This window comes from Pipistrellus kuhlii, unplaced genomic scaffold (genome assembly GCF_014108245.1).
Source record: "Pipistrellus kuhlii isolate mPipKuh1 unplaced genomic scaffold, mPipKuh1.p scaffold_m20_p_2, whole genome shotgun sequence".
In the NCBI taxonomy this organism is placed as follows: Eukaryota; Metazoa; Chordata; class Mammalia; order Chiroptera; family Vespertilionidae; genus Pipistrellus; species Pipistrellus kuhlii.
The window spans coordinates 69,950,064-70,022,152 of NW_023425515.1; the positions used below are offsets into that span (position 1 = coordinate 69,950,064).

Sequence of the window (72,089 nt, forward strand, 5' to 3'; positions counted from 1 at the left end):
GAATCTTAATAGCAGACAGAGGGAGACAGAAAGTTACATATAAAGGAACCCCCATCAGACTAGCAACTGATTTCTCCACAGAAACTCATCAGGCCAGAAGGGAATGGGATAAAATATACAAAGTCATGCAAAGGAAGGGTCTGAGTCCAAGAATACTGTACCCAGCAAGGCTATCAATCAAAATTGAAGGTGAAATCAAGAGTTTCACAGACAAAAAAAAGACTAAAGGAATTTATCTCCACCAAACCAGCAATGCAAGAAATGCTAAAGGGTCTACTGTAAAAATAAAGAAATAGGAAGCAAAGAAGGAACACAGGGGTATAAAATAAAAATGGTGTCAAATAAATACCTATCAATAATAACTGTAAATGTAAATGGATTAAATGCTCCAATCAAAAAACATAGGATAACAGATTGGATAAGAAAACAAGACCCATATATCTGTTGTCTACAAAAAACCCACTTCAGAAAAAAAGATGCAAACAGACTGAGGGTGAAGGGATGGAAAACGGTTTTCCAGGTGAATGGAAATGAAAAAAAAGCTGGGGTAGCAATACTTATATCTGAAAAATTAGACCTCAAAGTGAAGGACATAACAAGAGATAATGAAGGCCACTTCATAATACTAAAGGGAGCAATCCAACAAGAAGAAATAACCCTGGTAAACATATATGCACCCAATACAGGAGCACCTAAATACATTAAAAACAAACAAACAAACAAACAAAAAAACTGCTGGAGGACATTAAGGGAGAGATTAATAGCAATACAATCATAGTAGGAGATTTTAATACTCCACTGTCACCCTTTGACAAATCATCTAAACAAAAAATCAGCAAAGAAATATCAATCCTAAATGACTCACTAGACCAGATGAAATTAATCAACATCTTCAGAACATTCCACCCCAAAGCCACAGAATATACATTCTTCTCAAGTGCACATGGGTCATTCTCAAAGATAGACCACATGTTGGGACATAGGCAAAGTCTCTTCAAATTCAAGAAAATAGAAATCATATCAAGCATCTTCTCAGATCATACTGGCATAAAACTGGAAATTAACTACAATAAAAATAATCCAAAGAAATCAATCACATGGAGATTAAACAGTATACTATTAAACAAGGACTGGGTTACCAGAGAAATCAAGGAAGAAATTAAAAACATCCTGGCAACAAATGACAATGAAAACACAACAATCCAAAATCTATGGAACACAGCAAAAGCAATTTTGAGAGGGAAGTTCATATCTCTACAAGCCTATTGCAAAAAACAAGAAAAAATAGTAACAAATTATCTAACTCTACAACTGAAAGAGTTAGAAAAAGAGCAACAAGAAAAGCCCAGTGTAAGCAGAAGGAAGGAAACAACAAAAATCAGAGCAGAGATAAACGACATAGAGACCAAAGAAACAATACATAGGATCAACAAAACCAAGAGCTGGTTCTTTGAAAGGATAAACAAGATTGATGAACCTCTAGCCAGGCTAACAAAGAAACAAAGAGAGAGGACCCAAATAAATATCAATAAAATCAGAAACGAAAGAGGTGAAATAACAACAAACCCCACTAAAATACAAAGGATTGTAACAAAATACTACGAACAACTCTATTCCAACAACTGGACAACCTGGAGGAAATGGACAGATTCATTGAAAAATACAACCTTCCAAAACTCAATCAGGAAGAATCTAAAAACCTCAATAGACCAGTGACTTGGGAAGAAATTGAAAGAGTCATCAAAAAATTTCCAGCAAACAAAAGCCCAGGGCCAGATGGCTTCACAGGAGAGTTTTCCAAACATTCAAGGAAGAACTAAAACCTATCCTCTTCAGACTATTCCAAAAAATTCAAGAGGAAGGAACACTTCCAAACTCCTTCTATGAAGCCAGCATCACCCTAATACCAAAACCAGATAAAGACAACTCAATGAAAGAGAATTACAGGCCAATATCCCTCATGAACTTAAATGCCAAAATCCTCAACAAAATTCTAGCAAATGGGCTCCAGCAGAACATCAAAAAGATCATACACCACGACCAAGTAGAATTTATTCCAGGAATGCAAGGATGGTACAATATCCGCAAATCAATAGACGTGATACATCACATAAACAAATTGAAAGATAATAATCATATAGTCATATAAATTGATGCAGAAAAAACATTTGATAAAATCCAACACCCTTTCCTGATAAAAACTCTCAACAAGGTGGGAGTACAAGGATCATACCTCAACATAATAAAAGCTAAATATGATAAACCCACAGCCAACATCATACTCAATGGGCAAAAACTAAAACCATTCCCTCTAAGAACAGGAACAAGACAGGGAAGCCCACTCTCACCACTCCTGTTTGACATAGTACTGGAAGTACTAGCCATTGCAATTAGACAAGAGGAGGAAATAAAAGGCATCTAAATTGGAAAAGAAGAAGTAAAATTATCCTTATTTGCAGATGACATATTATACATAAAAAAACCAAAATACTCCATAAAAAAACTAATAGACTTAATAAATGAATTTGGCAATGTAGCAGGATACAAAATTAATGCCAAGAAATCTATGGAATTTCTATACACCAATAGTGAACTTGCAGAAACAGAGACTAAAAAGGCAATCCCATTTACCATCGCACCAAAAAAAATTAAGATACCTAAGAATAAACTTAACTAAGGAGGTAAAAGAGCTATACGCGGAAAACTACACGACACTGAAAAAAGAGATAGAGGAAGATGTAAACAGGTGGAAGAACATACCATGTTCATGGATTGGTAGAATCAACATCATTAAAATGTCCATACTTCCCAAAGCAATTTATAGGTTCAATGCACTCCCCATTAAAATACTAATGGCATATTTCACTGACCTAGAAAGAACTCTCCAAAAGTTCATTTGGAACAACAAAAGACCCCGAATAGCCACAGCAATCCTGAGAAAGAAGAGTAAAGATTTCAAGCTATATTACAAAGCCTCTGATTTCAAAACAGCCTGGTACTGGCACAAGAACAGACATATAGATCAATGGAATAGAATCGAGAACCCAGATATCAACCCAAATCACTATGCTCAATTAATATTTGACAAAGGAGGCATGAACATACAATGGAGTCAAGACAGTCTCTTCAATAAATGGTGCTGAGAAAATTGGACAGATATATGCAAAAGAATGAAACTAGATCACCAACTTACACCATACACAAAAATAAACTCAAAATGGATACAGGACTTAAACATCAGATGGAAAACCATAAAAATACTAGAAGCATCCACAGGCAGCAAAATCTCAGACATATGCCAAAAGAACTTCTTCACTGATACTGCCCCTAGGGCAGTGGAAGCTAAAGAGAAAATAAACAAATGGGACTACATCAAAATAAAAAGCTTTTTTACAGCAAAAGAAACCATCAACAAAACAACAAGAAAGCCCACTGTATGGGAGAACATATTTGCAAATGTTATCACTGCTGAAGGTTTAATCTCCAACATCTACAGACAGCTTATACAACTTAATAAAAGGAAGATAAATGACCCAATTAAAAAATGGGCAATGGATATAAATAGAATTTTCTCAAAAGAAGACTGAAGGAAGGCACATGAAAACATGCTCAAAGTCACTAATTATCCGAGAGATGCAAGTCAAAATAACAATGTGCTACCATCTCCTACCTGTCAGAATGGCCAACATCAACAAATCAACAAACGACAAGTGTTGGCGAGGTTGCAGAGAAAAAGGAACCTTCGTGCACTGCTGGTGGGAATGCTGACTGGTGCAGCCACTGTGGAGCTTCCTCAAGAAACTGAAAATGGAACTCCCATTTGACCCAGTAATCCCACTCCTAAAAATATATCCCAAGAAGCTAGAAACACCAATCAGAAAGGATATATGCACCCCTATGTTCATACCAGCACAATTTACAATAGGTAGGATTTGGAAACAGCTAGATACCCATCAGCAGATGATTGGATCCAAAAACAATGGTACATCTATACAATGGAATACTATGCTGCCATAAAAAAGAAGGAATTCTCATCATTTGCAACAACCTGGATGGAATTGGAGAACATCAAGCTGAGTGAAATAAGCCAGTCAATGAAAGAGAAATACCACATGACCTCACTCATTTATGGATGATAAAGAACATTATAAACTGATGAAACAAAAGATAGATATAGAGACAGTAAAGCAACAAGCAGACTGTCAAATTACAGTGGGGAGGGGAGGGAGATCTGTGGTAGATAAGAGATCAACTGAAGGACTTGTCTATATGCATATAAGTACAACCAATGGACACAAAACTCTGGAGAGAGAGGGCATGTATGCGAGGGAGGGCAATGGTATATGTACAAAGATAATAATTTAATAAAAAAATTTTAAAAAGTAAAAATAAATGAATAAATAAATAAATATTAGGTCTAGTAATAATTAATGTTGTTTTCTAATACTTTTTAAAATCAAATTTATTTAAACAATACAACAAAATTTAATCAACAATATAGTTGCCGTTGTTTTCTACTACTTGTGCCCAATGCTCAGGAAGCATTTTAATCCCTCTGTTGTAAAATTCTTGTGATTTTGATGCAAAAAATTCGGTCAGTGCATTTTTGAGGCATTCTTCATTATTAAATTTTTTTCCAAGAAGAAAGTTTTGCAAAGAACGAAACAAATGGTAATCGGAAGGGGCAATATCAGGAGAATATGCTGGTTGAGGGAGAACTTCCCATTCCAACTGGCGCAGTTTTTCAGCAGTGATTCTTGCAGTATGCGGTTGTGCGTTATCGTGGTGAAGAATTACGACCTTCCGATTAATCAGCATGGGTTCTTTTTCTCTTAAAGCTTGGGCTAACCTTTCCAATTGGGCAGTATACACTGCACTTGTAACGGTTTGGGTAGATGGTAAAAGTTCATAATGAAGAATTCCTTTAAAATTTCACCAAACACACAACATCACTTTTTTCGCATGCAAGTCAGGTTTTGGCGTGGGCTGCGGAGCCTCATTTTTGTCCAACCATTGAGGTCGCCTTTTCAAATTAACATACAGCACCCATTGTTCATCTCTGGTAACAGTTTGCTCTGAAAACGGCAAATGGTTTTGACAAGAGAGGAGCAAACTGCAAATTGTGACTCTTTGATTACAGTTGTTGTCGGTCAACTCATGAGGAACCCATTTTCCAAACTTTTGGACTTTGCCAAGTGCACGCAATTGATTGGAAATTGTTTTTTGTGAACAATTTAAAGTTGTCGCAAGCTCTTGTTGGGTAATTTGAGGATTTTGCACCAAAAGAGCTTGAAGAGCTTCTTGATCAAAATTGGACACACGGCCTCGACCACTCTTGTCATCTAACGAAAAATTTCCCTTGCGAAATTTCTCAAACCAACGCTTGCATTTTCTGGCGCTAACTGCATCTTGACCAAGAGCACTACAGATGTTTTTTGCAGCCTCACTTGCTTTTCTTCCTAATTGGAACTCGTAAAGCATGCAGTGCCGAATATGCTCTTCATCCGCCATCTTCTTAGCCCTAGTTTGGCAACAAAAACCAAACCAAACACAAACTTTTTCAAGCAAAACTTGTTAATTGCACTTCACACGTTCTGTAGATACCATGTGTTTGAAGGTTATGTCAATACAAGTCAACGCCAAGCAAGATTTTAAACGAATGTTTAAAAACGACATTAATTATTACTAGACCCGATAAATAAATAAAAATGAGAAGAAAAGACAAAAATATATTTTTTAAAAATTTGAACAATAAAATGCCAATAATCCATCTGGCATGGCTCAATAGTTCACTGTCACAGTTTGATTTCTGGTCAGGGCACATTCCTAAATTATGGGCTTGATCCCCAGTATGGGGCATGCAGGAGGCAGCCAAACAATGATGCCCTCTTATCATTGACTTCTCTCTCTCTCTCTTTCTCTCTCTCTCTCTCTCTCTCTCTCTCTCTCTCTCTCTCTCTCCTCCCTTCCTCTCTGAAATCAATAAAAATATATTAAAAAATAAAATAAACAAAATGGCAATAAGCAAGATGGTAGGGGAGTTGGGGAGATGGGTGAAAAAGGTGAATGGATTTATTGTAGAAATACAAATTGATAGTTACAGAATTGTCATGGGAATATGAAATATGGAAGAGATTAACCAAAGAACACATATGAAAATATGCATAGCCCATGTACACAGAAACAATGTGATGAAAATTAGATTGTAGGGATGCAGGGAGGAAGAGGGGCTCGGTGGAGATAGGCAAAGAGGAGGGAATGGGGGACATCTGTCATAGTGTCAACAATTTAATAAATAAAGTAAGCTAAAAGACTTGATTTTAAAAGAGGTAAATATGGAAGAAAAGTAATTACATCTTAATTTTTTAGAGTCTTCTGATACTTGCTTTCCAGTGACCTATGTTATTCAAACTTGAGTGCATACCCTGTAAATTATTACCATATACTTTCCGCAGAAATTCCAGTAGACTCACAAGCAACATGAAGTGGGAAGTTTGGTGATAATTAGAAATAGATGTAATTAAGCATTGGGACTATAGATTAGAGGTAAGGTCAATGATAAGACGTAAGAACTTGATTTTGCAATTAACTCTTAGCACAATTAACTTATAGATCAGGACAACTGAGTCCAAATATTTTTCGGGTGAGCTTCAAAAATGTGTTCTCATGTGCTACTAAAGTGGGAATAGTGCTCACATTTGTGTCTGAGTATATTGCTTTCTTAGTTTGTACTGAGATTTTTGAATTTTTAAAAATATATATTTTATTGATTTTTTACAGAGGAAGGGAGAGAGACGAGAGCTAGAAACATTGATGAGAGAGAAACATTGATTAGCTGCCTCCTGCACACCCCCACTGGGGATGTGTCTGCAACCAAGGTGCATGCCCTTAACCAAAATTTAACCCGGGAACCTTGAGTCCACAGACCAACGCTCTATTCACTGAGCCACACCAGTGAGGGTTGTTCTGAGAATTTTCCTGAATAGAATTAAAAGTGCAGCGTTTTGTATCTGGAAAGAAGTGTAGAAAAATAATCTTTCATAGTGGATGTTTTCGCTTTAGTGATGTTGGGCTAGATAAATTATTAGGTGATTCAGTATTTTATCTATAAGGAGTATGCAAGCACCTACATCTTCATAGTGAGTAAGAAACCAAAGAAAACATGCATTCTTTGGAATTAAACAAAAACGTTTTGTGCTTCTATTTAGGTGCAGTTAAGAGTGAGCATGTTTATTTTTCTAGGCCTCATCTGTAAATTGGTATGAAAATAAATTTCTTATAGTATTATTGTGGAATAAAATAACATAAATATATGCAAAGTACCTGGCAAATAATAGACACTTAATAAACACACAGTACTTAGCAAGGATTAAACATTCAATATATGTTGATTTCCTTCTTCTTCTTCAGGATTTAAAAAAGAACAGTTTAGTCTTCTAGGAAGAATGAGAAACAAAGTCTTTGGACTGAAAAGACCCAAGAATTAAAATTTCAAAAGAAAAAGGGTCAAGATCTTTAAGAGAGTATTCTGGGTGGTTAGTGAAATGTTTAGAAAACTGGGTAGCCTGGAAAATATGTTGATTCCAACATCAGTAAGTGTTTTTCTATATGTCACGTGCGGTGCCAAGCAAATTTTGCCACAATAAGTATAAAGAAAAATTTTACAATTTTATAAAAAGTGTGATAGAAAGGACAATAAACAGTTGCAAGACTGACAGAAAAACTAAAAAAACAAACTATATTTTGTGTAGAGATACATGGATTTACATGTCTGAATCAAAACTTTTCTCCCATCAACATAGAACTGACAATTGGGCAATTTGGGGTGAGAAGAAGGAGAGGGACTCTAAGAACTTCTAGAAAAGCATCCTCAGTTATGGGAATAGGTTTGGATGAGGCAAAGGACACAGAGCAGCAGCAGCTTTGGATCTTGGATGATAGAGAAAAGCAACAGTAGGTTACTGGTACCCAAGGAGAGTGACTACATCTCCAGCACACATAAAATGAAGAAATGGAAGTTTTAATACTTGAAAGCCCAGTGTTTTATATGGAACAAGGCTTCAGACCCATGAGATATTCATTGACATTTCTGTGGTTCACTTGCTTTTTCAAAGGAGTGATACTAGATAATGAATTCCCAGTGATGCTTAGAGATAAACTGATGACTAAAATGACTTAATACTTACCAGTCTAAATAGACAAAAGATCCTTTCTTTTTTTTCTGAAAGTATCATGAAGTTGGGGAGAGATCACCTTGATTAGAATATTGGCAATCAATCACATTACTTAATACTTATGTTTCTTACTGTGTCTATAAAATGGAAGTAATAAGACAGTTATATTTTAAATAAATATTATGTGTGAGGCACATATTAATGCTCTTTAAACTTAGTGGTTATTATCTTTATTATGATTATAATTATTGTTTATTATAATTATAATTCAATTGAAAAGAGCTTTTCATTTTAAATGATAACTCTGATCTTTGACCTTACATACTGTTTATTATCAGTAATTTCTAGTGGGATGCTTTGCAGATTTCCTTTTCTCATAATGAAGGAAAATATATATTAAAGTATCATGCCATTTAAATGAAAATATTTTATCCTTGCAATTCTTATGTTATACTTATTCAAAGTACCTGAATGGTGATACAAAACTATCATTAAGGGTGATGAACTACAGATTATTCATAATTGAATACATATTGCATTAACTGATTATCTTCCTGAAATATGAGTAATTTTTGCTTTGTTAATAAGAATCATTTGGGTCATTTGTGTGCAAATGATGCATTACTTATATAAAATATAACATTATAGCTATTTAACTCTCTAGAAATTATCTTTGTCCTATGTGAACACATAGACATAGACTCATGCAATTCATATCAATAAAATCCATACATATAATTTTACCTAGATAGTATTTTATTAATAAATTGTAGTTTGTTGTGTGTGCTGCATTAAGGTAAGTAAAATATTTCAAACGCAGTTACTTTTTCAGGATACAATAGTGAAAGATCACAGGAAACCTAACATAACTATTCAGATAATGGTACACACAATAATTTTAATTGTGGGTTACTCCATCATAAATGTTCTTTAATAATAAAAATACTTTCAATTAAATTTAAATCTTTCAAATTTATAATTATTTTATATTGCAATAGTTTTAGATTTTCCTTCCACAATTTGTTTTATTATATTGACCATCAGCCAATGTAAATGTATGGGAAGACTCAAGTATTAACTTCTTAGTCTTCTTTTCTTATTAAAATATTTCATGTATATGGCACAAATTGATTGTCCTTAAATATGACACAGTCTATATTCTACCAGACACTCATTGTGATTAATGATAACTCTCCATGAAGGTTCATTAGTAGACAGTGTAATTTCTATAAAGTGAAAATAAAAAGTAGGTTCTAGTGAAGACCAAGATGGCAGTGTAGGTGAACAACTGGTCTGCCACTCGCACAACAATTTAAAAAAAATTAAAATTAATACAAAGGACATCTATCATCCAAAACCACGGGAAGGCTGGCTGAAAGAGAGGGGAGCGCAAGTGCTGAAAAGCTGAGGAGCCTAGGTACAGAGGCACACGAATCAGGCTGGTGGCAAATTGGGCTGGTGGCAGGCGACTAGGCGCACAGTGTGGCTTTTCTTTTCAACCCGAAAGGAAACAAGCTCCTTATCACTTTGAAATCTAGTTTCAGGGGTCACGTGGGGACCCAGATGCCTACAGGGAGAAGCTGGGCCATTGGGGCCAAAGTGAGGGCGACTCTTGCAGAGGTGAAGGCAGCAATCATTGTTTACTGCGCTAGATCGCAGGGAAGGGGGGACTTGGAAAAGCACAGGGCTGGGTCAGCCATTGCTGTTAGCCACGCCCCAACCTATTGATGTCCTGAGGCCCTGCCCCACCCTGAGACCCTGCCCTGAGTCCCCGCCCGCAGATTCTACAGACCTGCCCAGGCACCACAAAGCTACTTTTACATATGAATGGCCTGTATTGAGGCAGCTTAACCAGATATAAACTGCACCTCCAGCAAACCGCCCCACCCCCTGCCCCCAAGACCAAAGCAAACAGGAGAAAACTGTAGTTCTCGCTGTAGCTCCTGAACTGAACCCTGTTGGAGATCCAGAAGCCAGTGTTCCTAGTGGTCAATTTCAACCACTCACACCCATAAGTGACACATTCGGGAGACGGACTCAGTGAGCACCAGAGCCCCACTGAAACAAACCATGTCTCCAGCACAGCAGTTCTTCCTTTATAGACAGAGCGGGTCCTCACAGACAATTGGCCTGGAGATCAATTCCTCCCAGTGTACCAACAGCAAACAAGGCTTAATTACACCAAGACTTTGCACTCAGCCCACAAAAGGATATACCAAAAGTGACCACCCCAGGTGATTGGGGAAGCTGATAGGTCACCTACCACACAAAGCCACTCCATCAACACAGGGAAAAGACACAGAAACATGTCACGAATGGGAGAGATGGAGGAAAGTAAACTACTGGATGACACAGAGTTCAGAATCACATTTATAAGATTACTTCTAAAAACCTTTGAGAAACTTGATGAGACCTCCAAGAAGCTTGGTGAGACCTTCAAGGACCTTAAAGAGAATACAAAAAAAAAAAAAAAAAAAAAAAAAAAAAAAAAAAAAAAAAGGAAAAGGACCAGTCAGAAATTAAGCATACAATCTCTGAAATAAAGAATATACAGAAACTCAACTATAGATCAACATACCCCAAGAATCAAACCAAATATCTGGAATATAAGGAAGAAAAAAATCACCCAACCAGAGAAGTAGAAAGAAAGAAGAATCCAAAAGTGTGAGGATAGTGTAAGGAGCCTCCAGGACTGCTTAAAGCCTACCAACATCTGGATTTTTGGGGTGCCAGAGGAGAGCGAGCAGGATATTGAAGGCCTATTGAAAGAAATAATGACAGAAAACTTTCCTTACCTGGTAAAAGAAATAGACTTATAAGTTCAGGAAGCATACAGAACCCCAAACAAGAGGAATCCAAGGAGGAACACACCAACAAACATCATAATTAAAATGCCAAGGGCAAAAGACAAAGAGAGAATCTTAAAAGCAGCAAGAGAAAAACAGCTAGTTACCTACAAGGGAGTACCCACACGACTGTCAGCTGATTTCTCAACAGAAACTATGCAGGCCAGAAGGGAGTGGCAAGAAATATTCAAAATGGTGAACAACAAGAACCTACAAACAAGATTACTCTACCCAGCAAAGCTATCATTCAGAAGAAAGGGGTCTGAAGGGTGCGGGAAGAGATTGGACAAAAATCTTACATCTATGGATGAAGACAGGGGCGGGGGTAAGGGCATGGGGTGGAGCTGGGAATCAGGTGGAGGAGAACTATGGGGGAAGAAGGGGGAAAGAGGAACATCTGTAATAAACTGAACAATAAAGATTTATTATTAAAAAAATCATGCTCTTAAAAAAAGTAGGTTCTAGAATGCCATTTCTAGATTGTATAATGATCTGTCTTCTCTACAGAAAGAATCATATAGGCTATACATGGTAGAAATTGGCTAAAATAAATTCAGTGATGAGAATGATGAATATTGTCAATGGCTTTTCCTCTGATGTGACTTTAGGTTCTGATAAGGAATCAAAATCACAGTACTTAAAATACGTTTCCACCTTTTCTATGAGAGATGGAAATGTTTGCCATTTTCATCCCATTCTCATATCTATTTCTTTGTTTTGTGAGTGTTTTTTTTTAATTAAATTTATTGGGGTGACATTGGTTAAGGAAATTATATAAAAGTATACAATTATATTCAAAGGTAAAATTCTATGATACATCATCTGTATATTGCATTTGGTGGCCACTAATCAAAGTCATATCTTTTCCCATCATCATATATTTGACCCCTTTGCCTTTACTAACCCCTCAGCACTTGCTTTCCCTCTGGTAACCACTGTGTTCTTGTCTGTGTCTATGAGTTTTTGTTTGTTCATTTTTCTTTCTTAGAGAACATCTGTATGCTCTTTTCAATCAACTGTAAAAAGCCTTCCCAAAGAAGTTCCTGGCACCAATTTCTGAACATTGCTGATAGAACTATAGGTGTTAACTTGTCCAAAATAAGATTACTGATAGTCTTTTTCCCATGAGAAGACTACATAGAGTGACTGCATTCAGATCCTGTTGGGCACATGAACCTAAAGAGCATGTACTAGTAGTGCCATGTGTTTGTTTTTGCCATGTGCCCAACCCTCCAAAATTACACCATATGGCATTATAAGTAGTGAGCTTTGATTACAGGGATATTTACTTTTCCTGGTTTTGGTTCTTAGGGGAAATATTTAAAAATCATATTAGCACTTTGAATCTCAGTAATTCTCTCAAATGCTCCTTAATAATTATGGGACTATTGACATTTGTTACTTATAACCAAATCAATCTTTATAAGTAAACTTTATATGTTTCTTATAACCAAACTAGAGACCTGGTATACAAAATTCATGCATGGGGGTGGGGAGGTATCCATCAGCTCAGCCTGCACCTTCTCCAATCTGGGACCCTTCAAGGGATGTCCAATTGCCCGTTTGGGCCTGATCTCACCGGGCAGCTGGACATCCCTCTCACAATCCAAGACTGCTGGCTCACAACTGTTCACCTTCCTGCCTTCCTGATTGCCCTTAACTGCTTCTGCCTGCCAGCCTGATCACCCCCTAACCACTCCCATGCCAGCCTGATTGTTGTCTAACTGCTCCCCTGCCATCCAGTTTTTCCCCAACTTCCCTCCTCTGCTGGCTTGGTCACCCCTAAGTGCCCTCCCCTGCTTGCCTGGTCTCTCTCAACTGCCCTCTCTTACAGGCCTGGTGCCTCCCAATTGCCCTCCACTGCTGGCCATTTTGTGGTGACCATCTTGTGTCCACATGGGGGCAGGATCTTTGACCACATGGGGGCAGCCATCTTGTGTGTTGGAGTGATGGTCAATCTGCATATTACTCTTTTATTAGGTAGGAAAGAGGTCTGGTACCTGAGTGGGGGCCAGCTGGTTTGCCCTGAAGGGTGTCCTGGGTCAGGGTGGGGGGTTCCCTTGAGGTGTGGGGTGTCCTGGGCGAGGGTCCTGTAGTGGTTTGCAGGCCAGCCACACACCCTGGTGACTCAAGCAGAGGTGCTAGTATCTGGAATTTATTTATCTTCTATAATTGAAACTTTGTAGCTTTGAGTGGAGGCTTAGGTATGTAAGGGCAGGTGGAAAGCTTCTCCATTGCCTAGGAAACACAAGCCTCCCTCCAGTTCTCTGTGGCTATAGCCATCTTGGTTGGGTTTATTTGTATACTCGCTCTGATTGGCTGGTGGGTGTGGCTGTTGGGTGTAGCAGAAGTATGGTCAATTTGCATATTACTCTTTTATTAGGTAGATGACCCTAGATTAAAACACTATACATGTAATAAATAACCAAATTAGTGTGTATTGAATAATTTTAGAGTTAGAGACAAAATGGGAAGCGAATAGAATTATCAATCAAATAGAAAAGTAAAGAAACTAGAATTGGTAATGCTTAAAATTTTCAGAAAAAAGTAAGTGAAACTGCCTAATTAAAAATTATAGCTTTTTCCAAATATTCAGTCAACTATAAGCCCATTAATCAACTTTCTACTAGGTATCAATAATTATGCCTTGGTCAAGAGTATGTTGGTTGGATAATTTATTCAAGTTTCTGGAAGATCAAACAATGACTAAATTATAAAGTCTTGGAGGATGGAGTTCTGATGTTTTAAAATAATCATTTTGGTATATCCAAGTATATTAATCAATAAATCTATTGAATAAACTTCTTAATTTCAAAAATCAACTTGGATTAAATATACTTTATTTCTTTTGGAAATTATTATATGCACATATATTTATCTAGGAAAATGTAAAAATGTATAAAAATTTAAGATAACATCTTAAATAATTCAAAGATTTAAACATGATGTAGAAGGTAATGAGATTAACGGAGAATGGGAAGATAAGATGAGGTCCAGGTTTAATGATAGGGTTTGAAGAAACTCTAAATTTGGTTTTGGTTATGTTGAACTTGATAAATCTTTGAGGTGTCTAAAAAAAATCTGTTAGACATAATAGTTGGAAAGTGGCAACATCAAGAGTAATAAGATAAAGGAATTAAATGTGTCCTAAAAACTTCTCAGAAGTAGTTTCTCAAGGTGCCCTCACAGTGAACCCTATGGACACACACTGTGGTTCTAATTGTTACACTTGGGTGTGTCTGGATGATTGTTGATTAACCTACAATGCCCAGTAGAACAACATTGCCTTAATCCTACAGGGAATCCATTGGTAACTTTCATTGAGGGAATTCCAATGTTCTTTTTACTTTTTTATTTGTGAATAGATTTTGAAAGAATACATATAAATATGTATATCCCTGAAGTTGAGGTTTCCAAGAAAAATCTTTGCACAAGGAAACACTGCATCATTCAGCAATTTCCAATTTTCTTCATAGAAAGTGATGTGAGAGCTGTGGGGACCTCATTAGTTTAGCAATTTATAAAGGGGATTGCTGTCGTATAGAGTACAATATACTTTTTTTAAATTTTTATTTAAAAAGTCAACCATTTTTAGTATCCCAAAGACATAGAAGAACTGAGTGAAGACATCAAGATATGTCTAATTTTAATTATTTGTAGCTTTTCAGTTTGCCTGTTTGATAATAAAATGTCCAGGTAAGAAATGAAAATCCTGACAAGCCTATGAAATTTTCTGTTTGTCTTCAGGATTGAAAATTCTTTATTTCTGTCATAAATGTTTTATTGTTGAGAAGATATGATTTCTTTTTCATAGTAAATTTGGAATAATAGAAGAATTAGACAAATGGAAAAACTGATAATGATTCAAAAGTTTCAGAAATTATTTCATAGTATAGAAAATTTTCATTGTCAGGCTATAAGAACTAAACTGTGCTACACAGACTTCTTTGATTTATTCATGAATTATGAAAAGATGAACTAAAGTCACCAATGATAATTTTCTTAGGCTCTTTAAAATGTATGGTGAGATATGTGTGTGTGTATGTATATATTAAGGAAAAAGATCCCAAATGCCTAATGAGCCTTGATCTAATTACGAAAATGAGATACATATTATGGTTTTAAAGATGGCAACAAAGCTAGGTAAGCTCACACAGGACAAAACCTCCATTTTGAAAACTAAATGATTAACCTCAGCATTCACACGGCCAATTTCTAGCAGAGAAGTGTCAGTCTGTCTGCTAGTGTTGTGTTTCCAGAGCTCCTTGTGGGTCTACACAGTACTTTAAAAGATCCATTTTCAAAGCTATTTTTTCTTTTTCTATTCTCAGTGAACATGGGAAATAATTGAACAATTCTCCCTAATGTTTAACCATTAAGAAATGTATTACCTCTGGACCCTTTTTATTTTATTTTATTTTATTTTATTTTATTTTATTTTTTAAATTAATTAATTTATTTCATTGATTATGGTCTCACATAAATGTCCTGATCCCCCCATTCCCATCCCAAACCCCTCCCTAGATATGCCCCCACCCCCCTGTTTTCTATGGCCACTGGCTAGACCCATATGCATGCACACAAGTCCTTTGGTTGATCTCTTCCCCTTACTCCCACCCTCCCTTACTTTCCCTCTGAGGTTTGAGAGTCTGATCGCTGCTTCTCTTTCTCTGGGTCTGTTTTTGTTCATCAATTTAACTTCTGGACGTCTTTTAAAGTTAAACAGATCCAATTTTGGTAAATAGATACATTTTAATATATTTTAATCAATAACAAGTATGTGTATAAAATTGTGTTGTTATTTTTTTGTTTTTAGAGGTATATTTTCTCCTAACTAATATAAGAGTGTCAGCATTCACCTCCAAATATCTCAGGATTTCTTATTTTTGTATTTATTTTTAGAAAAAATATTGTATGTCATAGAATGAAATCAAATTATTTAAACACTACATCAAATATTCCATTTGAAATACTGACAACAATTATGAATTAATTACCAATATAAACCAAAAGAATGGTACATGAATATGAAGAAAAGTATAAAAAATTACTGTACTTATATACCTAACTTCATTCATTTACAAAATGCTTTTGTCTATTCAAAAAGGAAGATAGACAAAAATAAATCTCTGAAAGTATCCAAATGCATATGCTATATCATTCAAAAAAATTCTGAACTTAAAATATATATTTTTAAAAAATGTTATAATTAATTTCTATAGTTTCAATAAAATTTTATTGCCACCTGCTAAATGCAATAATAGCATTATTATTCTTGTTTGTTTTTTCTTTCTCACTATTAACAGTCTTAAGACTATTCTTAAATATTTCTTTAGCATATAAATGAATATAATTGTATGAATAGAATCTTTCTTCATAATTTATGAGTTCCTTATATTAATAAAATATTTTAATATATTTCAATTATGTTTATTTAATGAATTTTCTTAGAATGTTTTCATTGCTTGTTTATAAAATTTTGACTTTTAAGTCTTTGATCCAGCAGCTTTTTAAAAACTGGAATAAATAAGGAGCCAGTCTTACTTTTTTCCAAGATAGATAAACATAAATAGTCATACTATTTATTAAATAAACCATCATTTTTCTCAACTGAAAAATCACCAATGTAATATACTAAATTCCATTCTATACTGGAATCTGTTTTTGGAGTCCATATTTGGTTTCATTATTATATTTTTCTATTTCCACACCATATTATACTCTCTTAAATAGCTTTGAGTTTTAACATTTACCACGGCACACTTGACTTCCTTATTGTTTCTGTTTCCCTTAGCTCCTCAAAATAATTTTATTTTACATGAATTTTATGCTCATGTGATGATTCTAATTGAAATTAATTTCAACTTTACTGACATACTTATAATATTGTCTTCTTATCTAAGAACACATTTTGCTATTTCTTCAGAAATTGTATAATGCCCTTTGCTTACTTTTTGTAATTTTCTTCACATAGATCTTTAAAAAAAAAAAAATTCAATGTATTTTAAAGTGTTATGGCTAATAAAATGGGTACATTTTTCTTTTATTTCTCATTCTTATTGCTTGCATAGAAAAATCTAGTGATTACTTACATATTCATCCTCCATCTGATATTTATTAAAATCATAGTGCTTATTTAATGACAACAATATAACATAAGAAATACAAATTTATCGTCTACAAGTTTTATGGTATTTTATATCTTTGTTATTTTCATTTTATTAAATATCTTAGCTGTTTTACAGTTTCTCAGATAATACTGTATAATAATGATCAGAGTGAGCATTTTAACTTGAAGAGACACTGTATTATTTAAATTGTGTGCTATTAGTTTTGATAATCCTTAATATATTTTTAAAACTTAATTTTGTTTCTATTTTCAAAGATTTGTTTATATAGAAGATGATTATTAAACTATAATCAAATTTACAAATTAAAAAATAGGCCACTTTCTGTTACTTTTTAGAAACAATTTCCCAAATACTTATTGTTTGTAAATAACTTTTATTAAGGGTTCTGATTAAAGGAGATACATAAACCAGGAAGATACATTTTTTTCAAATGAGATGTCATTTTCATGGAATTTTATATCTTTGTTCTTCACTTATTCTTTCATTGCAGTGATTAGCTTGAGTGAATGTGATGGAGGTAAACAAAACACAGGTGGCTGAGTTTCTTCTCACTGGACTGACAGATCTTCCAGAGCTGCAGGTCCCCCTGTTCCTGGTGTTCTCGGTCATCTATCTAACCACCATGGTGGGCAACCTTGGACTCATTTTTCTCATCTGGAAGGACCCTCATCTACATACCCCTATGTACTTACTCCTTGGCAGTTTAGCTTTTGCAGATGCCTGTTCTTCATCTTCGGTAACTCCTAAGATGCTAATTAATTTTTTATCTAAGAATCATATGATATCCTTGGTTGAGTGCATCATCCAATTTTATATTTTTGCTTCCAGTGCCAACACAGAATGTTTTCTCCTGGTAGTGATGGCCTATGACCGCTATGTAGCCATATGTAACCCCTTGCTTTATCCAGTAGTGATGTCCAATATCTTCTGCATTCAATTATTAGGTGTTTCATATACTATTGGGTTTATTCATCCCATGATGCATGCTGGATTGTTATTTAGATTAACTTTCTGCAAGTCTAATGTAATACATTATTTCTACTGTGAAATTTTACAACTGTTTAAGCTTTCCTGTACTGATGCCGGAGTTAATATGCTCCTGATATTTATATTTTCAGTGTTTATACAACTTTTCACTTTTATGACCATCATAGTCTCTTACACCTGTGTTCTGATTGTCATCCTAAAAACGAAGTCTGAAAAGGGCAGAAGAAAAGCCTTTTCCACGTGCAGTGCCCACCTGCTTTCTGTTTCCTTGTTCTATGGCACTCTCTTCTTCATGTATGTGTGCCCTGGGTCTGGCCGCAATCAGAATCAGGATAAAATGTATTCTTTATTTTACACAGTTATAATTCCCCTGCTAAATCCTTTTATTTACAGTCTGAGGAATAAAGATGTGAAAGATGCCTTGAGGAGAATAATAAATAAATGAACAGTTTTAAAGGCAAATTTCAAACTTGTTCTTTTCAAACTATGTACACTGAAAGGCATATGGAGTTGTGCAAATAGCCCGACTTGATCATTTTAACAAAGGGCTAGTGTCTAGGGTACTTTATTAGTCTGTGATGATGCAAGTCAACTCCAGTGGATTTCTGTTTCAGTGCTTTATATCACATAAAACTAAACTCTTCATTGAAAATGGGACATACTTTTTAAAGTTAAGCATTTAAAATTTGCAATTTTGACTCTGTAAATTCCCTCAAAATCAGATATAGTAGTCTATAATTTTACTGCTGCACACAGTTGCATGTTTATTTGTTTGAAGGTGGTATGACTGAGCCAGGACAATTGTATAGAACTTACATATCAAAATTATTGTGGTTTCTCAACTGTTCTGAGGTTCAGGTTAACTGACTTCTTGGAAGAAATTATCCCTAAAGATAAAAATTTCTTTTCAATAAAAAAAAATAAAAAAAAATAAAAATAAAAAAATATTTAAAGTAGAATATAATATATTGGTGGATTTTATTGAGAATAATGAAAGTTGGAAGTTAGAGAAAATAGACTATTATAAAAGTACTAGAGGCCGGTGTATGAAATTTGTGCAGTCGTGCATCCCTCTCACAATCCAGGACTGATGGTTCCCAACTACTCATCTGCCTGTCTTCCTGATTGCCCCTAACCGCTTCTGCCTGCCAGCATAATTACCCCCTAACCATTCTCTTGCCAGCCAGATTGTCCCTAACTGCCCTCTCCTGCAGGCCTGGTCACCCCTGACTGTTCTCCCCTGCAGGCCTGGGTCCCCCCCAAATACCCTTCTCTGCAGGTCCAGTTGCTCCCAGCTTTCCTTCTATGCCAGCCTGGTCACCCCTAATTGACCTCCCCTGCTGACCTGATCACCCCCAACTGCCCTTCCTTGCAGGCCTGGTCCCTTCCAACTGCTTTTCCTACTGGACACCTTGTGGCGGCCATCTTGTGTTCACATGGGGGCAGCCATTTTGTGTGTTGTAGTGATGGTCAATTTGCAAATTACTCTTTTACTAGAGGCCTGGTGCATGAAATTCGTGCACGGGGGGGAGGGGCTGTCCCTCAGCCAAGCCTGTACTCTCTCCAATTTGGGACCCCTCGAGGGATGCCCAACTGCCCGTATAGGCCCGATCCTAGGATCAGGACTAAGTGGGCAGTCGGGCATCCCCTTCGCAATCCAGGACTGCTGGCTCCCAACTGCTCACCTGCCTGCCTTCCTGATTGCTCCTAACCACTTCTGCCTGCCAGCCTGATCACCCCTTAACCACTCCCCTAGCAGCCTTATTGATGTCTAACTGCTCCCTGCCAGCCTGTTTGCCCCAACTTACTTCCCCTGCCAGACTGGTCACCTCTAACTGCCCTCCCCTATAGGCTTGATCGACCGCAATTGCCCTCCCTTGCAGGCCTCTGCTGTCCCCTGCTGGCCATCTTGTGGTGGCCATCTTGTGTCCACATGGGGACAGCCCTCTTTGACCACATGGGGCAGCCATATTGTGTGTGGGAGTGATGGTCAATCGCATATTACTCTTTTATTAGATAGTATAAAGGCCTGGTGAATGGGTGGGGGCCAGCTGGTTTACCCTGAAGGATGTCCCAGATCAGGGTTGGGGTTCCCTTGGGGCATGGGGTGGCCTGTGGAAGGGGCCTGTGGTGGTTTGCTGGCCAGCCACGCCTCTGGCCACCCAAGTGGAGACCCTGGTATCTGGGGTTTATTTATCTTCTCATTTGAAACTTCGTAGCCTTGAGTGGAGGCCTGGGCTGGCCAGGGTGTGCAGAAAGCTGGACTTCCTCCAATGCCGTGGAAACCCAAGCTTCTCTCCCAGTCTCTCCGTGGCTACAGCCATCTTGGTTGGGGTTAATCTGCATTCTTGCCCTTGATTGGATGATGGACATGGCTGGTGGGTGTGACAGAGTGAGGGTTAATTTGTATATTACTCATTTATTAGATAGGATGGCTCAAATATATGAAAATACAGAGAACCTTTTATCAGAGAAAGTACAGGCAATATTGGTATTCAAGAATTTTCAGATTTTGGGGTATAGATCTTCAAATATTTTAGTCTATTATATTTATCTTTACATGTTTAATAAAGTATAAACTCAGAAATTTGTATAGTTATCATTCTGCTTATAATCTCTTACATGCTTATTATTATTTAAGCAAAAATAATTTACCTCTACAATTACGTGATGCGATATATGTTAATTTGGGTGCCACTATGGAATGGTTCTTATATCTGAAATGATTGTAAAAATCTTCAATATAATATGTTTTTTTTCAATGACTGCTTTATAAAAAATGTGTAGTAACTATATTTGTTCACTAGATCCTAAATATAAAGCATCTCTAGAGTGGTAAATGTATAATTTATTTAAAGTTGTAATATCTTTGGCTACTCACAGCTGCTACAAAATCCTCAGCAATACCAGGCTGAGCAGTAAGGAAGAATTAAGAGAAAGAATCATGTATACAGAAAATCTCATTTATGTGTGTTGGGCAGTTAGGCAGGCATGAGGAGAGCAAGGACAATGGGTCAGATACCGAAGTTCACCTGGGTGCCCAGCAATGGGCAAAACTGGGGAAGCAAGGACCTGGCTCCCAGAGTAATGTTTCCTCCCTTAGCATATTGCTGGTCACGCAGTTTAGACCCTCTGACCTTTTCTATCACTGGTCATGAGGTTGGGACCCTCTCCTGCCCTTTCCTTTCCTGGCATATCACAGGTTATGTGGTAGAACCCCTTGGAGGAGGAACAAGGGGCTAAAGAGTGGCCTCATGCAACTCCCATGCAAGCCTTTGCAAGACCACTCCCTTAAGCATTAACCCCTAGGGATGAAATTTAGGCCTCAGTTGTGTTTCAGCTCCAGGCCCAGAAAAGCAGCAAAACTAAATAAGTCAGCAAAACTGTGGCTCGCAAGCCACGTGCGCCTCTTTGGCCCCTTGAGTGTAGCTTTTCCACAAAATATCATGGCCTTCACGAGTCTATATTGAAGAAGTGGCATTAGAAGAAGTTTAAGTTTAAAAATTTGGCTCTCAAAAGAAATTTCAATTGTTGTACTGTTGATATTTGGCTCTGTTGACTACTGAGTTTGCAGACTACTGAGATAAGTGATGCCGTGGCTGACATCAGGACCAGCTACATTGACTAATGACTCCCTGCTCTGATGCTGATCAATCGTAGAGACCATGACCCTGAAAGGACATACATGGAAAGCTGATGAATATTGTATTTGGGATTCTCCCCTGAGATCTTCAGATAAATACCGTCAAGACTGAAGACCCAGTGTGGCTCTCTCTAAGGAGCATGCTCACCCCATTCATCCAGACACGTTTCTCTTGTCTCGCTCTTTCTCATAAGTCCCAAGGGCTCTTTTTTTTTTTTTTTTTTTTTTTTTTTTTTTTTTTTGCCTTTATAACTTGTTTCCTGAGCCCATTTCTTCTTGGCTCACTTCTTCCACCTCTCTGATTTTTCTAAAAAAAACTTTGTTTGTATTTGAATCTTAGCTCTGAATTTTTTCTCAGCCAGAACTCAAGGACTAAGGTTGCTGAACCCAGGTCCAATTTTTAGTAACATTCTGGTGCCAATTGTGCTACCAACATATGGACATAACATGTTTTCAAAATAGGCGTATGCAAGGCTGAGGACTGAAGCATGGCATTGCAGTGTACACACTGAAACCAACCAAACTTAAATTTTCTTTTAATCAAATCAGTACTAGGTGAAAATGGCCCTTGTCACATAATAGGAGGGACTAAACAAAAGTATCTTTGGTACTGATGGAGATCAAATGCCCATCCATGTTTCTGCAAGGTCCTCTGCTCTCTTCAATCAAACAGAGAAAAATGGTTTAGATTGTGAAGGACACTCTTATTTCAAAACACAAGAGCTGTGAAGCCATCCGTATATATGACAGAGAAACATGCTAATTAACCGGGATGCCGTAACAGGTCGACTGGACAGGCGGAGGTTGCATGTGCAGCATGGGGTGCGGGCGGCAGGGGCCTCTGGGAGCCTGCACTGGGGGAGGGCCTGATCAGCAGCGGCTGCTGCTGTTTCAAGGGCCAGAGAGCCAGGCAGGGCCGACTGGCAACATGAAGGCGGGCGTCATCGCATGATTTTGAATCGCGTGCTGGGCTCCTAGTATCAGAATAAAACTCCTCTGAAAATTTCAAATATCTTTTAAGAGTATTTAGGAAAGTGTTACAACTGGAAAGGAGCACCTACCACTTCTAAGCTTGTGATTCCAGAAGGGGCAAACCAGGCTCACTCAGTCTAAACTAGAGCTCATCAAGCCGTTTCCTAGAAACAAGGGAGGGTCACTTACAGTATATTAACCACAAGGAGAATATGCTCCTGGCAAAGCATCCCAGACTCCAGGAGTAAAGAGATCCATAGGCCTCCAGGCAAAGAGACCAGATTATTAACAAGGAATGATAAGTACAGTATCATCTGAAAGTAAAAAAACGGTGGGACAACATTTATCAACTATTGATAGAAAACAATGGGATACATGAGTACTGTTGAGACAAAGTGCAGGCCGAGAGATTGTGAATGGCCATGCAGGCGGAATGCACTGCTAGCCTGAGGGACACTATTCACAACAATGTTGGGTGGCTGGCTGCCCTGTATACATGTATAAGACACCATAAACACTGGATGATAATAATGTGATTGAGAACTGTATTATAAGTATTTATTTAGATTTTAAGGACTATAAAATAAATAATATTCATCTCTCTTTTAGGGAAGTTTTGGCCAATATTAGAGGCTCTCTTCCAGGTAAAGGCTCCTATATTAAGTGTTACGGTATATAATACAAATTGTATGCTATGACCCGCTTTGAGACCCTGTTTTCCAGTTTTCTAATCCCATAAAAATGAGATTTCATCATTTCTTTTGGTTACTTGTGAACAGATTACACCTTCAGTTTTTTGAGAATGAGTTGTTGAGGGATATTCTTACCCATTATAATAGCTAGTGTTGAAGGGCTCATTTAAGTGAATCACAGATCACATTGTTCATTGACTCCTATAGAGTGCCTGTCACAGATACTGTTGGTGCCTGCTCACATCTTCTCTAACTGTACCACTGCATCTGAGTGCTTCCACTGTCAGCCAGAGCTATTCTACCCTCAATTAAGGCATACTATGAGATCTAGGAAATGAATGACATTCATAGAATCTTCCTCTACCATTTATCAACCAGTGACTGAGGCGAGTTGGTGAATAAAACTACCAACTCTTTGCCCTTTAGTTGATATAAATTTAAAGTTCATGCTCAACACTGGCTCATGGAGTTTCCAAAAAAGATTAAGTTTGGTTGCCTACAGTTGTCACTTGTTTCATAAATCACCCTTTATTGGTTACATTCCCTTTCCTGTCCCACTTCCTTATTTTATCACTCATCAACTATTCACACATAAAGTACTTGCACATCTCAGGGTCTGGCAGAATACAAACTGAGATACACCTGTTCCCCTAAGGCAGAATTCATATTTGATACAGAAACTAGGCATACTGTACCATCTTACTTAAACATGACACAGTTATTACTTCTACAGAAATATTAATGATTGAAGGCTATTCACTATTTTGAAAATATCCTATTTATCCACTTTATTTATTTATTTATTTTAACATTTTTAATAAATCTTTATTGTTCAGATTGTTACAATTGTTCCTCTTTTCCCCCCAATAGCTCCCCTCCACCAGGTTCCTACTCCATCCTCTGCCCTTACCTTCCCCCCACTGTTCTCATCCATAGGTGTATGCTTTTTGTCCAGTCCCTTCCCATACCCCCACTCCATACCCCCAACTCCCCTTTTCCCCCAAGAATTGTCAGTCCACTTCCTTTCTATGCCCCTGATGCTATTATTTTCACCAGTTAATGCTGTTCATTAGATTTTTTTATTCCCATGGTTTTTAGGTTCACTTGTTGATAGATAAGTATTTGTTTTTCATAATTTTTATCTTTATCTTTTTCTTCTTCTTCCTCTTCTTAAACAATACCTTCCAGCATTTAATATAATTCTGGTTTGGTGGTGATGAACTCCTTTAGCTTTTTCTTATCTGTGAAGCTCTTTATCTGACCTTTAATTCTGAATGATAGCTGTTGGGTAGAGTAATCTTGCTATTAGTTGTAGGTTCTTGCTATTCATCACTTTGAATATTTCTTGCCATTCCTGTCTGACCTGCATTGTTTTTGTTGAGAAATCAGCTGACAGTTATATGGGTGCTCCCTTGTGGGTAACCAACTGTTTGTCTCTTGCTGCTTTTAATATTCTCTGTCTTTTGCTCTTGGCATTTTAATTATAATGTGTCTTGGTGTGGTCCTCTTTGGATTCCTCTTGTTTGAGGATATCTGTGATTCCTGGACTTGTGAAGTCTATTTCTTTCACCAGGTGGGGGAAGCTTTCAGTCATTATTTCTTCAAATAGATTTTCAGTATCTTTCTCTCTCTCTTCTTCTGGCACCCCCATAATTCTAATGTTGGTATGTTTGACGTTGTCACAGAGGCTTCTTATACTATCTCCAGCTTTTGGGATTCTTTTTTCTTTTTGCTTTTCTGGTTGAGTTTTTTGCTTCTTGGTATTTCAAATCTTTGACTTGATTCTTGTGATCCTCTAGTCTGCTATTGGGTCTTTGTATAATATTTTTAATTTCAGTCAGTATATGTTTAATTTCTAGTTGGTCCTTTTTCATATCCCTCAATGGTCTGGCTAAATTTATTGGCTTTTCTAGGAAATTCTTGAAAAACCTTATAACTGTGGTTTTGAATTCTATATCCAGTCATTTATTTTTCTCCATTTCTTTAGTTTGTGATTTGTTACTTTGTCTTCACATTTCTGCTGCTTCCCTGAGTTGGTAGGGTAGCTTTGTGTGCTGGGTTTCTTACATGGCCCAGTGGGTCAGCTTCCCCAGTTACCTGAGGTGGACACTTGGTGTGCCCCTTTGTGGGCTGTATATAGTCTTGTTGTAGTTAAGTCTTGATTGTTGTTAGTATCACTTCAGGGAGTTGACCTACAGGCCAATTGGCTATATGGATAAACCATGTCTCTGCTAGGAGAGCTTCTGTGTTCAGCATGGATGGGTCGGAGTCTCAGGGTGGAGCAGACAGCTTTGGTTTCCCATCAGTCCTGCCCCAAGAGGCCCCTGTATCTCTGTGTCCTGTGGCAATGGCTGCACCACCTCTGAGAGAAGGCTGCTCTCGGGTTCCGCCCACTGCCACAGAGTCTAGTTTCTCACCTGGAACTAGAGTTCATTACAGTTAGGAGATTTTGTTTCTCTCTGAAAGAGAAAGCTAGCCTCGTGCTTGCTGCCCGCCCTTTCCAAACACTGCGAGTAAACCAGCTGCGTATTCAGCTGCCCGCCCTATCTGCGCTCGCAGGTCTCTGCACTTCTGTTCTCCACAGCTTCTCTGAGTCTCAATGTCCTTTATCTTTCCTTCTAGTTGTAGATTTCCACTCAGCCAGCTTTCCAGTGGTTCTGAACGATGTTCGCTTAGTCTTCCAGTTGAAGTTTTGAAATTGTTGTGCGAGGCAGTGATATAGGTGTTTACCTATGCCACCATCTTGGTTTCCCCCTCCACATATTATTTAGATTCAAGTAGAATTTTTTCTTTTTTAAAAAATAACATTTATTTTATCTTATTTATTTATTTAAAATATATATATTATTAATTTTTTACAGAGAGGTAGGGAGAGAGATAGAGAATTAGAAACATTGATGAGAGAGAAACATTAATCAATTGCCTCCTGCACACTCTCTACTGGGGATGTACCTGCAACCACAGTACATGCCCTTGACCAGAATTGAACCTGGGACCCTTCAGTCCGCAGGCTGATGCTTTGTCCACTGAACCAAACCAGTTAGGACTTATTTTATTTAGAAAATCTTTATTGAGAGTATTACAGATATTTCCTTTATTTCCCCCATTGTTCCCATCCACCTGGTTCACCCCAAACTTTCACCAGCCTATTTCTGTTTCCATCGGTAATACATATATGCATATTACCTCTTTGGTTAATCTCTTCCCAGTCTCCTTCTCTTCCCCTTTCCTCTAAGATTTGTCAGTCTGTTTCATGTTTCCATGCCTCTAGTTCTATTTTGTTCCTCAGCTTATTTTGTTCATTACATTTCTTGTTCATTTATTTTTAATTTTAGATTCAATTGTTGATAATGTCTTTATTGCTATTTTATTGTTCATGTTTTTTGTTATTTTGTTTTTCCCCTCCTCCTCCTTCTCCTCCTCCTCCTTCTCCTTCTTTTCCTCATCCTTCTCCTCCTCTTCTTCTTCCTTCTTCTGTTTCTCCTTCTTCCTAACTGCCTTTCTTTTGTTGCTTTTAACATTCTCTCTTTGTCTTTAACCTTTGGCATATTAATTGTGATATATCTTGATGTGGGCCTGTTTGAGTTCCTCTTGTTTGGAATGCTCTATGCTTTGTGGACTTGTAAATCTAGTTCTTTTACCAGATAGTGGAAGTTTTCCGTCATTATTTCTTTAAAAAGTTTTTAATATCTTTCTCTCTTCTTCTTGTGGCACACCCATAATGAAAATGTTGGTACACTGGAAGTTATCCCCAAGGCTCCTTACACTAACTTTATATTTTTGGATTTTTTTTTCTTTTTGCTCTTCTGATTGGGTGTTTTTTTGCTTCCTCATACTCCAAATTGATTTGATTCTCAGAATCCTCTATGCTACTGTTGAATTATGATTTTTTAAATATATTTTATTGATTTTTTTACAGAGAGGAAGGGAGAGGGATAGAGAGCTAGAAACGTCGATGAGAGAGAAACATAGACCAGCTGCCTCTTGCACACTCCCTACCAGGGATGTGCCTGCAACTAATGTACATGCCCCTGACCGGAATCAAACCTGGGACCTTTCAGTCCACAGACCAATGCTCTACCATTGAGCCAAACTGGTTTCGGCTGAATTATGATTTACTTCAATAGTATATGCTTAATATTTGACTGTTCTTTTTTCATGTCTTTGAAATTCTCAATAAGGCCCTTGAAATTTCACTGTCCCTTCAAGCTCTCATTAAGATCCTTGAGCAACCTTATAACCATTGTTTTGGACTCTATATTCAGTAGTTTTCTTGTTTCCATCTCCTTTATTTCTTTTTATGGGGATTTTTTCTGTTCTTTAATTTGTGGCATGTTTCTTTGTCTGCATATTGGCTGCTTCTCTGTATTTGTTTCTCTGTGTTAGGTAGAGATGCTCTGTATCCTGGAATTTATAAAGTGGCCTTGTGTAGTAGGTGTCCTGTAAGAACCAGTTGCTCAGCCTCCCAAATTCCCTGAGCTGGGCACTCTAGATGTGCCCCCATGTAGGTTGTGTGCACAGTCTTGTAGTTGAACCTTGATTGCTGTTGGCATCTCTGAGAAGAATTGATCTCCAGGATAATTGGCTGTGAGAACTACCTGTAACTACAGTGGAAGAGCTGCTGTGCAGGAGACACCCCTATGGAGCAGAACTTGTAGATGTGTAGAGTTGTAATCTGGTATGGTCTGAAGTTGTCCATCGGGTGCACTGGCTCTGGGGCCTCCTTGGAGGTGCAAAGTTAGCCACTGCCTGGGGCCACCTAGAAGGAGCTATCGAGTGATCTGCAGATGGCTGCTACTTGTGTTTGGATTGGATGTGCCCAGGTGAGGTCAAGCTGTCTTGAGCCTCTTCTTGAGAGGTTTGGGGCATGCTGATACCAGCTGCTGCTTCTTTGAGAGATTTTAGGAAAATCTGAAGCCTGAAACAGGACAAACTATTCATACGGAAAAGCCACTACAAACAGCTTGGGTGGAGCTTCAAATTGAATGGGGCAGGGTTTCAAGGAATCACAAGGGTGAAGCAAACAGTGGGAACCAGGCTGATGGAAACTCATATATGGCTGTCAAACAGCTCTGCAACAGGGGAGGTCTCAGCATAGGAACATTGACCATTGTCTGGGAGAAAGCTGCCCCCAAGTTCCTGCCTTGATACCAGATAATCCAGTTCCTCCCCAAATGTCCTTGGTTCCCCCTGAACTGTTACCCCAGTGCTGGAGCTCTGAGCAAGCAAGTCCATGTAAGTTTGTGTGCTGGCCCTTAAAGGGAAACTGCCTGTGTCTTCAGCAGCCCCCATGTCACTCAGCCATATTCCCTGCTGGTTTTTACAGCTTGAAGTTAGGGGACATTCTCTTCCCAGCTCTGAGACCCTGGGTTTGGGGTCTGAAAATCCATCCTGACTTAAAAAAATGCCACACATGGGTGTCAGACTAGCCTGTTCTATGCTTCCACCTGTACTATCAATCTCCATGTGCTTTCTTCTTTACTTCTCTAGTTGTAGGAATTCCATTTAGCCACCTTTCAGGTGGTTCTGAATGATAGTTGTTCTGTATTTTAGTTGTAATTTTGATGTGGTTGTGGAAGACAGTAAGTACAGATATTTACCTATGCCACCATCTTGGTTCTCTCTAGTAGAATTTTAAAGTAGTTCATTCTTCTACCTCAAATCTTTAAGAGTCTACGCTCTACCATACACAAACATAAAACTGTCAAAGTTGAAAGTTAATGTCACTTTTAAGTTGGTATCTTAAATACAGACTTCAGCTATCTTTGGGGTTTCCATAACAAATGGCTGTGCCAACAGCAGAGGCCGAGTTCCTGTAATGAGCCTTAATAAACCATCACCAGGGACCTGAGGCTATGTGGCACTGGGCCAGGGCAAGGACCTCAGGCCGTGCCCCCCACCCAGTGAGGCTTGACAGGGGATCTGAGGCCACAACCCCCACCTGGCAGGACTTGACAGGGGACCTCAAGGTGCCCCCCTCACCCCGGCCCAGGCTGGGAGATCTTAGGCTGTGCCCCCTGCCCCAGTGCTGGGCCAGGGCACCTCAGGCTGTGCCCTCCAACCAGGCACTGGACCAGGGGACCTGAGGGTGTGCTAGGGGACCTGATGCTGCACCCCCCCTACCCAGCAAGGCTTGACAGGGGACCTGAAGCTGTGCCTCCTTCCCAGCAGGGCTTGATGGGGGATCTCAGACTGCACCCCTGCCTGGCGGGGCTTGACAGGGGGCCTCAACACACACCTCCCACCCCAGCCCAGGCCGGGGGATCTCAGGCCACACCTCCTGCCCTGGCGACGGGCCAGGGGACCTGAGGGTGCACCGGGGGACCTGAGGTTGTGCTCCACACCAGGCGGGGCTTGATGGGGGACATCAAGGTGTTGCCCCCCCCCCCACCCCATCCCAGGCTGGGGGATCTCAGGCCACATTCCCTGCCCCATGCCCAGGCCAGGGGACCTCAGGCTGTGCTTGAGGCTGTGCTTCCCACTCTGTGCCAGGCTGGGGGTCCTGAGGCTGCAACTACCCACACAGTGGGGCTTGACGAGGATCATGAAGTTGTGCCTCCCACCTGGCAGAGCTTGACTGAGGACCTAAAGCTGTGTCTCCTGCTCAGTGGGGCTTGACAAGGGTGGGGCCAGCTGGATCTGGGTCTTGCGTGATTTTGAGGTGCCATAGGTGGGCAGGGACTTGATTCACGGCATGCCCCAGACTCTGACAGGAAGAAGATTTTCATATACATTTTACTAATTTTCTTTAATCTCTGACACTTCTATTATAGAGAAAGGGCAAATAGCAATATTAAAATATTCCCTCTAATTAATCCCCTTTTAATGTGTACAGATTTTATGCACCAGGCCACTAAATTAAAATAACTTTAGATTTTCATAATTCAGTATATCTCATTTGTCTGGCCTTTAATTATTTTTTGCTTTCATTTTTACTGTCCCTGCAAATGAAGGCCTGATTTCAATAAAAAATAACAAGACAAACAATAAAAGCAAGAAAGAAACAACTTCATGTTAAAAGTGATAGCAATCAAAAGAACCCGTCTCAGATATGACTCAGAAATTGGGACTATCAGTCAGGAAATTTAAAATTATGATGATTAATATGTTAAAGTTTTCATGCATGACCAAATAGAAAATTTCAAGGGCTAAATAGAAAGCATGTTTTAATAGTCAAGGGAAAAAATGATAGAAAGCAAACAAACAAACAAGGTAAGGAATGCCTTTGGTGAGTTCACCAGTAAATTAGACAAAGTGGATAAAAGAACATTGAAAACAAAGAAATAAAAGAATAAATAAAAAGAGAATAATCAAGTATAGGGAAAGAATATTGTTTTCTAATATATATGCAATTGGAGTCTGAGAAGAAAAGGAAGAAAGTGGAGCAAAGAAAATGTTTGAAAATAAATGATCAAAATTTTTTCAAAAATAATAAAAGGTATAAAATCACTGATTTAAGAAGTTCATAGAACCTGAAGCAGCATAAATACCAAGATAAACTGCACCCTAATCACAAACAAAATAAAAATTACAAAAACACTTAGACACTTTATATTGAAGTTGCTAAACACCAAAGATAGAAAGAAGAGTTTGAAGGTAGACAAAGGGGGGAAAAGTACAAAGCCAGAAGATAAGTAAGTTATATATTTCAAAATGTGAAGGAAAAATATCTGCCAACTCAGAATTCTATACCCAATAAAAAATAACTTTCAAAAATGAATGTGGTCCAGATAGCCAGCTCGGGAGCCTTACTTCTCTATGACAGGAGCCCTGGCTTCAAATTTTCCTTTTCACCCCCAGATGATGGCGTAGTTCAGTGGTTGATAAACTGTGGTTTGAGAGCCACATACGGGTCTTTGGCCCCTTGAATGTAGCTCTTTTACAAAGTACCACATGCAGGCATGCACGTACAGTGCAAATGAAACTTCGTGGCCCATGTGCAAAAGTCAGTTTTCAGCTCTCAAAAGAAATTTCAATCGTGTACTGTTGATATTTAGTTCTGTTGACTAATGCGTTTGCCGACCACTGGTGTAGATTATGGGCCAGAAGAGCTGGAGCTGGACTGGTTTGATTCTCTAACCTGTCTGGGCTTCCAACACCCTTCTGTGTGCTCCCCTTCCCAATAGGACAGGTATTGGGCAGGTGTTTGGACAGTCTCTGAGGTGTGGGGATGATCTAAAAAGTCATTGGATGATCTTACTTCTCTAGGCAGGAAGAAGGGTGAGATAATTTGGCCTGGTTCAAGGGCTATGGACTATGGACTACGCCCATGAACTATTTAGCATTTCTGCTAAAAGCATAGAAAATCATTAGTAACTCAAAGCCACAGGTGGATGCCCCATAAAACCATCCACGTGGTCCTCCCAAAATCTTGTCATTTCTAATCTCCTTTGTTTGGGAGAAAGAAAAGGAAAATGCAGAAGGGGTCAGAGTAGGGACTTGAATTCCTTTCTCTAGAGCTATTTAAATAAATTAAGCATGAATAGAAGGTTGCAAAACTGTATAATTTTCTTGTCTGTAAACATGTAGATGTATGAATGTTTATATACAATAAAAATTTTTGAAAAGATTCATGGCAAAATATTAGTATTGCTTGGTGACTACAGGGTGTTTTTATTTTCTTATTGCTTACTACTAGCTTTCAAATTTTCCTATAATAGAGAGTGCTTAGCAAAATAAAATAACTTTAAAGACTGTATGGAAGGTATTGCCAAAGATTCTCATTAACCATTGTGATTTTTCATCACATTTCAGCTTAAAGTGGGGAGTTAGCTATATATCTGAAGTGTGAGCTTTAGTTTGTATGAAAACAACTACTTGGGATTGACTTCTAAAGGGAATCAGGATTTTGGCCCCTTAAAATAACCTATGAATAGCTCAGGCAAGACCATAATAGTCAAAGCTCTCAGAGAATCAAAATGTATAGATAAATTAAAGTTTACATAAATGTGCCAGAAGTGTTCATCTGTGGTGGAAAATAGTGACATAAAGTATAGTTTCAATTTTTAAAACTAGGACTGCCAACGATGACTTGATGTTTATGAATTTAGAGTTTGTAATGACCTGTGGAACAACATGGACTGCTCATACATGTCCACATCCACAATGCCCAGTAGCTTTGTCCTAAAGGGAATCCTTGGGCATTATCATGGGGATTTTATTTTTGCACTCCTTCTGTTGTGGCAAAAGCACAGAGATGTATAATTAGTTGAGTCTTCTATACAAAGAAAATTAATATAAACAATATTTTCCTGAGTTTGGAAAAGGAAGCCTCCAAAATAAATCAGCGTGCAAAGAATTGCTACCTATGTTATGGTCGTTCCTGTTCTACTGTATATTTTCCTACTTTATAAAGCCTAATGTATTGAAAAAATCTCCACAATTTCTCAAAAGATATGGGTAAGGAGAAAATGATTTGTATTCTATTCATTGTTTTTTATATAACATGTTAAAAATACTATTTAATTTATAATAATTTTAGATTGGGTTCATAGAATGTCAAAATTGCCAGGTGGAAATGAGAAAAGAAAAAGTCAATTAATTGTACATTTTATCTTCATGACTAAAATGTAGATATGCAAAATAGCTATAAAGACTAAATTCTTGCCTTTAATGTGTTAGCTAAATTGCCTTCATTTTGTTAATCTAACTATAATGATTTTATATGGTAAATTTTGGTATATATTTGGAAATATATAGAAGATGTCTCTCCAATGTGCTTTCCAGCATTTATGAATAAACTAGAGGCCTGAAGCAGAAAAAATCATGCAAGAGTAGGCCTTCCTTCCTCTGGCTGCCAGCACCGGCTTTCCTCCTCAGACTGCCTGCAGGACCCGGGCTGGCTTCCCTCCACCTAGGCTTCATCAAGAAGGACATCCGGAATGAAGTCAGGGAGATATCTGGTCTAATTAGCATATTGCCCTTTTATTATTATAGATAAGTACACAGAAAAATGGAATTAGAGAGTTTTCTATTATTTAGTGATTGAATTTCAGGGAAGGAAAGTCATTCCATATAAAAATCTACTTAACTAGAATTATTGACATTCATTATTTATATTGTATTTAGAATCCAGTTTTGGCTCAGTGTAATTTTGCAAATCACACATACACATACACACATATATAAAACCTGTAACTGGTGGAGAGGAAAGTGCTCTCAAGTAAAACAAAAAAGATTTCTAGAGAAGGCCACTTCTAATTAATGTAATCGTAAAAGAAAACAACATTTATATATGGAAAGAACTTTCAGGTAGTGCTAATACATTTATGAACATCATAAATTTATAAAATAAAATTTAAAATTGAGGTGTCTTTTTTATAAACATATTTCATGGGAAAATAAACTTCAAATTTAAAAATATGAAAGATTCTTTAGAACTGACATCTGTTAATGAATGCTAGAGTTAAGACATTTACCCCCAAGCCTCTGAGCCTTTCTCTGTATTTCCACTTCAGTGTTTCTCAGATGCTACCTCTCTGTTTTCTTTGATTTGTCTTTCCTAGACTTGTCTCTCTATGTTTCTGTTACTTGTTATCCCTGTTGTTTTCTTTTCATACACATACATTTCCTTCCCACTTCTTCTGTTTCCTGTCTTCTCTCAATGCCTTCTCATGAAAACTTTTATTAAAATATAGAAGAAAAAATAACCCTACCTATGTCTATGAGAAGTAGAAAAATGCCAACTATTCTCCACATTTCTGAGAATACTCTATTACTCTTCATTAATAACTTGTTTCCCTTTCACTTCTCTTCTCATTATTTTTTGGCCTTAACTCTATCACATAATCAAAATTGCTCTCACTAAAGCCACTAAAAATCTCTTGATTTGCACATGCAGTGAAACCTAACTCCTTGTCCTATTAAAACATTTATTTTGGTATTTGACATTTTCATCACTTTGTTCTACTTGACTATATATATTATTGACCAGAATAAAACTATCAGCCTGATTGATGCCTAACTGCTACCAATATTAAAAATTAAATATATTTCATAACACTTAGCTTTCCAGTTGCCCTCCTGCTTCTGATTACTCTGTTCAATAAATTCCTTTTCTGGTCTCTCCTTAGTCTTCCTTTGATGTTAGCCAGGCCTCTTGGTAGCAACAGGAAATTAGTTAATTGATGGAAATTGGCTCAAATATAGAAGTGTAACAGACCTTGGAGGAATCAGTTGAAAAAAGCGGGGTAGGAACAGAAGAAAGCAAAGGAGCCATTCATTCATCAGCCAGAATCATGTCTCCCAACACTTGCTCAGTGAGATCTGCTTTACTTCTGCTGAATTTGGAATGTTAGCTCACACTGACAATGTTATTGTGGATACAGGAAGTATTTGTTGCAGTTTTCATATTTCTGCCTTTGTAACAAATATTCTCTCCCCTAGCCCACCCCCCCCACCCCCTTTTCCGTACATTTTCTTCCTCTTTCCATATTCTACATGTTGCCTAGGTGGGTCTGATTTATCAAATCTGGGTCAAGTCTCCTCACGTTAGGTGTAAGGAGGATAGGAAAGTCATTTAGGCATCTTGAGTGGGTGGGTAATTTCTGCCAGTCACCAAGACGATATAGTATAAAAAAAAAGATTAGATGTGCCATGTATCCACTTTATAACCTCTTTAATATAACTTCCTCTCGTTGTTTTCGGTGCTTTTCTTCTCTTTACTTTACTTGCATTCTCCAATGAATAGATCATTCCTACATATGCCTCAGTTATTCCAATGACTCCCAAAACTATTTCTATTAAACTCTAGTAGACTCATACTACTAAGTGATTTTAGAGGATACTCTCTCCACAAACCAGCCACTGCATCTGAGTTCTAAGTCTCAGTTTTGATGACCATTTTACCCAGTCACCAAGTGACTCCCATCTCCTTTACCCCTTTCACATCTAATATATCACTAAATTCTTTTGCATCTATTGTATATCTTACTCCTACTCATCACTCCCAATACTTGATATGCATTCACATCCTTTGGAGAGGATTTTTAAAATGCAGATATGAACGTTTTCTTGACCCAAACAATCAATTTTTACAACAATACCTCCAATCTATATTTTGCATAAAAAAGGTCCTCACAGTTTTTATGTATAATCTGGTTTAGGACTCATTGGACATGACTGCCAGAGACTGACTAGTGCTCCTAATCCTAATTTCACCTCTCAGCAGCCTACACTACCATGTATTTATTTTTATAATATCTTATAATACCTACATCCATGTTTTATACACAAAGTTTTCCTATTACAACCAATGGTATCCCTCAAAATATAGAACATATTTAGAATTTTTTTAATAAATCTGCTCTCACTCTGCACTTTTTGTTTGAAATGCATTTTCTTCCATTTATTCAATTCAAACTTGATCCAACTGTAGAGATAACAAAATTAAGGAAGAAATTCATGATTTTTATTTCAACTATTTCCACCTCCCCCATTTTTGTTATAAATTCTTAGTGATATATTTTTTTCATTTTTTCTATTTCATTTCAGGCAACATAGAGTGAGGACATGGAAAAGAAAAATTCAACATTGCTGACAGAGTTTATTCTCACAGGACTTATATATCAACCAGAATGGCAAATCCCCTTGTTTCTGGTGTTCTTGGTAATATACCTCATCACCATGGTGGGAAACCTCGGTCTAATTGCTCTCATCTGCAATGACTCTCACCTTCATACTCCCATGTATTTACTCCTTGGAAGTTTGGCCTTTGTGGATGCTTGGATATCATCTACAGTCACCCCCAAGATGCTGGTTATCATCCTAACCAAGAGTAAGACGATATCACTCTCTGAATGCATGATTCAATTTTTTTTCTTTGCATTCGGTGCAACCACAGAATGTTTTCTGCTGACAACAATGGCATATGATCGCTATGTGGCCATATGCAAACCATTACTTTATCCAGTGGTTATGACTAATAGACTATGTACCCGGCTAGTAGTTTTATCATTTGCAGGTGGTGGTCTTCATGCTTTTATTCATATAGGTGTTTTATTCAGATTATCCTTCTGTAATTCTAATATAATACATCTCTTTTACTGTGACATCATGCCATTGTTTAAGATTTCCTGTATTGACCCTTTCATTAATGTTCTGGTGGTTTTTATTTTCTCTGGGTCAATACAGGTATTCACCATACTGACTATTCTTGTCTCTTACACACTTGTTCTCTCTACAGTCTTAAAAAAGAAGTCTTTACAAGGCATACGGAAAGCCTTCTCCACCTGTGGAGCCCATCTCCTCTCTGTGTCTTTATACTTTGGCTCTCTTCTCTTCATGTATGTGCGCCCTGGATCTGCACAGGCAGATGGCAAAAACATAATGGACTCTCTGTTTTACACTGTCATCATCCCTTTGTTAAATCCAATTATCTACAGCCTGAGAAATCAGAAAGTCTTAGATTCATTGGCAAAAATGTTAAAGAGAAATGTTTAAATCCCAGAGTAATGTATATTTTCACTTTTATTGAAATAGTCAAAATGTTGTGCAGATTTAATGTAGCTCAGTTTCAGTTAGTGTTCCATTTTTTTTTTTTTTTGCAGTTACAATTGTCCTATTATTATAAAGACTTAAGGTGGGAGTACCAAATAAATACCTTAACATATGTGCATATTTTATTCAAAACCAGAAAATTTTAAATCAAGTATTTATATTATACTAAAACAAATAAAATGTTTTACATTTGTTCTTAAATGTTCTTAATGTGGCTTCATAAATGCATTAAGCACAAAAATAATGTAATTTATCTGAACAGGACTTATTCTGATGTCTTTGATAGTAATACGGCTGAGCAGCCTGAAGAATCTAATCACAGTTAACCCTCAGTGGAGGCAGGTTTGTGTTTGAGTGAATAGAGGCAAATCACAGGAATGCTGGCAGCCATCAAAAGGTCTTTCATTCCATTATAGTTGGATCATGGTGAATTTTACTTTTGGTGGGGATTCATATATCAAACAGAGAAATAAACAATAATGGAAATGCAGTGAAGAAAGAAATGAAAATAGAGTTAAGACAGTAAAGGTTGGGCCAAATGATAAGAGAATACTTCTAACCCAATGTGCTCCTGAGGGACAAGAAAAGCAGAATTGTCTCTCGCTGTCTATGATGCTTGAAAGTTCCTTTCCAGCTGTTTGTATTTTGTAGAACAATATGAAGTACTTTACTATTCAGACTTGATTAAAAAATTTATTGTAATTGCAATGGATATAGAGGGGGGGAAAAAAAGATGGGATAGGAAGGAAATGGTCTAAAACTTCCTAGAATTATAAACAGGAAACTAATAAGATAAAGAAGTCTGCAATATAAATATAAAGGTTATTCAAAAGTTTTAATAATGAGAGGGTTCAAATGCATGTTACCAAACTTTAAACAATGTTAAGATATAACGTCACAGTGGTTAGAGGATGTCAGGAAAAGACATAAAATCAGCATGCTTTCTCATTTCTCAAACATTGCTATTAGATTATTCTTTATAAACAGAGATATGGTTAAGTCCTATCTCTTTTTGATAACTTGAAATGGATCATCGTTACTAACAAATTATATGCATACTGGAGTCTGTGTGCATAAAAATTCGTGCACTTAGGGGGGTGGTCCCCTCAGCCTGGCCTGGACCAGGACCCCTAGGGGATGTCTACCTGCCAACTTAGGCCTGCTCTCCAGGGATAGGGCCTAACCTGGCAGTCAGACTTCCCTCTGGCAGCCTGGGAGCCCTTGGGGGATGTCCAATTTTCCTCTGGGAAGCAAGCCTAAGCTGTCAGTTGGACATTGTTAGCACCGCAAAGGAGGCAGGAGAGGCTCCTGCCCCCACCACTGTGCTTGCTTGTGGCTGAGCAGAGCTCCTCCTGTGGGAGTGCACTGACCACCAAGGGCAGCTCCTATGTTGCGCATATGCCCCCTGGTGGTCACTGTGTGTCATAGTGACTGGTCGTTCCTGGTTGTTCTGCCATGAGGGTCATTTTGCATATTATCTTTTTATTATATAGGATAAATATATGTACATAGATTTATGTCTATATATGCATTTTATGTTTATTTATTTATATGTATATAGATGACATCTATAATACAAAAGAGCATAATATGCTAATTAGACCAGATAACTTCCCAGATGATCTTCCAGACCACCTTTCAGATGAGGCCGCAGTGGTAGGGGCCAAGGCAGAGGGAGCTGTGGCGGCGTAGGCCGAGCCCCTTGCACAAATTTTGTGCATCAGGCCTCTAGTTATATATAAACACATACACACACACACAGATAGATAGATGTATATATTATACATATAATATAATATATATATATATATCTACTTCCTGGAATTTTTTGAAGTCCTTTCCAGTAAAACAGGTTACACTCTGCAGTCTCTTTCTCCACAAATTTCCTAATTGATCCTGTTTTGGAAAATAGGAATTTCTAGAAACCTTCTAGACATGCCATTCTTTCAAGTACTTGCTTCTGTTAATACAGGTCTCTCCACAAAAAGACCCCACCCACCACCAAATAACCCCATTTTCTTTTACAATTAAAATGCTACCTTTTCTTTAAAATCTATCTCAAGTGGTATAGCTGCCACGATGCATTTCCAAATGGCCTCGAAGAGGATAGGAATTCTTCCTCACTTGAAATATTCAGTAGTTTATTTGTGTTTATTGATTTTTAGAGAGATGAAGGAGGATAAACAGAGATACATTGATGTGAGAGAGAAACATTGATAATTGCCTCCCATATGCACCCTGACCAAGGATGGAATCTACAACCTAGGTATGTGCCCTCACCAGGAATTGAACCTGTGGCCTTTTGAAGTATGGGACAATGCTCTAACCTAACTGAGCCACCCAGGCAGGGCTATTTATTCCTTTAAGACACAAACGACCTTGTATAATACCTATTTTGGGGTTATAGGATTTTTTAGATTTTATTTTCAAAATCTTAGTACTGTTTCCATCTTTTGCAGTGCTTAACAAAATAGTTTACATACATAGATCCCAAATAAGTATTTGTGAAATATTTATAAAATTGAAATAAATGTGACAGCACAAGTACACAGAATGCAGTAAGAATGCCTTACTACTTTTCAATCTTACAATGTGCCCCAGGAGATTATTGGACATGGATGGCTACTGCATAAATATCTTCATGACAATTGTGTCAGACACTCACAGTGAATTATTCTTGCTCTCCTTATCACTTAGAATAGACTATGATAAAATGTCAGGCCAAAGTTATTCTACAATATTAGATATTTGGATTAAGGATATAAAAATATAACTATTTAAAACTAATATCATTGGTCTATTTCTGAAGGTCCACTTTAAGATTAGACAGGCTCTGCCTTCTTTTTGTTTCCCTAAGGGATACCCACAATTCCCAGGAAAAAGAATGACTATGTCATGGTCCAGACACTTTTATTATTTCTCACCAGAGTTATTTCTCACCAGAGAAACCATGTGATTGCACATATTTGTATTTGTTGTAATTTTTTGCTGTATAATATTCCTGTTGCTCTGTTTTCTTAGGAACCAAGGCTGATAGGCAATCAAAGCCTGATGGTATAGATACCAGCAAATCTGAAGGCCTGAGGACCAAGAGAGTCAAAAGCAAGAGAAGGTCAATGCCACAGGTCAGTCAGTCAGGCAGAGAGGGAATTCAACCTTCTTTTCCCATTTTGTTCCTTATGTCACAATGAATGAGACCCACTAGCATTAGGGACTGCCAACTTCTTTACTCAGTCACTAATTGAATGCTAATCTTTTCCAGAAACACAACTATTAGTAATGCTTAATTGCCTGGCCAGCTTGGCTCAGTGATTGAGCATTGACTTATGAACTAGGAAGTCATGGTTTGATTCCTGGCAGGACACATGCCTGGATTTTGGTCTCGATTCCCAGTGGTGGCATGCAGGGGACAGCTGATCAATGTTTCTCTCTCATCATTGATGTTTCTATCTCTCCATCCCTCTCCCAATACATAAAAAATAATGTTTTACTAGGTGTCTGGACATCCCATGATTAAGTCAACACATAAAACGAATTGTCACAAATCTACCTGTTGTTAACTTGGCACCCATACACAATTTCTTAAACTATACTTAATTTCCAGAAAAAAACACTGCAAGGTCATAATTCCATCTAATCTAGTACAACCTTGATGTGGTAAACTGAAAATACACTAAACACTTCTGCAGAGAAGGTAAAATCCTTGAGTAATGTTTACTTTTCTCCTTTATATCTAGTAACTCAAATACTGTAATGTCAAATTAACAGTACTTAATTTCTATGATATATTATAAAGTCAACACATTTTATGTTATATAAAAAAAGATATTAGGTATGTGTGTGTATGTATGTGTGTGTATATATATATATATATATATATATATATATATATATACCAAAATATATAAATATATGAGTGTGTACAAATGTATTCTTTCAAACTAAGTGATAATACTCATGACAATTACAGTGCTCATTTCTGTAGCTAGTTATGTGATTGTAACTGGTATTTATAATTACCTTCTTTTATTACCAATTCTATAATCTCTTTGCCTTCAGCAAGCACCTCAGCTGGTCAGTTTTTTTTTTTAATATATCTTTTATTGATTTTTACAGAGAGAAAGGGAGAGACAGAGAGCTAGAAACGTTGATGAGAGAGAAACATCGACCAGCCGCCTCTTGCACACTCCCTACTGGGGATGTGCCCGCAACCAATGTACATGTCCCTCACTGGAATCGAACCTGGGACCCTTCAGTCCGCAGACTGACGCTCTACCACTGAGCCAAACCGGTTTCGGCTAGCTGGTCAGTTTTGTGTGTGTGTGTGTGTGTTTTTTTTTTGGGGGGGGGGTATTTAAAACATTTTTTTTTTACCTTCTTTCCTGAGTTGCCCGGGCCATTAGAAGTCCTGCCTGGATTGGTTTGTTGGGGTTTTCTGATTATCTAATTAAAGGAACTAGTACCACTAAGAGATGCCCTAAGTGATTTTAATTTCAGGCACATTTGTCCTTATTTTCACTTATAATAGTAATCCAAATTCTCATTGGTAGTCACACCAGCCATCACAGTTCAATAGTTCCCTTAAGTATTGTCTGTGCTGATGAAAATTTCAGAAAGAAAAAATTCTTAAATTTTATATTGTGCTCTGATCTGAGTAGTATGACCAAATCTTGACCAGTACGTAAAGCATCCCTTTGTTCAGTGTATTCACCCTGGACATGCTACTTACACATCCAGGTTATCACATCGACTGTGTGGTATCACAGTGCTTGTGATCCAGTAATCCTTATTTTACTTAATAATGGCCCTAAAGCACAAGAATAGTGATGCTGTCAATTTGGATATGTCTTAAAATGCTTTCCTTTAGTGAAAAGGTATGTAGCATAGGGGAAAAAATAGTACAGCATATTTAGGGTTTGGTGCTATCTGCAGTTTCAGGCATCCACTGGAGGTCTTGGGAGGTATCCCCATGGATAATGAGGGATTACTGTAACTTTCTTCTTTGCCTGAAGATTCATTGGAATGAGGACCACAGAAGGATCCGTAGAAGTCTTAACTTCCTGCTCAGTGGTAGTTATTGAGCGTGCTGATGAAAACATTCCTCCCTCTGGCTCTAAGACCTCTAGACCAGCAGGACATAAAGGCACGGTAACAGAAAGCAAAGATTATGCTTGTGGCTCACTAGGGGTTATAGTAAATGGTGCCATTTCAATTTTCATCACTTTATTCCTAGACCTGTGAATCCTAGCTATGGGAGAAACAGTACTGTGTATTGGATGTTGATTCAGGAAATATACAGGCTTCTGGAGATCCTTGCGTAGCCCTGCATGGAAATGCCATCTAAGTTGTGCTGTAACTGAGTTTCAAAAGGCCATTCCATCATTCTGTCAAAGATCTTGTAGCAGGATAGCTTGGAAAATGGTATGGAAAAATCAATGTTATAATCGTGGGCCATTGCTACATTTTCGGGGAGAGGGGGACTCAAGCCCCAGTAGGGGGCATGCAGGAGGCAGCCGATTAATAATTCTCTCTCACCATTGATGTTTTCATCTTTCTCTCTCTCCTCCTTTTATCTCTGAAATCAATAAAATATATTTAAAAAAAAAACCCCAAACAAAACATATGAGTGAAGCTATTGTGGCTATTCTAGCCTCAATTGAACACCCAATTGAATGTAAAATAATCATGAGAAATAATATAGTATCTTTGTAAGCTACTAACTCTTGGGGTAATTTGTTACGCAGTTACAGATAACTCTAGTACAGGCCTACCTCCATTTTTGCTACCATTCATCCTCTCTACCCCCATGGCTCCTAGAGTTGTTTTTGTAAAATACCTTTCTGAAATTCCTCGGTTCTATTTAAACCTTCCAGGGCCTTCCCTACCATTAATAGGAGGAGTCCAAACTTACTGTTGTCCACAAAGCTTCATATTTGGCTTTTTCTCAAACATCCTCAAAGCTTGATATTTAAGCTACACACATTTACTTATAATTTCTGGAATGGTCTACCCTTTTTTACACCTTTAGGTCTTTTTCTAGGCTGTGCTCTTTGCCTGTTATGCTCTTCCAACCTGTCAGTTCCCCAAATTTTCTGAAAATTCAGAGTAAATAGCATCCAGAAAGTCAATGCAGATCCCATTATCTGAGATGCTTTCTCCCTTATGATCTTTTATTTACCGTGAAGCTAGTTCCTTGATCATAAGCAAAACCATGTGGAATACCATGATAGTAGATAAGGAATTTTAATTCTATAAGTCCACAGATAGAGTTTTGGCAAAAGCAGTGCATGCAGAATTGCATATCTATATACAGAATAAGTGTCTATTCTAGTAAGAGCAAAACACTGCCCTTTCCATCACATTGGAATCTATCTAATGTAATCAACCTGCCAGGAGGTAGCTGGCTGATCACCCCCATGAATGGTGCCATGTCGGGGACTCAGTGTTCACCTCTGTTGCTGGCAGAATTGGCACTCAGCAATGGCCATAGCCAAGTTGGCCATGGCAAGTGGAAGTGCATGTTTTTGAGCTCATGTAAATATAACTTCCATTTTTGTCACCATAGTCCCTTTTTTTCATGAGCCCATTTAGTGATGACAGGGGTGGCTGGCATGTAGGCAAGCGAGCAGTTAGGAGCCAGCAGTCCCAGATTGAAGAGAGTGCAGGCTGGGCTGAGGGCACGCCCCCCCCACCCCCCACCCCCCACCCCCTGTGCATTAATTTCATGCACCAGGCCTCTAGTGAAAACTATAATAAGATATCATGTCCAACTTACTAAAATGACTAAAATTGAAAACTACTAATACTGGAAACAATGAAACAGAGTTTATAATTATAGTCAGGCAATAAAATGAGTAAAGAAATAATTACACAAAATTGCAGTGGAAGGAAATTTAAGTGAAGCTTGTGTTATGTTGTAGCTACTGATGCACATTATATGGCTTACTTCACCCTTCTAGAGTTTTTACAAGGACTTCTTTATATATATACATGTTGTTGTTTTTCTTCTTTTTGCTTTTTGGGCCTTCACTAGAAAAATTATAAGGACACAGGATAATTGATCAATGAGTCTACCAAAATATATGTACTTGCTTTCCCCCTAGCTGTCAATCAAGTCCCAAGTGGAGGTTAAATATAATTAATACTTTTCAGATAGCAAATCAAATAAAAATGTTTCTATTCTTACAATATATGATTTTTACTTAAATAATATCATTATTTTTCTGAATGAAGATCATTATCAACTTCTCTGTTAATGCTTAAAGGCAAATATAAACACCTTACCGTCATTTTCAAAATTTCTCAATAGTTTTCCTTTAAGTGGGGAAAAGAACAAAGCCCCTGACCTAGTCTCCAGACTCCATATGATCCCACCTATGCTGGCTTCCCTAGGCCCACCTTGCTCCTCCTTGCTTCTCTCTTTGCATTTTTTCTCTCCCTAATGACATAGCTTTCTAAAAATCTAGATTCTCGGGATGGAAGGCTTTAAGGGTTGCAAATGTCCAGAAGCATCATTTTATTAGAAATAAAGAATCTTGGGACCTGACCCTTGACCTATTAAGACAGAATTTGCATTTTAAGAAAATCTCCAAGTGATTAAAGTCTAAAAACAGGTAATAAAGTCTAAGAAGCACAGATTTAGACTACCTCCTACTATGGTCCTTTGTTTTGTTTTGTTTTGTTTTGTTTTGTTTTGTTTGTTGTTTTTGCTTCACCCACTGACCATCTTGCCTAGTAAGATTTCTCATGAGTTTTCAGCTTCCTACAGGGAGTTAGATATAGGTTTGAAAGGTGAATGGCAATTTGCATAAGGGAAACAACTTTACTTGGGGTTGGCTCCTAAAGGGAATCTAGAAATTTAGTCTCATTAAAATCATGTATGATTAGCTCAGACAAGACCATACTAACCACTCAACACATCAAAATTTAGCACTGCTGGTGGGAATGCAGACTGGTGCAACCACTATGGAGAACAGTATGGAGCTTCCTCAAAAAACTGAAAATGGATCTCCCATTTGATCCAGTAATCCCACTCCTAGGAATATATCCTAAGAAACTAGAAACACCAATCAAAAAAGATATATGCACCCCTATGTTCATAGCAGCACAATCTACAATAGCTAGGATTTGGAATCAGCCTAGGTGCCTGTCAGCAGATGATTGGATCCAAAAACTATGGTACATCTACACAATGGAATACTATGCTGCCATAAAAAAAAGGAATTCTCATCATTTGCAGCAACCTGGATGGAATTGGAGAACATTATGCTGAGTGAAATAAGCTAGCCAATGAAAGAAAAACACCACATGATCTCACTCATTTATGGATAATAAAGAACATTATAAACTGATGGACCAAAAGATAGATACAGAGACAATAAAGAAACAGACTGTCAAACAAGGAGGGGAGGGAGATATGGGGGAGATAAGAGATCAACCGAAGGACTTGTATGCATGCAAATACGCATAACCAATGGGGGAAAAACTATGGGGAGGGAGGGTATGTTTGGGAGTGGGGGGAGTGGATTGGTAAGGTATATACACATATAATATCTTATTAAAAAAATTTAAAATAAATTGAAGTTTGCATATATATGTCAGAAATGTTAAATGTGGTGGAAAATAGTGGTATAAAGTACAATTTCAATTTTTAAAACTGGAACTATCTATAATGACTTGAAGTCTATACTTTTAGAGTTTGAATTGCCTGGTGAAACAAGGACTTATACATGTTCAAATGTGCAATTCTTAGAAGAATAGCTTAGTTTTGTCCTAAAGGGAATCTTTTAGTGCTGTTGGGGGAATTTCAGTTTTGCACTCCTTTGTTTTCTGGAAATAGCCCAAATTTCTACAATTGATTGACTCTGATTTTCAACACAACTTTATATAAAATTTTTCTGAGTTTGGAAAACAAAACTTGCAAATTGAATCAGTCTGTAGAGTTACTACCTATTTAACTGTCATTCTAGTGCTATTGCATTTTCTCTACTTTAGAAAGCCTAACTGAAAATCTTCACAATTTCTTGCAAGATATGGGTAAGAGAGAAATGAACTCTATAACATTATTTTTATATAAAAAGTTAAAATTGTATAATATGTAATATTTTAGATTTGGTCAATAAGATGCTAAATAAGTCAGATGAAAATGTAAAAGAATTAGTGAATTATCTGTATACCAGAGACCCAGTGCATGAATTCGTGCCCGAGTGGGGTCCCTCAGCGTGGCTGGTGATCAGGAATGGTTGGGCCAATTGGGGCCAGCCAGCTGCAGGGAGGGACCATAGAAGGTTGGCTGGCCATGGGAGGTTGGCTGTGGGAGCACACTGACCACCAGGGGAAACTCCTGCTTTGAGCATCTGCACCATGGTGATCAGTGCACATCAATGGTCACTTAGGCTTTTATATATATATATATATAATTTTTTGTGAGTAAATTTGAAAAATAACCTTTAAGAATTATTCACTTTAATGATTTATTACCATTTTAACACAACTATAATGATATAAGATAAGTGAAGCAGTATGTTAAATAATTCAAACTGGACTTTAATATGAGGTTATAATGTTGCCTATCTAAGAAACCTTTCTGGTTATTCTGATTAAAAGATCTATTCTGTTTAATTAATCACATTTTCTAATTAAACTTTCAAGGTAGTTCCCTTATGTATTAATTCCTCTCTCCTTTCACCTACTTTTGATAATAATTTTTATTATTTTATCTTACCTAATAATAGACGAACATGTAAATTGACCATACCTCCTCTATGCTCACAGCCAATCAGAGTATGCAAATTAAGCCAACAGTTAATTTGGCTTATGTACCTGGATTCCAGGAACATCTGTGGCACCCACGTCACTCCAAGCTGGCCATTGGAGGGGCAGGGAGGCCTCTGCCCAAGCCTAAACCCTCAGGCCAAGCTGGGGATCGGGGGGTTGGGGGAAAAAAATCAATGGAAACATCCTCAGGTGAGGATTATAAAGAAAAAGAAAGAAATGTCATCTCCTATGAAAGACACATCTTGAAAATGCCTAAAGAAAGTTGTCATTTTTTTCATGGTAAAGGGACTGGAGTCCATGTTGATGAAAATACCTTGTAGCTACGGTGGCTGGCAGTGGCTGCAGCAGTGGGATGATAGAGCTGGTGCCTTCTCCTGATCAGCCTTGGTACCTACCAATTAGTGGAGACCAGGACCCTGAAATGACTCAACTGGAAAGCTGCTGAATATTCTATTGAACTCCTCCCCTGGAGCCTCCCTAAAACCCAGCACTCTCTCTCTCTCAGGAGCATATTTCCACTTTTCTGCTCTCTCTCTCCTACCCCCCAAGGTGTGTTACCTTTACCTTTCTTTTCTCTAAGCTCCAAGGACCCTAGTTTTGCCTCTGTAACTTCTTTTCTGAACCCATTTCTTCTATGGCTCACTTCTACCTCTGTGACTTTCTAAATAGACTTTTGCTTATAGTTTGTGAAAGATGAAACAGAAAACCAGGACACAGGCTTTATTGGAGGAGAAGACCCCTGCCAGGCTGCCTTCCAGAGGAGAAAGAGCACATGTGGGGATAAGTAGGGGGGCGGTGAAGACCTCTTTTAAGGGGAAGAAAGGGAAGGCTTTAGGGCACTCAGCACACGCTAATTGGTGGTTTCATGTAGGAATTGGGAGCTTAGGGGTTTTGGCAGGTACTGATTGGTGGTTCAATGTACCCATATAAGATGCCTTGTTAAGTGCTCAGGAATCTCTATGCTGCAGGTACAGGCTACGGCATAATCTGTCCATTAGTTGCAGGAAGGGAGGATCTATCAGTTTGAGCCTTGAATCTGAATTCTTTCTCAGCTAGAATTCAAGTACGGAGGTTGCTAAACGAAGGTCCGATCTGATTCCACCAGTCTAATACCTGATGCCAATCTTGCCACTAATAAATTGAGTAAATCTGAAGATCTAATTAGCTTTAATTAAGGGGTTCTTAAAGTGGGCAGTATCCTATCTAGCAACTAGTAGATTATTCCCAGGGTGTACAAAATGGAATGCTTTCACAGGCAGAAAGAGGGTGGCACTAAGTTAAAAGTGGATTATTTCAGGCAAGGTCACCTTCCTTTAAGGGAAGGCAGAGGTCATCACAAGAAAGTTTTTTATAGGAAGCAAGGTGGGGCAAGAGAGCTATTTGAGAAAGAAAAGAAAGGATTATTTTGGGGCCAGGATGCCTTTTCTTTGGGGAAAGAGAAGGAAAGGTTTTTTTTTTTGTTTTTTTTTTGTTTTTTGTTTTTTTTTTTTTTTTTTTTTTTTTTTGTGTGTGTGTGTGTGTGTGTGTGTGTGTGTGTGTGTTTATCATGCAGATTGCTTCTTTCTAAGGAGGGTGACGGGGAGAGAGCCCATGTGATAGATAACCTTATTGGTGCTTGGCTCAAAAATTCCAGACTAGCTTATTAGGATTATGTTTCCTGAGAGAGGTTGGAACTGCAATTAAATTAGATATTCAACCCGATTTGCTATCCTGGGCTTCCAGCATAAGTGACATAATTTTGGGCCTGTGTGGTTTTTTTTTGTTTGTTTAAGTTTCAAAAATAAATATGTTTTCTATTCCTCTCACTTAAATTAGATCATCCTCCCTTTGGAAATGATCTGATATGGTCCAAGACAAATCCAGAGCAGTAGGCTCTGTCCTTGAAAAAGGAAACAAAAGAACCCCAGCATGGACCTCCATATGAAGATTTAAAAAGTTGTGCAGAACAATAGGATTGAAGGTAGACACATCCTAGCTTCCCTCCCACACCTGGAGACACGCCAGGAAAAGAAAGGACCATCATAGGAGCTCTGAGAAAAGCAACTAAGGAAATGATGAAAGAAAGAGAGAAGATGGAGGAAAGAAGAGAAATATTTAGGTCAGAACAGTGACAGGTGGAGCTAGAGATGGTGCCATGAGCAAGGGAGCATCTCTGAAAAGAGTCACTCACACATGTTTGTGTCTTCCCACAATGGCAGGTTTCTTAGGGGAGACCTCCCCAATAATCCAATAGAGTCACAAGCAGGTTACACAAAAGAGAGGGCGAGCTCACACAAGAGAAGCAACAAGAGCAAACATGGGGCACAAAGTCCTGTTCACTGGCAGTGTGGAGAGCTGGGTGTTGGTCTCAAGCCAGGTGGCTATATTAATGGCAGGTGCCCAGTGGAGTGCAAGTCTGGCAGGGCTCAGAGTGTGACCCATGATATAGCCCAGCTCGAGCATTGGATGGCGAGAGCTATGAGTTCTTATAGCCCAGAGAGGTGGATGTCCCACTCATTTCAGTGTCCAGGTAGAGTCCTTATCCAAGTGTCCGGAATTGTTTTGGGTGTTCCAGACACGTCTAGGGGCACTCCTGTTACACCCTACTGCTTCAGTCTTGACATAGCACTTGACATAACTTCATATTGGATTGTAAAAGGTGTCCAAAAACAGTTCACCCTGCTCTTGCTCTACTAGATTGGAAAGGGAAGAAGAAAGGCTTTAAAAAAGGAAGAAAAGAGATGTGGAAATCACTCTATAATGCTTTGTACCCATTACAATTTACCAATACACCATGAAAAAAATGGATAACTTTTTTTTATTTTTAAATATATTTTATTGATTTTTTTACAGAGAGGAAGAGAGAGGAATGGAGAGTTAGAAACATCGATGAGAGAGAATCATCGATCAGCTACCTCTTGCACACCCCCCACTGGGGACGTGCCCGCAACCAAGGTATATGCCCTTGACCAGAATCGAACCTGGGACCTTTCAGTCTGCAGGCTGAAGCTCTATCCACTGAGTCAAACCAGTTTCGGCATGGATGACATTTTTTAAGAATGGATGGATATAAAGCTTTCCAAAGGAAAGTGGATTTCCTTCCCCTCTATTCATTATCTCAAAGTTTACTGCCAAGCTAATCTCCAATATATATAACTGAGTTTTCATGTATTATAAATATAAATCAGTGGTTTCAACAAATCTGATACATATGACCCACAGACTTTTCTCTTATTTTATTATAAAACCAAGGGGAGAGGTAACTTCAATGATTTATCAGAACATAAATAATAAAAATATTTCCTTTTTGAAATGATCATTAGTCCTTGCAAAAAAAAAAAAAAAATCTATCACTTGAGAATCAATGAGGGCAGTATCCTGCTAATATTCTCACTGTTTAACTGAGGGCATAAATAGACAATTAACAGTCTTTGTTGATAATATAATAATGAATCTGAGAGTCTTCCCTAGAGACTTTATTAAAAGTTTGATGCTTAGAGACTGTGAATAGGAAAACTTCTGTAATTATAAATATGTATCATTATTCATATGCAATGCTCAGCGGACCTTATTAGAGAATCCATATGGATTTCTTAGAAAGGATAATATGGCTGTCATCAAATGAGAATAGTGTTTACATAATATTGACAAAACCGAAAAGTAACCTTGCATAAAGGGCAGATTGTTTTTCTCTGCTCTGGCCCTAAGCCAAGCTGACTTCATATTCTCCCATCTCTCAACCACTATCAAGCTGAGGTTGACTCATTAGAGCAAAATGCAAGTAGTAAAGGCTGATCTCTGAAATTTCTTATAGCCCTTCTCTCTGTTAACTCTGATTCATTAGTACTTATTATTTTCCCTCAAATATCTAATTCCATATTCCACCCCTAACCTTTCTGATAGTCCTGAGTCCTAGGTACTACAAAGGAACAGTCTTTTTTCTAATTTGAATTTGAAGCTGGCCACAGATTGCATTAACTGAAATCTGCTTCAGGCATTTATTAATGCCTCCAATTCCCCCCCCCCCCCCCCCCAGATCTTTCTGGAGTAATCATTCACAATAAATGGGAGTTGGCCCGATCTTATAGCAGTAATATCATAAATTACTAATGTTGGTGAAATAGAGTGGTGATGTCCATAAACTCTAGGTGTAGACCCTTCAGTTTTGCAGTCATGTTGCACCATTTATTAGCAATTTAATTCTGGCTAAATCACAAACTCTCTGTGCCTCTGTTTTCTCATTTATAAATCAAGAAGGGGGTGAGAATTAAAATTGACTGCAGAGATTTGTTGTGAAGATTTACAAGAGTAATCATTATAAAATATTTAACAAAGAACCTGGCACCCAGAAAGAAACTGGCAAATGTTAGCCAAAATATACTCCGTAAAACTGAAGTCTTGTGATATGAACATCTTTTCGTGTACTCATTGGTCATTTTCATTTCTTTTTTTGAAAAAAATATTCAAGGCTATTGCCCAAATTTCAATGGAATTATTTTGTTGTTTTGCTATTGAGCTACATGCATTCCTTATATAGTTTATATAATAACTTCTTATGAAATATGTGGTTTGCAAATATTTTCTCTCATTACATAGGTTGCCTTTCATATCAGGAGGACACTCTAACCAACTGACCTATCCAACCAGGCAAGAGAACAAGTTATTTTTGTTTTTTTTTAATTTAATATATCTTTATTGTTCAGATTATTACAATTGTTTCTCCTCCTCCCACCCCCATATTTCCCCTCATCCCGGTTCCCACCCCACCCTTTGCCTTTACCTCCCGCCCCCCTCCGTCCCCCACCCCCAACACACACACTGTCCTCATCCATAAGTATATGATTTTTGTCCAATCTCTTCCTGCACCCCTCACACCCTTTTCCCCCTGAGAATTATCAGCCCACTCCCTTTCTATGCCCCTGATTCAATTATATTCACCAGTTTATTCTGTTCCTCAGATTTTTAATTCACTTGATTTTTAGGTTCACTTGTTGATAGATATGTGTTTGTTGTTTATATAATTTTTATCTTTAACTTCTTCTTCCTCTTCTTAAAGAATGCCTTTCAGCATTTCCTATAATACTGGTTTGGTGGTAATGAACTCCTTTAGCTTTTATCTGTGAAGCTCTTTATCTGACCTTCAATTCTAAATGATAGCTTTGCTGGGTAAAGTAATCTTTGTTGTAGGTTCTTGCTATTTAACACTTTGAATATTTCTTTCCACTCCTTTCTGACCTGCATAATTTCTGTTGAGAAATCGTCTGACATTCGTATGGGTACTCCCTTGTAGGTAACTAACTGTTTTTTCTCTTGCTGCTTTTAAGATTCTCTCTTTGTCTTTTGCCATTGGCATTTTAATTATGATGTGTCTTGGTGTGGTCCTCTTTGGATTCCTCTTGTTTGGGGATCTCTGCACTTCCTGGACTTGTAAGTCTATTTCTTTCACTAGGTGGGAGAAGTTTTCAGTCATTATTTCTTCAAATAGGTTTTCAGTATCTTGCTCTCTCTCTTCTTCTGGCACCCCCATAATTCTGATGTTGGTATGCTTTAAGTTGTCCCAGAGGCTTCTTACACTATCTTTAATTTTTTTATATTCTTTTTGCTTTTTGCTTTTTCAGTTGAGTATTTTTTGCTTCTTCATATTTCAAATCTTTGTCTTGATTCTTGTGTTCCTCTAATGTGCTGTTGCATCTGTATATATTATTCTTTATTTCAGTCAGTGTATGCTTAATTTCTGATAGGTCCTTTTTCATATCCTTGAGGGTCTCACTAAATTTCTTGGAGATTTCTTTTTTTCTTTTTTCTTTTTTTTAATGAAAATAAAGGAAATTTATTACCTGTATATGGTACAGTAGTATGATAGTTGTCAACACAAACCAGACAAACTGTGAATCCTACAGTATCAAGAATTTACTCATTTATTCAATGACAATCATGTCATCATCTTCTGGAACATCATCATAACAATCCAATTTCTGAATTTCCTGGTGAATTTCTTGTGACTCCATTTCTTTCAGAATCAGTGGACCAAATCTCTCATGTTTAGCAATAGCATTCTGAGACAGAGCCTAGCGGGGCCTTATTTTCGGGGGGATGCCTTATATTTCACTCAGAAGAAAACCTGTAAGTAGGTCTTATTTTCGGAGGATGTTTTGTTTTCAGGAAAACACGGTAGCTTCAAGATTATCAATGTAATTGAAGTTATTTTCATTAGAATTCCACACATGTAACAGACCCTGATGAGTGTTTCAGAAACTCCTACCCCATGACCATTCTACTTTGCACTCGGAGTTTGTTTGTATGCTTTTTAAAAATAGCTATCCATATGTCTTTTCAATCCTATTATAGATTTTGGAGACTGTTTCATAAATATAGCATGAATTCGATAAATATTTTGAATAAAATGAGAGTGGGGGTAGAACTGAGAAATATTATATATTAATGTACTCTCAATGTTTATTTTAGCTTCTCCTCTCACCTTCAAGCATCTTATATTATCTTCTAGCATCTCTCTCCTGAATTGCTATATTAAACTCTCTAATTATCTTTAACTTCAGAGTTCTCGAATTTATCTATGATCAGCCTAAAAAAGGTGTTCTCCTAAGTTAGAGATGCCATTACATTATGTAATACACAAAAAAATAAAATCAAAATAAGTAAAAAATTACTGATTTCCTACAAAAAATGTATGACTTCCCATTTCCCTATAGGAGTATCCAAACTTCATAACACACTCTGTCTACATTTAGAGCCCCTTTATCCAAGAACAAAACTGCTCTTAGTTCCCATCACTAACGTACAGTAAGTGCTGGAATTTCAGCATGTTACTTATCCTCCCATCCTGTTCTGCAAGTTCTGCATACCCAGGACTTTGCACAGGCCGTGTGTAATGTGGTCCACATAGCTAATAACATAGCTGTTAATTAGAAATTTAAAGGACAAATCCCTAAGACTAATAACTTCTGTGTAGTTACAAAGTTAAATGCATCCTTTGTATCCTACTATTTCACCTGCTCTTCCAGCAGAAAACATTACCACAGAACTTCAAAGTAACAGAGTCAAAAATCCATCTTCTCAAATATTCTGATGCATGTAACACTAAGAAATAGTAGGGGATTTTCAAGTCCCAAAAGATTGGGTGTGAACAAACAATTCCAAGAATGAAAATGCCTTTCCTATTGAGAAAACATCCCAACTGGATTTCCTAGCTTTCCATATGTGAGCAAACATGAATTTGGAAATGTGTGTGCTTTTTATGGTTAGTGTAAAAACATGTTTTGTGGAATCCTTGATGCAAATTATCTTCCTGTGTGTACCTGGAGTGGTCAAAGAGCAGGAAGGCAAGGTAAAAATAAAAAATGGATGGGGCTATTTTGGACTGTTTTATTTATTTTTAGTTTTAAATATATATTTTATTAATTTTTTACAGAGAGGAAGGAAGAGAAATAGAAAGTCAGAAACATTGATGAGAGAGAAACATCGAACAACCGCCTCTTGAACATCCCCTACCGGGGATGTGCTTGCAACAAAGATACATGCCCTTGACTGGAATCGAACCTGGGAATCTTGAGTCTGCAGGCCAACGCTCTATCTACTGAGTCAAATCGGTTTTGACTGGACTGTTTTATTAAAGAAATGAGATGAAATACATAATTGTGGCCAACATACTCACCTTGATAAATCATAGCAAAGATGCCATGAAACTATTATCTCTACATTAAAAACAACGAATCTACACTTGCCTATTTGAGGACACAGGCTTACTTTCTATTATATGTTTAAATATAAAAACAAGCATAAACGAGACACTTATATATTATTTATTCTGAACTAGTGGCCCAGTGCACAAAATTCATGCATTGGGGGGGGGGGGGGGTTCCTCAGCCCAGCCTTCACCCTCTCCAATTGGGGACCCCTTGGGGGATGTCCAACTGCCAGTTTAGGCCCAATCCCACAGCAATGTGAGACTCCTGGCTTACCTGTCTGCCTGCCAGATAACCCCAAACTGCCTCTGCCTACCTGCCTGATTGTTCTTAACCCTCTGTGCCTGCCTGCCTGATCACCCCTAACCTCTCTGTCTGCCTTCCTGATTGCTCCTAACTGCCTTTCCCAGCCGGCCTGATCTTGCTCCCAACTACCCTCCCCTTCTGGCCTGGTTGCCCCCAACTCTCCTCCCCTGCTGGCCTGATCTTGTCCAGTCTCTGTCTCTGTTTTTCTCAGCAGTCCTCCAGGCCTCCTAGCCTCTGTCTCCCTCTTCCTCTTTCCCAGCTGGGAGGGGGAGGGGCCCAGTGGGGGCCACTTGACCCTCTTCACACCCTCCCTTCCATTCAGGCCTCTTTAAGCCCAGTCTGTTTTGTTTCCTTATTCTGAGAGAGGCTCTGAGAGCGTGTTGGGAGGGAGGGAAAGAGAGAAAAGGCTGTGAGCTGGTGGACACTGTGTGTGACTGTGCATATGTGTGGTTATGAGTGAGTGTTAGTGCCTACCCCACCACTCCTGCCTTGTCTCCACCCCAGTCTCTATCTCTACTTGAGCCTCTGGTCATTGTGGATGTGACAGACCCAAGGTTTTTATAAGTTTGGATATATTCTTTGCTTTATTTGCCAACAATGACTGAAGTAATTATAAAAATGTATTCCTTAAATTCTGCCTGATGCAGTCTATTAAAAAAAATGCAATTCTTGGAAAGATGCAGATTGTCTTACATAAAATATTTTATGACAGAACAAGTACATAGTATTAATCACACTGGATAACCCAGTATTCAAGTTCTTAAATCTACTATGTGCTAAATCTATGTCTTAGATAAGTCATTTAATATTTTTCACTCTCACTTTCTTATTTATAAAATAAAGCTAATGATTCTACTGGCCTATGTATTTGGTGAGTGGTATTCCTTTGTCTTTAATGTAATGTAATTTCTCTTAGAATGTATTAAGTAATTGCTATTATTCAAACTAGACAACTCTACTCACTTAAATATTATGAATATGGTAAAATAGACAGGCACATTTGCTTTACAGCATTTCCCTTCATTGTACTTCACAGATGTTGCAAATTTTTACAAATTGAAGGCAAGACTCTCCACCATCGCAATCTTAACTGTATTGAGGTGGTCTGGAATAGAACCCATAAAATGTCTGAGGTATACTATATTTCAAATGTTTAAATGGTTGTTATGAGGAAAGAAGGGATAGCTTTAGGTGTTCTCCTTAGATTTTCCTATGATAATGGAGTAGGCAATATGCAGAAGTGGAAATAAAACCTTCCTAAATAATCATTTTTTAAAAATTTACAGAGATCCCCAAATTGAATGAACTATTTTAAGGTCAACATTAGTTCCTGGCTCTGTAAATGTGTATGCCAACCCAGAATAGCACTCTCTCATGGCTATCATGAGAGATTCATGCAATGGCTGCTTTCAGTCATATTTAAGACCCCTTCACCCCCAACTTTGAAATTCTATAAAAAAAAATACAAAATAAATCAAGTTTGCCATATAGCCCTAATTGAAGTCATAGCCCAAATTTCTCTCCCAATGTTTGAGAATAATATTTTGTTCATAAAATAATATTGGCTTCAAATTGTTGTAATATGATTTGAACATGTATAATATATCCTATTGATATTTCTTAAATGATTTTTCTTATACATAATTAAAAACAAAAAAATTAATTATAAAGATTTATATTCAATAATCAAGGTGCAATATTCTAAGTAATTTAATACACATTATATATTTTATTCTAATAAAAATGCTGTAAAATGTACATAAACAGTATATTATACTGTAGTTAACTAGACTCCTGGTGCATGGATTCATGCCCCAGGGGGTCCCTTGGCCTGGCCTGGGCCCTCTTACAATCTGGGACCCCTCCAGGGATGTCAGAGAGCTGCTTTTGGCTCAATCCTGACAGGACAGGCCAAGGGACCCCACTGGTGCCCGGATCCATGCACCAGGCCTTTAGTATGCATATAAGATCTTTGGTTAATATCTTCCCATTCTCTCCCTTTCCTCTTCCCTTTGAGATTCATCAGTCTGTTCCATGTTTTCATGCCTATGCATTGAGCACCTGCCCCATAGTGGTCATTGTGTACTACAGTGAAGGTCAGATGTTTGCTTAGGCTTTTATATATAGAAATAATTGAGATAAACCTAAATTTCTTGGAGATTTCTAGAAAATTTTTGAGTAATCTTATAATGTGATTTTTGAAAACTATATCCAGGAGTTTTTAGTATCCTCCATTTCTTTCATTTTTGATATATTTCTTTTTGTCTGCATTTTGGCTGCTTCTCTGTGTTGATAGAGTGGCTTTGTGTGCTAGGTATCCTATAGGGCCCATTGGCTCAGCCTCCCCAATTACCTGAGGTGGACACTCTTGGTGCACCCTTTTTTGGGCTGTGTACTTAACTATTGTGTGCTTGACTACTGTGCTTAAGGGATTCCAGTAGTTAAGCCTTGATTGTTGTTGGTATCACTGGGAGGAATAGACCTCCAGGCTAGTTGGCTGTGAGGACCAGCTGTGTCTTCAGTGGGAGAAATTCTGTGCTGGAGACACTCATATGGGGCAGGACTTGCTTCGGTGGGGCTTTGATGCTCACTGAGTCTGTCCTTTGAGTGCGTTGCTTATGGATGTAAAGAGTTGTAATCTGGATGGTCCTACTCTGACCCCTGGGTACACTGGCTCTCAGATCTCCAAGGAATGGCAAAGTCAGCCACTGCTTGAGGCCATCCAGCAGGAGCTATAGAGAGATCTGTAGATTCCTCCTCTTTGTATTCCTGTTGGAAGTGCCCAGATGAGACCCAGCTGTGAAGCAATGCAGACTGCTGCTGAAGGGCCTTAGAACTTCTTTTGCAAGCTTTGGAGATCTCTGACCCAACTGAGGTTTGTTAGGTTTTAAGTTGCAAAAGCGACTGCACACAGCTTGGGTGGGGTTGTAAATTGGTGGGATGGGGACTCACAGAATCACCAGGGTGAAGCAAATAGTATAGCTGCCAGTCAGCCCTGCCCTGGAGAGGTCCCCAGGTCTCTGTTTCTCATGGCCCCACGCAGTAACGATGATAGCTGAGAGCACCTCTGAGAGAAAGCCACCTTCGTGCTCGAGCCTGATGCTCGAACAGTCTATTTCTCCCCATATGAGTCTGGGTCCCCAGAGTCTCACCCGGAACTAGAATTCAGAGCAATTGGGAGCTTGTATCTCCCTCCCTATTGGAAAAAAAAAAAAATAGTGCACCCAGTTGCCAGCCTGTTTCACATGTCTCCGTATCTCCGCATCTCCACACCTCTGCTCTACCTACCAGTCTCAATGTCCTTTTTTTCTTTCCTTCTATTGATAGTTGTAGAACTCCCACTCAACCCACTTTCCTATGGTTCTGGATGATATTTGTTTTATCTTTTAGTTGGAGTTTTGATGTGGTTGTGAGAAGCAGCAAGTACAGGTGTTTACCTGTACCACCATCTTGGTTGTTTCCCCCTACCATACTGTTTTGATTATTGTCTCTTTTTAGTATAATTCAAAGTCAGGAAGTGATCATTTTTACCCAGTATTGCTTTGGATGTTTGAGGTCTTTTGTGGATCAACACAAATCTAATGATTTTTTATTGTTGATTTTTTATTGTTGTTCTATTTCTTTTTTTTAAAATGCCATTGGGATTTAAACATTATTTTAAACTGCCAGGCTGGCAGGGGAGGGAAGTTAGGGGTGACCAGGCTAACAAGGGAGGGCAATTAGGGGCAATCAGGCTGGCAGGGGAACAGTTAGGCGTTGATCAGGCTGGCAGGGGAGTGGTTAGGGGGTGATCAGTTTGGCAGGCAGAAGCGGTTAGGGGCAATCAGGCAGTTAGGCAGGCAGGCAAGTGCTTAGAGCCAGCAATTCTGAATTGTGAGAGTGATATCTGACTGCCCGTGGAATCGGGCCTAACAGGAAGTCAGACATTCCTCAAGGGATCCCAGAATGGAGAGAGTGCAGGCTGGACTGAGGGACACATACCCACTTCCCCATATGCATGAATTTTGTGCACCAGGCCTCTAGTTTTAATATAATGTACCCCAGAGAAGGCCTTTTTGGATTGAGGTAGTTAAATATTCTGCTTGTCTTTTTGGATTTGAGTACCTAGCTCTTTACATAGGTTGGGAAGTTTTTGTCAACAATTTGTTTGAATAGGCTCTCTGCTCCCTTCTCTCTCTCCTCTTTCTGATATACCCATTATTCTCATATTACTCTTTCTGATGGAGTCAGATAGTTCTTGCAGAGATATTTTTTTTATTTTTTACTTTCAAGACTCTTTCTCTTCTATTTGTGTCATTTCTAAATTTCTATCATTGATATCACAAATTCTTTCCTCCATCTGGTCAGCTCTATTTTCTAAGTTCGCTAGCTCATTCTTTATCTCTTTTATTGAGTTCACCTCCAGAATTTCTATTTGGTTCCTTTAAAAAGTCTCAATCTCTTTGGTAAAGTACTTGCTTTGTTCATTGATTTTATTTTCTGAGTTCATTACACTACCTATGTGTGTTTTCTTGTATTGTGTTGAGTTTTTTCAGAACTGAAATCTTGAATTCTCTGTCATCTAAATCACATATTTCCATGTCATTTTTTTTTTTTTATTTTCCTTCTGAATTGCCTTGTTATTTTGGTTACTTTTGGTATTCTCTAAGCATCTGTGAGTGACATTTCTGTGGTAGGTTGGTAAGGGTAATTAAGAAGTCTTTCTTTTGTTTACCAATAGGTGGCGCTGAGGCATAGTTTTTGTTTTACTTTCTCTTGATCTGCTCTGGCTTATCAGGTCTTTGGTGGGCGGTGGAAAACATTCTGTATTCCCTGGAGAGGTGGGTGGCTCTTCCGGGACCGATCATCTCAGTCTCAGGGCACCAATTCTGCAGCAAGATGTGGTGGGTGGTGGGGTTTCAAGTTTGTGAAATCCTAGTGCCTTAGCCTGTAACCAAATTCTGTCTGCAGTGTAGCCGTGATGGGTGGGAGTAGCGTGAGACTGGAAAAACCATTCGGTGCCTTTATGGCTTTGTTTTCCCAGTAGTGATGACTGCCAGATCTCAGTGGCCTCGCCTTTGTCTCCACCGTGTTCCTACTGCTCAGGGAAAAAATGCTTCTGCGAATCCAGTTCTCAGGGTTGACATTGCTACAGCTTCTTCTGGAGCAGCTGGTAGCTCTGGGAAGATGAGGGAGGCGGCCAGGCCCTGGCAATGGCGAATGCCAGACAAGCATGGCTGCACGTATGTTATCTGTCTCCACAGAGGCACTGCGTTCAGATGCAGCTTGTACCTACCACGACCACTTCCACTTTGGCAGCAACACTCCCTGTACCTTGATAGGTTTGGATCTCACGTTTAAGTTTTTAATCCATTTTGAATTATTTTTTGCAAGTGATGTAAGATAATTTCATGCCTTTGTATGTGAATATACCGTTTTCCCAACATTATCTATTGAAAGACTATTATTTTCCTTTACAATTCTTGGCTCCATGTCAAATACTTTTTGACCATGTATGTGCAGTTAATTTTTACATTCTTCAATCTGTTCTATTGATCTGTCTGTTTTTATGCCATTAGCATATTATTTTGATCTCTATAACTTTGTAGCATAATTTAAAATCAGAAAGAATAATGCTTCCATCTTTGATTTTCTTTCTTAAGATTGCCTTGGCTATTTGGGGTCTTGTAATTTCATATAAATTTTGGATTGTGTTTTTTTTTCTTCTATATCTATAAGAGATATAGAAATGGAATTTTGATAAGGATTTTGTTAAATATAGATATCTTTAGATAGTATAAATATTTAACAACATTCTTTCAACCTAGGAATATGTGATATCTTTCCATGTATTTGTGTTTTCTTCAATTTATATAATCAATGTCCTATAGATTTTAATGTACAGGTCTTTCACCTTCTTTGTAAAATTATTCCTTAGTATTTTATTGTTTTTTAGATATAGCTTTATTTTTTTAATTTATTTTAGAGAGGATTACATATATCCCCCATTTTCTCCCCTTTGCCCACTGCACTGCAGTCCCACCCCACCCCAGGATTTCAGCTAACTATTGTCTGTGTTTATGGGCTATGTATATATGCATATAAGCTCTTTGATTAATCTTTTCCTACCCTCCCTCCTACTGGCCCTCTGAGATCATCAGTCTGTTCCCTGCTTCCATGTCTATGGGTCTATTTTGCTCGTCAGTTTATTTTGTTCATTAGATTCTATATATAAGTGAGATCATGTGATATTTGTCTTTCTCCAATTGGCTTATTTCACTTAGTATAATAATTTCCAGGTCCATCCATGCTGTTGCAAATGATAAGAGATCTTTCTTTTTACTGCTGCATAGTATTCCATGGCATAAATGTACCACTGCTTTCTTATCCACTTACTACTGATGGGTACTTGGCCTGCTCCAGATCTTAGCTATTGTAAATAATGCTGCTATGCACATAAGGATGCATATATTCTTTCTGATTGGTGTTTCTGGATTCTTAGGATATATTCCCAGAAGTGGGATTGCTGGGTTAAATGGCAGTTCTATTTTCAATTTTTGGAGGAAACTGCATTCCCACAACAGTGCACTGTGGTTCCCTTTTCTCCATATCCTCACAGGCACTTGTTGTTTATTGATTTATGTTCTGGCAGCTGTGAGATACCACATTGTGGTTTTAAGTTGCATTTCCCTGATGATTAGTGGCATTGAGTATTTTTCATATGTCTATTGGCCACTTAATGTGGGATGTCACATTTTTTTATTGTATATTTGATCATGGTGTATGATTCGTTTCACATGATAGTGAATTTGGTTTGCTAGCATTTTATTGAGTATTTTTGCATCTGTATTCATCATGTATATTGACTTTTTTTCTTGTAGTCTTCTTATGTAATTTTGATATCAAGGTAATGTTGCCCTTTATAAGTTTAATTGTGTTCCTTCCTCTTTGGTTACTTGGAAGAGTTTGAGAAGGATTGACCCCCGTACTTCTTTACCTGTCCAGTGGAATTTACCAATGAAATCATCTGGTCCAGGGCTTTTCATTGTTGATGGGTTCTTTTTTTAAAATATATTTTATTGATATTTTACAGAGAGGAGGAAGGGAGACAGATAGAGAGCTAGAAATGTCGATGAGAGAGAAACATTGACCAGCTGCCTCTTGCACACCCCCTACTGGGAATGTGCCCACAACCAATGTACATGCCCTTGACTGGAGTCAAACCTGGGACCTTTCAGTCTGCAGACCAACACTCTACCACTGAGCCAAACCAGTTTCAGCTGTTGATGGGTTCTTGATTACTGGTTTAATCTCCTTACTATTAATAGTTCTGTTCAGATTTTCTATTTCTTCATGATTGAGTTTAAGTAAGTAACACGTTTCTAGGAATTTATCCATTTATTCTTGCTTATCCAATTTTCAAGCTGTTAACTGTTCATCATAGCCTCTTATGATACTTTGTATTTCTGTAATGTCAGTTATAAATCCCATCTTTAGTTTGTTATTTTGTTTGAGTCCTCTCTTTTTCTTGGTTAGTCTAGCTAAAGATTTGTCAATTTTGCCAAAACTGGTTTGGCTCAGTGTTAGAGTATCAGTCTGTGGACTGAAAGGTCCCAGGTTTGATTCCGGTCAAGGGCATGTACGTTGGTTGCAGGCACAACCCGGTAGGGGGTGTGCAAGAGGCAGCTGGTTGATGTTTCTCGCTCATCGATGTTTCTAGCTCACTATCTCTCTCTCCCTTCCTCTCTGTAAAAAATCAATAAAATATATTAAAATAAATAAATAAATATTTGTCAATTTTGTATGTTGGTTTTTTGTTTTTTTAAACCTGCTCTTAGGTAAATTGATCTTTTCTATTGTCTCCCTTTATTTCATTTATTTTTTGCTTTTAGTAATATTGGGCAGAGAAAAAAGTGTGTTCTCTTTCTAGTTCCTTGAGTGATAATGGCAGGTTGTTTATTTGATATTTCATTTACTTGATATATACACTATTGCTACAAACTTTCCTCTTAGAACTGCTTTTGCTGCATCCCATAAATTCTTTTCTGTATTTACATTTTCATTCATCTTAAGATATTTTTAATTTATCTTGTAATTTCTTTTTTAACCTATTGATTGCTCATGGGTATTTTGCATTATTTCCATGTATTTGTAAATATTTCAGGTTTCCTCCTCTTAGATTTCTAGTTTAATACCATTCAGGTCAGAAAAGATAGTTGATATAATTTCTATATTTTTGAACTTGTTGAGACATTTTTTGTGACCTAAAATACAATCTATATTAAAGTGATCTGTGTGTACTTGAGAAAAATGTGTATTTATTGCTGTTGAATAGAATGGTCTGTATATATCTAGTAGATCCACTAAAGCTATTAGTATTGCTCAAATCCTGTTTTCTTATTGATTTTTCTGACTGAATGATTTACTTATTGTTGAGAGTTGAGTATTAAAGTCCCAACTATTATTGTAGTACTATTTATTTCTCGTTATGTCTGTTAGCACTTACTTTATATACAATAGTTAGGTACTGTGATATTGGGTGCATAAACATTTACAGTTATTACATCTTCTTGATGAACTGATCACTTTAACATTATATAAGCAACCTTCATTGTCTCTTATGACCATTTTTAGCTTACATTCTATTTTACCATATGTAAGTATAGATATCCCTAATTTATTTTGTTTACCATTTGTTTGGAAGAGTATATTTTATCTCTTCACTTTCCATTTATGTGTGTCCTTAAAGCTAAGTGAGTCTCTTGCAGGCAGTCTATCATTGGATCTTATGTTTTATTCATTAAGCCGTTCTATATCTTTTGTTTAAAAAATTTAATCTATGTTTAAAGTAACTATTTACTGTTAAGGTCTTACTATTGCCATTTTGTTAATTGTTTCATGACTGTAGATCTTTTGTACCATGCTTACTCTCTTGCTGTCTTCTTTGTGATTTGATGACATTTTGTGGTGGTATGCTTTGGCTCCTCTATCATAGTCTTTTTGTATCTACTGCTGGTTTTTCCTTGTGGTCTCCACATGTCTTACATAAAATATCTTTTGTTATACATCCTATTTTAAGCTGATAACAACTTAACTTTAACAGCATAGAAAACTTCATACTTTTCTCTCCCTTCTATAATGATATTTCCTCCTGTGATTGTATTTCCTAAGTCCTTTAGGTTTTCATAATTCTTTTTCACACTTTTTATTTTTATTTTTGCTCCTCCAACCAAATAATTTCAAATGATTTTTTTTTCTAGTTCATGGATTTTTTTTCTGCTTAGTCATGTCTGTTATTGATGCTCTCTTGTAAATTCTTTATTTCTTCACTCATCGTACTCCTCAGCTCTAAAATTTTGTTTTGTTTTTTTATTTTTTAAGTATTTCTTCTTCTTTTTTAAAAAAATAAATCTTTATTGTTCAGATTATTACAAATGTTCCTCTTTCCTCCCCCCCCCACCCCCCCCCACACACAATTGCTCCCCTCCACCAGGTTCCCAACCCACCCTCTGCCCTTTCCCCACCCCTCATTGTCCTCATCCATAAGTGCAGTTTTTGTTCAGGCTATTCCCGCACCCTCCACTCCCCTTTTCCCTGAGAATCGTCAGTTCACTCCCCTTCCATACCTCTGATTCTATTATATTCAAGTTAATATTGTTCATCAGATTTTTTAAATTCCCTTGGTTTTTAGATTCACTTGTTGATAGTTACATATTTGTTGTTCATAGTTTTTATCTTTATTTACTTTCTCTTCTGAAAGAACCCCCTTCAGCAATTCATATAATTCTGGTTTGGCGGTGATGAACTCCTTTAGCTTTTTTTTTTATTAGTGAAGCTCTTTATCTGGCCTTTGATTCTGAGTGATAGCTTTGCTGGGTAGAGTATTTTTGGCTGTAGGTTCTTGCTATTCATCACCTTGAATATTTCTTGCCATTCCCTTCTGGCCTGCATGGTTTCTGTTGAGAAATCAGCTGACAAATTAATGGGTGCTGCTTTATAGGTCACTACCTGCTTTTCTCTTGCTGCTTTTAATATTCTCTCTTTGTCTTTTGCTCTTGGAATTTTAATTATAATGTGTCTTGGTGTGGTCCTCTTTGGGTTTCTTTTGTTTGGAGTTCTGTGCGCTTCCTGGATTTGTAAGTCTAATTCTTTCACCAGGTGGGGGAAGTTTTCTGTCACTATTTTTTCAGTATGTTTTCAATATCTTGCTCTCTCTCATCTTCTGGGACCCCCATAATTCTGATGTTGGTTCGCTTGAAGTTGTCCCAGAGGTTTCTTACATTATCTTGAACTTTCTGGATTCTCTTGTCTTCTTGCTTTTGCAGAGGAGTGTCTTCTGGCTCTTTATGTTCTAAATCTTTGACTTGATTCTTACGATCTTCCATTCTGTTTTTAGGACTCTGTATAATATTTTTTTTTTATTTCAGACAATCTATTCTTTATTTCTTGTTGATCCCTTATTATTTCTTGTTGATCCCTTATTATTTCTTGTTGATCCTTTTTCATCTCCTCATAGGTCTTATCGACCTTTTCTAGGAAATTCTTGAAAAACCTTATAAGCGTGGTTTTGAACTCTATATCCAGTCTCTTCTTTTCCTCCATTTCTTTTGTTTGTGATCTATTTCCTTGTCTCAGCATTTTCACAGCTTCCCTGAGTTGGTAGGGTGGCTTTGTGTTCTATATGGTTCAGTGAGTCAGCCTCCCAGTTACCTGAGGTGGACAGTCTTGGTGTAGCCCTTTGTGGGCTGTGTGTGCAGTATTGTTGTTAAGCCTTGCTTGTTGATATCACTGGGAAGCATTGATCTCCAAGCCAATTGGCTATGAGGATCAGAAATGTCTCAGCTAGGAGGGTTTCTGTATTCTGCTTCAATGAGGTGGACTCTCGGGGTGGCACAGACAAACTTTATTGAATCCTGCACAATTGGTTGCAGACAAGCTTTAGATTCCTGTCTGCCCCTCCCTAGGAGAGTCCTATTGGCAGCGAACGAGGAAGCTAGCCACTGGAAAGGCTTCTGTGCTCCACTTGAATGGGGCAGAGTCTCGGGTGGTGCAGACAAGCTTTATTCAGCCCCTTTCTACGAGTGTCTGGTTTCTGAGTCCCGCAGTAATGGCCGCTGGCTTCACACACCTCCGAGAGATCTCTGCCCACTGCCTGACAGTCTGGCCTCTCCCTGACTGGGGCCGTCTATCAGCGCAATAGAGTGGTTCTGTTTTCCTCCCGAACAAGAAAGCCAGCCGTGCGTTAGCTGTCCGCCCTCTCCACGAACTCGGCCCGCCCTCTCCGTGCTCCACAAGCAAGCCAGTAGTGCAGTCAGGCGGCCGCCTTTTCGCACACACAGTTCTCCATACCTTCACAGTTCCTGAGGTTCAGCGTGCCTTCTCTCTCCTTCCCAGATGGTACAGCCTCCTCTCAGCTAGCCGTCCTGTGCTTCAGGACGATGTTTCCCCTGTTTTCAGTTCTAAATTCAAATTTGTTGTGGTAGGCTGCATTCGGGTGTCTACCCTATGCCGCCATCTTGGTTTCTCCTAAAATTTTTTTAATAGTTTTTGTTTCATTGCTGATTTTCTCATTTTGTTCATGAATTGTTTTCCTAATTTCTTTTAGTCATCTGTGTATTCTTGTAATTCACCGAACTACTTTAAGAAGATTATTCTGAATTATTTGTTACATGATTTATAGATTTCCATTTCTTTAGACTCAGATACTAGAGCTTAAATTATTTCTGTTGGTGTGTCATGTTTACCTGATTTCTTGTGATCCTTATATCTTTGCATTTGTATCTGTGTATTTGAATAAGTGGTCCTCTCTTACAGAATGTATAGGTTTTTTTGGTGAAGGGAAAGACCATCCCCAGTAAACTCATTTTTGGTTACTGGATGGATCAACTGGTAATACTCATGGATAAGAGGAGCTTCTTATTAGGACCTCTAGTTGGGTGAGGCCACTGTTCATGCTTTGGGGTGGTGGTGGTGTGCTGGGGTTCTTTTTCCAGCATTAAGAAGGGTTCAGCAATCTGGAGAGAGGCTGTGTGTAAAGTAAGTAGGAGTCCAAAGATGAAAGATAATTTTGAAAGGCATTGGGAGTCAGAAGAGCCTGGCTGAAGAAGCCAAGTTCTAAATTCTTCTTGTCTCAGAATTCTTGCTTTTTATTAACACAATTTGTCCTAAGGCAAAGTGGATATAATACACTTCAAAGAGTAAGGTTTCATATAGAAGCATTATCAGATTGGGGAATAGCCTATGGCTGTTCAGGTGTTTGGCCAACAGGAGGCAATAACATATAGATTAAGATGCCCTGAACTGTCTGGAAGCAATCATCCTATTCAGGCTTGGGGGAAATTCCCTCAGGCATTCTAACATGTGATAACATATGTGACTCAGCCCTTATTGAGTCCCCAAGTTTCATCAACCTTTTGATGAAACTCTTGCAGTTATGACATGCTGGAACTGGCTTCTGGTACCATTGGCTGGTATCTGTGGTTGGATGGCCTGCAACCAGGTTCTGTGATCAAGTGGTTCAGCTGGGTGAGCTCCCTGCTCAGGCATGGCTGCTGGCTATACTCCATAGTCAGTTAGACCTACTAGCTGGGCTATGCAAATGCCTCTAAGCAAGCAAGGTCTCAGGCTGTGTTCCCTGATCACTAGTCAGATTCTATGATTGGTCAGGGCTGTAGGCCATGCTCCATAATCACTGCTGGTCAATAGGGGCATGAGACTGTACACCTCAATTGAATAGTACATGCCTGGTCTCCATGTTGATGTGGGTTCAAAGGTTGGACTGCAGAGTTAGATGAGTACTAAAGCTGTGTTGTGTGGTCAGGAAGGCTCAATGTTCAGATTTCTTGGCCAGTTGCTTTTACTCATTAAACCCAGTGCACAGGATCTTTCCATTATAAACACTCACCAATTCTGCGGTGCAGGGGAAGGTGATTTTGTGAAAACTGGGAGCAGAATAGGGAGAGGTGATCAAGAGGCCAGCTCTGAGACAGTCCAATCTCTCCAACCCTGAACAGACGTTTTTTCTCCTGAAGACCAGACCCCTCCTAGCAACGCAGCCACACCCAGCCTTGAACTCAGCAGGGAAACAAAGATTCTAAATATTCCCAGAAAGCCCTGGGAACTAGGTGGAAGAGCCATTTGGTACCAGAAACTGATATAGAAACACTTCCACCTAGAGGCCGGGTCAGAAAAGAATAAGAAACGCTGCGTCGTGAAGAAATACAACTGAAAGCAGGGCAGAGGACAAAAAGTGTTGGCAGATGATCCCACCTGCTGAAAGCCAAGGGTATGGTGACATATCAACTATACAATGAGGAAAGGAGCAGAGTGAGTTGAAGGGTAGGGAACTTCAAAACAGTGCTGACTCCCTAACAGAAAACTGAGATGTGGCAGGCAGTACAGTAGAGAGGGGTCTTAAACCAGCCCCCATGGGACATTAAAGCCAAGCTAAAGCAACAAACTTCACTTTTTTATTTTTTACTTAAAAAACTACTTTTTCTCTTTTCCTTATTTTATTATTATTATTTTTATTTATTTACTTACTTATTTAATTTTTAAAAATTACTTTATTGATTAAGGTATCATATTTTGTCCTCATCCCCCCATTCCCATTAAAAACTCCTCTCCATGCATGCCCCCACAAAAATAGATGAATAGATAGATAGATAGATAGATAAATAGATAGATAAAAGAAAGGGGGGCATTTATATATATAAATATATATATATATATATATATATATATATATAAATTTTCTTATATATATTAAGATATTTTAAAATTATTTTAATTATTTATTATTATTAATTTTTTATTGATTGAATACTTTACTTTTTACTTTTCTTCTTATACACTTATTCTTTCTACCTCCTCTATACTGAATTATGGCCATTCTACTATTCATTCAATTTTTTTACATTACCTTCTGGAAATAAGCATTGCCTCTTTAGATCAGCTCACTCCTTTTTTTTCTGGGTGTTTGTTGTTTGCATTTTTGGGATTAATTATTGGTTTTGTGGAGTTTTCTCCCCATATATGTATATTTCTTTCCCCTTCTTCCTTCTTCTTTTCTTTCTTACCTTTTTTCCTTTGCTCAATATTATTTTTGTGCTCTTTTCTCTCCCCTAATTCTCTTTTCTCTGGTGTTCACATTTATTTTGGGTTATTGGTATCGTGAATACATCATGTTTTGTGCCTTCTGTGTTGTGTCTTATTGAGTTGTCTTTTGTGCCTTTCAGTCCATGTGGTAGAAGTGAGCTACATGAATAGACACCCTGAGAGGAGTGAAAATGGGAAGACAAAGAAACAGCTAACATATGAAAGAAAAGGAGGAATCTCCAGAAAAAGAGGTAAACGAAATGGAGGCAAGTAACCTGTCAGAGAAATAATTCAGAGCAATGGTCATAAGGATGCTGAAAAGGAGAGCAGACAAATCCAACAACTTGTGTAAGAAGCAAGAGGACATAAAGAAGAACCAAGAAGAAATGAAGAATGACATCACTGCAATAAAAAACACAATAGAAAGCATCAACAGTAGACTAGAAGAAGCTGAGGACTGCATCAAAAGATAAGGTAGAAAAAAATACCCAAGCAGAGCAGCAACTAGGATAAAAAAGCTTTAAAAAACAGGAGAGTTTAAGGGAGCTTTGGGACAACACAACAAAACATCTGTATAAAAGGAGTTCCAGAAGGAGAGAAAACTGAGCAAGGAATAGAAAGCATGTTTGAATGAATAATGACAGAAAATTTCCCTGATATTGGGAAGAAAAAATTTTCCAAGAAGTTCACAGTCCCAAACAAGATGAACCCAAAAAGACCAACCAATACATATTATAATTAAATTGGAAAACACCATAACAAAGTAAGAATCTTAAAAGCTTCCAGAGAAAGACAGAAAGTTACCGATAAGGCATCTCCTATTAGACTATCTAACTGATTTTTCAACAGAAACTCATCAGGCCAGAGGGAATGCAATAAAATATACAAAGTAATGCAAAGCAAGGGACTGAATTCAAGAATACTATACCAAGCAAGACTAACATTCAAAATTGAAGGTGAAATCAGGAGCTTCACAGAAAAAAAAAAGGGGGGGTAAGGGAGTTTATTACCACCAAACCAGCAATGTAAAAAATCCTAAAGGAACTGCTATAAAAGAAGAAATAGGAAGGGGAAAAGAAACACAGGCAATAAAGAATAAAAATGATGACAAACAAGTACCTACCAATAATAATAACATGTAAATGGATTAAATGCTACAATAAAAAGACATAGGGTACCTGAATGGATAAGAAAACATGACTCATATATCTGCTGTCTGCAAGAGACCCACCTCAGGACAAAGGACTCAAATAGACTGAAAATGGAGAGATAGGAAAAAATTTTTTCAGGCAAATGTAAGTGGGGGGAAAAAAAAGAAGCTGGGGTTGCAATACTAATATCTGACAAATTAGATCTGAAAGTGAAGGCCATAACAAGAGATAAGGAGTGCCTCTTCTTAATACTAAATAAAGCAATTCAACAAGAAGGTATAACTCTGGTAAACATATATGCACCCAATACAGGAGCCTTCAAATACATAAAAGACTTCTGAAAGATATCAAGGGAGAAATAGGCAGCAATACAGTCATAATAGGGACTTTAATACCCTGTTAACACCACTGGTTAAATCCTCTAAACAAAAAAATCAGCAAAGAAACATCAATCTTAAATGATTCACTAGATCAGATGGAATTAATTGACAACTTCAGAAGATTTCACCCCAAATCTACAAAATATATATTCTTTCAAGTGCACATGGGAAAATTTCAAAGATAGACACATATTGGGACACAGGCAAAGTCTCTTCAAATTCCAGAAGATGGAAATCATATCAAGCATCTTCTCAGATCACAATGGCATAAAATTAGAAATCAACTACAATAAAAACAATAAAAAATAAAACACTTGGAGGCTAAATAGCATGCTATTTAAATAATGATTGGGCTACCAAAGAGGTCAAAGAAGAAATAAAAAAAAATCCTGGTAACAAACAATAATGAAAACACAGCAATTCAAACTCTATGGGACACAGTGAAAGCAGTCTTGAGAGGGAAGTTCATAGTTCTAGAGCTGAACTCAAAAAAACAAGAAAAAATGGTAATAAATGATCTAACCCTACAACTTAAAGTATAAGAAAGAGAGCAACACGGTGTCCAGAAGGAAGGAAATAATAAAGATCAGAGCAGAAATGAATGACATAGAGACTAAAAAAAATAACAGCAACCACACAAAAGATCAATAAAACCAAGAGCTGGTTCTTTGAAAGGATAAACAAGATTGATGAACCTCTAACTAAGCTCAACAAAAAGCAAAGAGAGAGGACCCAAATAAACAAAATCAGAAATGAAAGAGGTGAAGTAACAACTGACCCCATAGAAATACAAAGGATTATGAAAAAAATACTCATGAACTCTATTCCAACGAACTGGACAACCTAGACAAAATAGACATATTCTTAGAAAAATACAAGCTCCCAAAACTCAGTCAGGAAGAATAAAAAACCTGAATAGGCTGATAACTACCAAATAAATTGAAGTAGCAATAAAATCTTCCAGCAAACAAAAGCCCTGGTCCAGACAGTTTACAGGGGAGTTCTACTAAGCATTCAAAGAAGAACTAAAACCTATCCTCCTCAGACTATTCCCAAAAATTCAGGAGGAAGGCACACTTCCAAGATCTTTCTATGAAGCTAGTATTAATCTAATTCCAAAACCAGATAAAGACATCACAAAAAAAGAGAATTACAGGCCAATATCCTTGATGAACATACAATAGATAGTAAAATTCTCAACAAAATTCTAGCAAATCGAATCCAGCATTACATTAGAAAGACCATACACCATGACCAAGTGGGATTTATGGTAGGATGGTGCAACATCCACAAATCAATGAGTGATATACATCACATAAACAAATTGAGAGACAAAAATATCATAATCATATCAATTGATGTAGAAAAAGCACTTGATAAAATCCAACACCCTTTCATGATTAAAACTCTTAACAAAGTGGGAATAGAGGGATCATACCTCAACATAATAAAAGCCTTATACGACAAATCATACTCAATGGGCAAAAACTAAAACTAAAACCATTTCCCCTAAGAACAGGAACAAGACAGGGATGCCCACTGTCACCATTCATGTTTAATATAGTACTGGAAGTGCTAGCCATTGTGATCAGACAAGAAGAAGAAATAAAAGGCATCCAAATAGGAAAAGAAGAAGTAAAATTGTCATTATTTGCAGATGACATGATACATATATAGAAAACCTCAAAGACTCCATCAAAAAACTTCTAGACTTAATAAATGAATTTGGCAATGTAGCAGGATACAAAATCAACACCCAGAAATATATGGCTTTT

At 37.8% G+C, this 72,089-nt stretch overlaps 2 protein-coding genes across 2 annotated transcripts; both read left to right on the plus strand.

Moving 5' to 3' along the window:
• The first annotated feature begins 17,659 nt into the window (after window positions 1–17,659).
• On the plus strand, window positions 17,660–18,583 carry LOC118723978 (olfactory receptor 5AC1). Its single transcript, XM_036446829.1, has one exon. The coding sequence runs from the start codon at window positions 17,663–17,665 to the stop codon at window positions 18,581–18,583; it is 921 nt and encodes a 306-aa protein (XP_036302722.1). The 5' UTR covers window positions 17,660–17,662.
• Window positions 18,584–35,943: 17,360 nt separating this feature from the next.
• Window positions 35,944–37,115, plus strand: LOC118723699 (olfactory receptor 5H2). Its single transcript, XM_045585203.1, has one exon. The coding sequence runs from the start codon at window positions 35,956–35,958 to the stop codon at window positions 36,883–36,885; it is 930 nt and encodes a 309-aa protein (XP_045441159.1). The 5' UTR covers window positions 35,944–35,955; the 3' UTR covers window positions 36,886–37,115.
• The last annotated feature ends 34,974 nt before the right edge of the window (window positions 37,116–72,089 follow it).

Bases quoted from the DNA above. Each gene is read 5' to 3' on its own strand.
- LOC118723978 (XM_036446829.1), top strand. From the start codon at position 17,663: ATGGAGGTAAACAAAACACAGGTGGCTGAGTTTCTTCTCACTGGACTG.
- LOC118723699 (XM_045585203.1), top strand. From the start codon at position 35,956: ATGGAAAAGAAAAATTCAACATTGCTGACAGAGTTTATTCTCACAGGA.